At 34.7% G+C, this 72,089-nt stretch overlaps 1 protein-coding gene and 1 long non-coding RNA gene across 3 annotated transcripts in view; both read right to left on the bottom strand.

Annotated features, from left to right (window-relative positions):
- LOC115298737 overlaps positions 1-2,592 on the bottom strand; it is a 3,078-nt gene extending 486 nt beyond the window's left edge. The window contains exons 1-2 of the long non-coding RNA XR_003911848.1: positions 2,433-2,592; positions 397-569 (exon numbers count right to left, since the gene is read on the bottom strand). This is a non-coding gene — a long non-coding RNA (uncharacterized LOC115298737). The remainder of the gene's footprint in view (positions 1-396; positions 570-2,432) is intronic.
- Positions 2,593-11,993: 9,401 nt separating this feature from the next.
- On the bottom strand, positions 11,994-54,473 carry ADAM29 (ADAM metallopeptidase domain 29). Of its 2 annotated transcripts, none has more exons than XM_029947931.1 (2): positions 54,403-54,473; positions 11,994-14,837 (listed from the first exon to the last, which is right to left on the bottom strand). In XM_029947931.1, exon 2 carries the CDS (start codon positions 14,790-14,792, stop codon positions 12,024-12,026), a length of 2,769 nt encoding a protein of 922 aa, XP_029803791.1. In that variant the 5' UTR covers positions 14,793-14,837; positions 54,403-54,473; the 3' UTR covers positions 11,994-12,023. The 2 variants fall into 2 exon arrangements, with proteins under 2 accessions (XP_029803791.1, XP_029803866.1); XM_029948006.1 differs by lacking the exon at positions 54,403-54,473 and adding an exon at positions 48,335-48,408.
- Positions 54,474-72,089: the final 17,616 nt, after the last annotated feature.

Below are 72,089 nucleotides of genomic sequence, written 5' to 3' on the forward strand. Positions count from 1 at the left end.
CACTATCATTTATCTATAACATTCCTTGAAAGTGAACAAAACAGGAGTTTAGGACAACTAAGTGTTCCAGGTCCTTTGTCACATACCCACAATAGTAACAGCCATTTTGGACAAAAGGCTAGTCCTTGAAAACAGAACATTGGTCTGTACAGTTGAACACTGGGAGGTATCTGGACAGCAAACGCTTCTTGACTTTCACATGGAGAATGTGTCTCTGACCTTCAAAACACAGACTGTAAGAGTGGCCAACCTGGAGGTTTCATGAAGTTCCTGCCTGTTTCCTTTACGATCAAGGGACTTACCACTTCTGGAGACCATGGCATTGGGAGCCCCCAACAAAAGACCACCCAGAGAGGACCAAGAACATCTCCTGCCAGAACAGGAGAATAATCTCACCTGTACCAGGCTCTCACTCATAACTGTGATGGAACAATCATATGGATCCACTGATGAAAACAAGAGAGCACAGGTCACAAGTCATCACTGTTCTGTCTCTTCCCTCTGAGCTGGCACTATGCAGTGCTGACTTTTAAGGATGTATCTTTTGAGAGATCCTCAGAGAAGCAACACTATAAAAATTAAAAGAAGTGTGGAATGAGGATGGTTATGAGGATACGGGAGTGGAGAAGGAGATGAAGGATCTGGGATAAAAGTCATTAGTGTTTGGCCCAAGACATCACTCAATGTACCTTGGATATGTTCTTAATATTGGTAAAGCTTAATAATATTGGAAGAGTAGGAGAGAATTGATGATTAACAGTTGGTTGATAAGTATTAAACCTGAATAATGGACACATATGGATTACTTTACTGCTCTCTAAATTCATAAATATATGTGAACATTTCCACACCTGATATTTAAAACAAAAAGGCCTTGGGAAAAAGATGAACAGAAATCTTGGTTTTCTGGAGATATTTCAATTTATAATGTTGACTTGACATAAATATTAATAGTTTTTCCTTTGCATTTCAAGTGATAAATTATTTGGTCACACTATTTAAGAGATGTATGTACAAGAAAGTCACAAATTATATTATAATATCTTTCATGATAGTTCACATATACTACCCTGGAGCACAATTATTTATTTACTTATCTTTCCCATGCTCTTCTCTTTTAACCCTTTCCAACTGTAAGGTGTTAATTGCAAAATGTCAACTCTTAGCATCCAGTGTAATGCTTGTTTACTTCAAATAACAATAGACAGTGGTAGAATTTTAGTAGGAAATATTTTGAGGTGATAGATGTGTATTACCAAACTGTGTTTATTATTGATTTTATCTTTTAAGTTTACTTATTTTCAGAGAGGGGGAGGAGGGATGGGGGGAGAGAGAGAGAGAGAGAGAGAGAGAGAGAGAGAGAGAGAGAATCCCAAGCAGGCTCTGCACAGTCAGCAGCGAACTCACAAACCACGAGATAATGACCTGAGCTGAAATCAAGAGTCAGACTCTTACACATTATGCCATCCAGGAAACCCATATGATTGATTTTATTCTTAAGAGAAATAACATGTTTCAAATCCTATAGCCATATGTAAAACAAATTCATTTAGTCAAGAAAAGTTGGAAGGGCTCCTGGCTGGCTCAGTTGATTAAGCACCTACTTTGGCTCAGGTCATGATTTTATGGTTTGTGAGTTTGAGCCCTGAATTGGGCTCTGTGCTGACAGCTCAGAGCCTGGAGCCTGCTTCTGATTCTGTGTCTCCCTCTCTCTCTGCCCCTCCCCCACTTACACTCTGTCTGTCTTTCTCAAAAATAAACATTAAAAAAATTGTTAAAAAAAAAAAAGAAAAGTTGGAGAGTGAGGGATCATGTAGACAATACGATGTTGCTTTAAAACTGAAGAGGAAATTAATGAATCCAAAAAAGAGAAAAGAAAAGCTGGCAGAATGTGTGGTTGTGTTTGTGGGGCAAAAGCAATAAACTCTCTAGCATTTTTCAAGTTGCAAGGTAACCAGCTCCAGAGATCAACTTTCAAATGTATTCATCTCAGATTTGTGAAAATGAGAAATTTGCCACTGGCACATTAGCTGGTGTACTCTCTCGCTACATTCCTTCTTTGTTAAAGAATTAATAAAAGCCACATAATGGTGCATGCATACTGCACCCTGGGGAAAAATAAATGAATGATACAAGCCTACCATACAAATTTGGGCAGAAGAATTGGGATGTGAGTAGTCTTGAAGGGCTCGTAAAATGGCATTCAATATTTCACCTGTAAGCTGCTTGTTTTATTTTTGTAGTGAAAGGATCCAGTCTCTATCAGGTTATAAACATATGTGATTATTTAAGGTAATGACAGTAAGAATGTCTGGCCCAATTAAAAAAAGAGAAAGGGAAATATGTTGTGAGAGGTCTAAAACACCCTGATCAAATACCACTTCTCATAGAAGGTAATATAAAAAATGAAAGATGCCTGATTCATCACCTACCGTCTTTTGAATGCTTTATTCATGTCTGCTTCCGTTTTCTACCTTGATTCAGTGTGCCTCGACTTCTCTCTGGAATCATTTTCCTGTCACCTCCTTTTGTGAGAAGCAACAATGACTTCTTTATTCTTCCTGGAGAGTTCCTATTCCTACTTAATTCTACTAAAACTTGTATCTCAGCAACGTGAAGCCCTGCAGAGGGAAACATTCTCATCGTCAGAAGCCCCACACCACACAGACCAGACAGATGGTCGTAATTTTCTTTGATGACCAAAGCCCCTTCCAAACCACTAAACTTGGTAGTCATCTCATTAAATCACTACTTACCTCCCTCTCCCTTCTTCTTAAAAACTCTTACAGCTCAAAGAATTTTATGTTTTATAAACTTCTTCTCCACGATCTTATCCATATTTTATGTTTACCTAGCAAGTGGACAACCTTATAACATTTAGCTTATTTTACCTTCACAACTCACTTTTATTGTTCGCTAGCCATCAACCATGGCCATGACCTGTATTATATTATCATTCTCAACTATCCTAGGTCTTCCATCTTAAATAACTTACCACAATTTTTATTCTTAATCTAAAATTACTCATCAAATTCATAGAGAACTTAAATAACTGTTCTTTTCATTTTATTGCACTTTATTTCAGGAACATATTATTTTCCCTTCCATTTTCAGAGCCTTTTGTGGAATCCATTAATTCAATCATCATTTGCCCAACTCCTCAACCTAAAATGAACCGATTTCTTCACTCCTACAACAAACTGCCGTCACTACTGGGAAAGTGCCATACTATGTTTAGGAAGATGCTTAAAAGAAAGCAATGCTATCAGAATTAGAATGAGATACCTAGGAATCCCAGTCAAAAGGTTGAATTTATGAATATTTATTTAAAAAACTCTTATGCATGTATACTTTGTCTTTTGTTGTTCACATAAGTTTTTTAACTTCCTGAAATTCCAAATTTCCTCACTAATGCACAGAGCACTACCCTGAAACTCTATCTTTTTCCCCCACAAGTTATTAGTGTTGGCTTTTGATCATGGTTGTTTAAATGTTTAAACCAAGAATTTCTCATTACCTTTATTTTTAATACAGGATTCAATATTTATATTAAACTTTACTATCCTATTGTAGATAGGAAAAAAGGATGTGCTTCAGGTAAATATTGCATCACTAAGGTGCAAAAGTACCTCGTTGACCTAAGTACTTTCACCACACAAAATGCCAAGAACCCATAAATATAACTCAAGATCACAAAATGAAACCTCTGAGGATAAGCATCTCTAAATTGTGTGTAAAGTCCCAATTTGGTCTTTATGTTTCTATGATATACATTTGTTCCATAATTGCTATAGCAATTATGTTCAAGAAATATCCTGAATATCAACGTGATGGAAAGGAATTGCTAATGAATAAAATTGAACTGTTGAGAATAAACTTAACCTATATAAATCTTTGTCAGAATTTGTTCCTTAGACTTCAGTTTGGGATCAAGTAATAAGAAGAGACTAGATGTCAAAGAAACTTTAAGCCAGAACCTTTGTCCTCATTAATTACTGTTTTTGATGATACCAGATAGCAAACCTTCTGAAGCAGTATAAAATTTCCATCAGTAAGTGTAATAATGACACTCATAGTATAGTAACTTCAAATTATGCTGCCAGATTTTCTATGCATCTTGTTTAAATGCTTTTTCCTTCCAATGGTTTCTTCGTATTCATCATTATCTGTAATAGGAATGATACCTCCCTCTTATTCTCATTCATAGACTAAATCAGTGTTTTTTAAACTAACTTCTAAAACACATTTTTGTGCATCTCAACAAACTAGAATACAACTGAATAAGATACATTAAATGGCATGAATCCTAAACAGGATATGAACACTTGGCAAGAAAGAATCCTGCTGTATGTGTGTATGTGTGTGTTCATATATTCATTATGCACAAATATATTCATGCATGCACAAATACTGGATGCTTCTCTCTTTCACAGCTAAACTTCTTGCATGACTTACCAGAAAAAAAAATTAGTGAGGTTTTCATGATCCTTTCCAACTATAGTCCTTATACTTATAATTTGTCTCACCAATCTTGTGGACAAAGATTTTTATTGGAGACCTTACATGACAAAGGAAAATATAAATATCTTCCCCTGTGCTTCTCATTTGATTAAGATCAAGATTTAGCTGCTTAGCAACAAGACTTTCTCAGTTTCACACACCATGGCAACTGGCTAAAGTCCCTCCCAATTGTGACTTCACCACCCCATTATAGTTGTACTTCCAATTTCTTCTCAATATGAATAAATCCAACTAACTTTCTTACCCTTGTCTTATAGGCTTATTTAAGCACTTCAGTTTCAGTACTTCCACTCATACTGTGTTCCTATTCTCAGATTGTTTCCTTAACATTAAATCATATAATAAAACACTTGAAGGTCTAGAAAAAAGTTTGTCCCCACTATTGAACTTTCTCTAAAGAAAACAGACATCAATAATCTTTTCTACCTTTCTTTTTAATCTCAAACAGTATCTCAGAAACATTAAGTATCTGCACACAAATATGCTTCATCTCTAAGGGAGAACTGTTGTCAGCAAGAAAAACCAAAAATAAAATTCAGGAGAGGCAAACAAAAAAATAGTGTAGGAATAAATTGAATAGGCAAATGGACTCGCTAGCAGTTAAAAATGCTAATCTGGGAAGTCTACATTTAGCAGTTTGGTTGGGATAAATCACAGAAACAAGTTTAGCTGTTTATTATGCTTGAAGGTTTAGCTTTGAGACAGAGAAGAGGTTTTCTCTGGAATTGTCTGCCAGTATGATCTGAGAATGTCTTTCTTTACTCTTCTGTCTAAATAAGTACAGACCTATACCATTTCCGGAATTTCTCATTTTTCCATAGCTTTGGTCATAACCAGGTAGCAAAAAGACAAAATTTGACCAAGAGGGCTTTAATCTCTTCATCTTAATTTAATGCCTCATTAGGAACATTCAGTTTACCTAGATGTTAGATGGGTAGGAGGAATTTATGCATGAGAATATCTGTATGCATTGTGTGAAAATTTTGGGTTTATCCAATATCCTATACACTCTAATCTTTTTTTTGTTTATTATTTTTTAAGTAGTTTATTGTCACATTGGTTTTCATACAACACCCAGTGCTCTTCCCCACAAGTGCCCTCCTCCAACACCACCAACTCTTTCCCCCCTCCCCCTTCAGCCCTCAGTTTGTTTTCAGTATTCAATAGTCTCTCAGATTTTGCGTCCCTCCCTCTCCCTAACTCTCTTTCCCTCTTCCCCTCCCCATGGTCCTCCATTACGTTTGTCCTGTACTCCTATTAGACCTATGAGTGCAAACATATGGTATCTGTCCTTCTCTGCCTGGGTTACTTCACTCAGCATGACACCCTCAAGGTCCATCCACTTTCCTACAAAGGGCCATATATCATTCCCTCTCATTGCCATGTAGTACTCCATTGTGAATATATACCACATCTTCTTGATCCACTCACCAGGTGATGGACATTTAGGCTCTTTCCATGTTTTGGCTATTGTTGACAGTGCTGCTATGAACATTGGGGTACATGTGCTCCTATGCATCAGCACTTCTGTATCCCCTGGGTAAATCCCTAGCAGTGCCATTGCTGGGTCATAAGGGAGTTCTATGGATAACTCTAATTTTAATTAAATGGATAAAATGAAGGGTTAATTTGGCTAACTTTACTTAATTGCATGGATTTCTTTTCATAAGTATTGTTTATTTCATCTTGTTTGCAAGCTTTTAACCAGGTATAAAAGATATATGCTATTTTTTGTTTTGGTGATCAATAACTAGTTGAAAACTGTTCACATACTTAAGATTATTTTAGCCATTGATTTTACATGTGTCTGTTGAGTCTCTAAAGTTTAAGTTGTTTCATTTTAAAGGAGGACAGTCACAGAAATTGCATATCACATATTTTAACCTGGAAAATTTGGGCCAGAGTAAAACCTTGATACGTAGAGATAAAATCCTGAAAAGCAACTATATTTGACTCTTAATAAATGTGAGAAACTGAGGGGATTACATAAGTACTTAAAAAGACCACCTATTCAATACAGAACACATGTTATATGATAAACACAAGAATTCCTTTTGATTAGTTAAAGGGCATATCGGAGAAATTTTACACTGAGGAGATAAAAATGTTTGCTTATGGCTCCAGTAAGGACGGATCAGTATAGTGGTTGCTGAAGCCTGGGGTGGTGTGGCAATTTCTAAAAATAAGACAGCAGTGAAGTTTGCAGGATCAATTGACTTTTCTTTCACAATTTCTCTATAGAATGCATTGCTGCTTGAAAGCATTTCATCCGTAACAGAGCTTTCAAAATTGTATTCAATCCTCTCAAACTCTGCAATTGCTCCATCAATAGTGTTTATGTAATATTCTAAGCCCTTTGTTGTTATTTTAATAATCTTCACACTGTCTTCACCAGAAGTAGATTGCACCTTAACAAACCACTTCCTTCATTCCTCCATAAGAAGCAAATCCTTATCTGTTAATGTTTTATCATGAGATCTCAGCAAGTCAAATATTATAATGAAAAAGTTTGGAATATTGTGAGAGTTACCAAAAATGTGACACAGAAATATGAAGTGAGCATATGCTGTTGGAAAAATGGTGCCAATATTCTTGCTTGACTCAGGGTTGTCACAAACCTTCAATTTGTGAATCATAGAATATATACAAAGTGTAATAAGGCAATGTGCAATAAAACAAGGCATGCCTGCACCTGGAAGTGGGATTGCTAAATGATAGCTCTATTTCAATTTTTTGAAGAAATTTTCTACTGTTTTCCATGGTGCCTACCCTCAAGTTACATTCCTGCCAACAGTCATATCAAAGGACCGACCCTAATGAAATAATATTTGCATCTATTGAGATATAATTTTCTCAGGAACTCTGTTAATATAAGTCATACAGACTGTTTTCTGAATAAGAAATACTTTAAAAACTTGATTATGATCATACATTATTGTTTACAAAAAATGTTGAAATTTATTTGCCATAGAAACATTTAAAGAATATTAGGTCTACTCTCATAAGATAAATTGCTTTGCAAATTTTGCCCTTCTCAGGTTTGAGAATTAAAATAACCCATAACTCATAGAGTTTGAGCATTCCTTTTTTTCCCCAAAGTTCTTGCAAAATATTTTTTTTGGAAGATTTCACTGAAAAAGTTATCTGGGACTTCTGGGACTGGTTCATTCTCTGAACATTAATTCAGTCTCTTTACTATTTATTTCTAATGTTGGCCTGGTCATTTAGATTGTTTAATTAATTTTTTTAACTATCAAAATTGTCAAGTTTATTAGTAAATAAACTTCCTATTTTTTTATTATACATGACCTTTGTGATATCCCTTTTCATTCTTGCTCATGGTAACCTGTATTTTCTTTCTTTTACTTTTTCCCTCAATCAAATGAAGGTTTTATAATATTTTAATTATTTTAATCAAATTTTATCTTTGCTGATTTTCTCCATTGTGCATTTGTTTTAATTTCATTGACTCTTTCTCCTAGTTTTGTTATGACTTCTAATTGCCATAGATCTGAAGTGTGGTTATTTTCCTAGTTTTTTGACATGGAAAGTTAAATCAATGCATCTTCATTTTTTTTTAAACATAGGTATATAAGACTACATTTTCCCTAAAAGACTGCTTTAGTTGAAGACTATGTAACTTAATATATTGTAGTTATTTGTATTTTAGTTTTAAAACATTTCTAATTTTTATTTTGATTCCTCATTGACATACAAATTATTAAAAATATATGTGTGATATTATATTGTGATTTATAATAAAAAATATTTTGTTATCATCATTATTTTTGGCAGAGCTCCTAAACCCTTAAATTTCTCAAGCAAAGTGGGCAATACGGTTGTCTTTTGTAACGTTAATGAGGCTACTTTTGGAAACCACTTAAAGATGGCATCTGGCTGAAGGGGGAGGCAACAGTGGGATTAGAGAGTTAGAACTCTGTCTCACTTCTATGGAGGAAAGAGGAGCTGGAGGTTGAGTTCAGTTACCATTGGGCAATGATTCAATTAATCATGTCTAAGTAATGAAGCCTCCATAAAACTCAAAAGGACAAGGTTTAGAGAGCTTCTGGATTGGTGAATGCATGGTGAGACCTAGAGAGTGACATACCTGAGAAGGACGTTAAAGCCCCTTTCTCCTTCCTACTTACCTCGCCCTATGCATCCCTTCCTGCATTATATCCTTTTATAATAAAACCATAATCTAGTCAGTAAAATGTTTCTCTGACTTCTGTAAACAACTCTAGCAAATTAATCAAGCCCAAGGAGGAAGTCATTAGAACCTCCAAATTACAGCTGGACTGTCAGAAGTGCAGATGACAAATTAGGGGACAAGCAATCTTATAAGCCTGAACCCTTAACCTGAATGACCTGGAGCTATCTCTCAGTAGGCAGTGTTAGGATTGAGTTGAACTGTAGATTACCCAGATGGTATAAAAGAATTGTTTGGTGGTGAGGGGGTACCGCTGTTCTACATTAGAACTGGGTGCAAAATCTTAGTTGGCAATCAAATGTGAGACCAGTGTCAGAATTTTACCAGGTAATTGAACTTTATCCTGTTATCTTTAATGTGATTGACTTGTAGATTAAATTCATAAGGTTTAGGAAACTACTCTTCTTGATTAAAACCATATGGAATTTGTTGGGGCTTTCTTTCTGGCCCACCATAAGGTGGCATTCAGTAATAGTCTATGAGCAGATGAATCAGAGTTAATTTAGCCACTTTTGAGTTTAGTATTTCCTCTCTTATATATGTAATAGATCCAGTTTGTTAATTATATACCCAAAATCTTATCCTTCAGATATACTGTCTACTTTTTCTATCACTATTAAGAGATTGGGTTAAAATTCTACCACTTGGTGATCATGGATTTCTCTATCTCCCTAGTTTCCCTTATATATTTGATTTTTGTTTGTTTTTTAAAGTTTATTTTGAAGGAGAGAGAGCGAAAGAGCACTGGTGCAAGTGGGGGTGAAGGGCAGAGAGTGAAGGGGAGATAGAACCTCAAGCAGGCTCCATACCTAGCATGTAGCCTGACACAGGCAGAAGACTGGGTTCCATCTCACAACCATGAGATCATGCCATGAGACGAAACCAAGAGTCAGACACTTAATCAACTGAACCACCCAGGTGCCCTCCTTTATATATTTGAAGTTATATTAGTGGATGCTCACATATTAAGGACATCCTATCTCCTAATGATTTGCCTTTTATCGTTACAAAATATTCCTCCTTATTTTTAGTAATGCTTTGTTCCTCAAAGTCTTCATTACCAGATAATAAGGGAATTAACACTAAATTAATTTGGTTAATCTTGCATAAAAATTGTTTTTCAAGTTTTACACCCTCTATTTTTAAATTGTGTTTTTAGTAAACAGCTTACTACTAGGTTTTATAATACTAGATTTTTATACTTGGAAACATGTCAACTTTTTAACTACTTAATGCAATTCATTTTACATAGGCCTTATAGCTATCATAGGTTTTTTTGTCTATTTTCATATATCTGCATTATATTTGTTCACTTACCTGTATCTTTAGTAATTAAATACACTTTATCTTGCCTTTTTTCTTCAATTCCTTATATTTACATAATCTTATCATTTTAATGGTTACCTTTGTTTGTTTTTGAGAGAGAGAGAGAGACAGAGATAGAGACAGAGCACAAGCCAGCATTGCAAAGGGAAGGTAGGATATGTCCCAAGGAAACCCTCCTCTTCCACCAAGTCTTTGAATCCTGGGTACAAAAGATTACAGAGATTTCTTCCTTTACAGGCTTCAACCTGTCTCCTCAGCCTTTCACAAAGGACCTAAATTCGGCAAATGTGTTGCAGAGAAAACTGACTTTAAAAGTGATGCCTATTTAGTGAATCTATCAATCTGGTCTCTTTTATACACTAAGAAACTTTAGGTTCCTCATTCTCCAACAGAGCATTCTAAATGGGAATGCCAAGTGGATCATTAATTTCTACTCAGGATCATCACCTTACAGAGAACAATGACTTTGTTCCAGGGGGAAAATACTGATATTTCTAATTGTTTTCCATTCTTTGTAGTTTTTAAGTCTTTTAATCTTCATTTCCCTCATAGTTTTCTGCAACTTTAAAATATAATTAAAAGGTATGTTTGTTTTATACAATTGTTTTTATTGTTGTTTTCAGTGGAGGGAAAACGTACTTACCAAGACCTACCTAGAATTGAAAAAATTTTATCTCATTTTATAAACAAAGAAACACCAACAATTGAGAGACAATTCTTATCATCCTTTCCTTTCTTTTTTTTTTTTTTTGGTTGGAAATTGACATAAATTTAAGTAATTGATTTAAGATGATAAAGGTCAATGGTAAAGAAAATCTCAAACAAAGGAAACCTTCTGACATCTGACTTTCACTTTCCTCATTACATCAAGATTAGTAGTAGTATAACAGTCAGGATTCAGTCAGAAAAAGTAAAAACACATCAGTAATTTTAGGGGCACCTGGGTGGCTCCATCAGTTGGGTATTCAACATTGGCTCAGGTCATGATTTCATGGTTCGTGGGCTCAAGCCCCATGTCAGGTTCTGTGCTGACAGCGTGGAGCCTGCATCCTGCTTCAGATTCTGTGCGTGTCTCTCTCTCTAACCCTTCTTCACTTGCACTTTGTCTCTCACTCTCTCTCAAAAACAAATAATAAGCATTAAAAAATTTTTAGAAAAATATTAAAAAAAAGAAATAGTAAAACCACATCAGTAATTTTAGAGGGATAGAATTAAGTGCAAGTTTGGGTAAATAGATATTGAAGAAGAAGAAAAGTTAAGGGAGACATTGTACTACTGACTGGTTAGTAGGCATGAAATAATAACCATAAAAGGGTGATTTCATTCAAGGAACTAAGGAGAAAGGGGTGCACCTGAGGGTTAATGAACTCTAGAAGACTGTAAATCTGACTGCCTGAATCTGATACTCAGAACTCTGACACTAGGTAATGCTAAGCTGGTGCAGAAGATTTGGGATATTGGTAGAAAGCTCAACAATGTGAGACTCAGAATTCTGAGGATAACACAGTGATGCTGTTATCTCTCAGGCTGACAATGAAGTTGGTCTGGAGTAAATTTAAAAAATATACATAAATAAGTATACAAACAAATAAGTATTTAAAAATATTTTAGTGAAAAAATATATGAATTAAATATAACTACCAGTGTAAAATGTGTAATTGAGGTGACATTGACATACAGGAACCAAATAGATTGCCCAGATTTCCTAACTGCCATTCATTCTTCTTATTGCAGATCCCTATAGGAAAAAGGCCTTGTACAGCAGAAATGTCATCCCTGAGATGAAGTGTATGAAATGGGAAGGGGATTTGAAGCTGAGAAACAGTACCTTAAAAACTGGTACACAACCCATGTATCATGCCTGTCCCCAGAAAATATAAAGAAACGAATTTTAGGTAAAAAGGATCTTCTAATTACTTAAAATAATGAAGAAACATTCCAGGAATGACCTTTTTTTAATCCATACTTATTTGGGTACATTTTTTACTACTGATGGCCTTTGTTTCCCATCTTTATTCTGTTGAGGCGATAGGTTAGATTGACTCTGAAGTCTTTGCAGTGGTGTTGCAGGCTGGGTCTGAAGTTTCTGCTGTGATTTTGAGGGGTGGACATTTTGTTGTTTTGTAGATTGAGTTTCAACTTTACTCTCTTTTCTTGAAGGAGCCTTACTCCCTTGTTTTAAAGAAACCTTACTCTCTGCTTTTGAAAGAACCATACTCTCCTGTCTTGAAGGAACCTTACTCCCTGGTTTTGAAAGAACCATACTCTCCTGTCTTGAAGGAACCTTACTCCCTGGTTTTGAAAGAACCATACTCTCCTGTCTTGAAGGAAACTTACTCTCTGGTTTTGAAGGAACGTTTTGCACTGCTTTTGGGGAAACCATTGGTGCTGTTTTTGCAGGTTGAATCGAAACCTTTTGCTGTTTTGAAGGAACCTCTTGCATTGGTTTTGAAGGAACTGTTTGCACTTGTTTTAAAGGAACATTTTGTGCTTGTTTTGCAAGTTCAGCTTCCTTTTCCTTTGTTTTTTTCTTCATGCAAAGACAAATAAGACAACATAATAAGAGAAGCAACCAGAATAGTGAAAATATCAACAGATAACGCCTCTTTATCCTTTCTTTCTTCGGGGGAGGTCCACTATCAACACTACCTCCACTGCCCCGTTTTAGGCAGTTGGGTGGATCCCACAAACGGTTGCAATGGCAGTGATGTTTATTGTTGCAAATACCCCTCATGTTACAGAACATAGGTGAACAACTACTATCCAAGCGAGATATATGGACACACTGCCTGTCAATGCAGAGATGTTCTGGGCCACACTCTGTGCCATCTATCACTTCACCAATATCGGGTATGGGTATCCCAGGATGATAGTCAACACCCCAACAGGTGTTATTATTGAAGCGAACCTGATGCACAGTAGAATGCTCATTCAGAGTGGGAATTTCTTTCACATTCTTACACTGAACTCTGCCACACAGGCTGTCTGAGATACTACATTTTATATATGAAGCATTTTTGAGACCACAATTACCAAAACGGTCACCAACAGTGTTTATGTGTTTGTAGCAACTCTGATCGGCACTCATTGCCTCTTGGCCAAAAATCTGCTTACACTGCTCATTGCGGTCATTACATTTCTTTGCATAGCAATAGGCACTTTCATTACAGGGAATTCCATCCTCCACATAGACATCATCTGGGCACATGTGGGATATACCATCGCACCACTCTGGAAGATCACATTCATTGACCTGCTTTCTACATACTGTTCCTGATGGTAATAATTGGCAGTCCTTGCAACAAAGCCCAAAACTGCATGTAGACCCAAAACTCAAAGTGCAGTTTGATAGACAGCAGGCATCTTTTGCACAACTCTGTAAAGGTCCACAGTCACACTCCTCTTCATCTTCAACAACACCATTCCCACAACGTGCCTGTGCAAACAGGTCCTTTGTGTATATAGTGTAGAACAAACATTTTGCCTCCTGTATAGAATATTTCCAAAAATAAGAATAACTGCAATTGCTAAATTTAGTTATTGGTGGGTTTGAAGGATGCATTATACATTTAGGCAGCGCACATGTACAAAACTCAGTATCATGAGTCATACCCAAATTATGGCCAATATGATGAGCCATTCCAATTGCAACAATGCCCAAGGTTCTTTCTACATTAGTAACAATTGCACAATTAAGGTGTGATTTACACAATCCTTGGACATAGCCTAAACCACTCATTCCTCGTACTGACTGATTTATAAAAAGATGTACAGTATCATGTGGTAGGCGGAAATCAAGGTTTTCCTTTTTCCAAAGGCAAAAATATCTCAGAGATCTTCTTATATCATTTACTTCAATGTAGTTTTTATCAGTCCAGAACTCTAAACCAAACAATAACAATTTAAGACCCATGACATCATAAATGGAATCCACTATATTTACCATAGCATATAGTTCCTGAGTAAACTTTGAAATGTTCTTTTTTATATGAAGATATAGAGTATGGTCCACCACCACTGCTATTTCAATAACAAACATATGGAGCCACCAGCCCATGTAAGAACTTTGTTTCTGTGTAGAATTATTAATCTCTTGAGACTCCCATTGGGGAACGATTTTCTCTCGCATGAAGTCAGAGTTCATGGTTAGGAATTGGGTCTCCTCACTCTCCATTTTATATACCAGATGTTCAAATTTTGTAGAAAAAGTCACAGGCTTAATTTCATAAGCAATGCCATTTATCTGTAACAATCCTTGAAAGCCACCAAAACAGTAACTGAGGGCAACCAGGGACTCTGGGTCCCCCTCCACATAACCGTGATAGTAGCAGTCATTCTTAACAAAAGGTTGGTCCTCAAGAAGAGCACCCTGGTCTGTATAGGTGAACACTGGAAGGTGTCTGGACAGTAAATACTTCTTGACTTTTATGTGGACAATGTGTCTCTTGCCCCCAAAATGTAGGCTGTAAGAGAGCCAGCCTGAAGGCTTCATGCCTCTGCTAGTGCCAAGTATCCTTAAAGGAATCACCACTTCTGGAGGACTATGATATTGGGGATGCTCAGCTTGGGTATGTCCACAAAAGGACAGAAACAGCCCAAGCCAATGTAGCAGAAATATGATCCTCATGTACAGCAGACTTTTAATCACAATCATTATGAAGTCACCATTATGGAAATTTTTGTCCAGATGCTCCAGCTTCTTATCATGAGCTGGCCAGTATGCAGGGCTAATCATTGAGGATCTGTGTTCTGGCAGAGTTGAACCATTAGAGTATCAGCCCTATAAGTAAAAGAAAAAGCAACATATGAAAGGAAGGGGTTATGCCTCGTGAAGAAAAGAGAAAGGCATGCAATAAAAGTTAGTGTTTTACTCAGGAAACTTTCTAGAATTTGCTCCTAAGTATTAACAGAGCAAAGAGGGGCTCAGGGTATATAGAAGAATGAAAACTGGCCATAGATTTGTAGTTATTAAGCCTAGATGATGGGAAAGTAAGATTTTATTGTACTATTCTATAAATATGCGTATGCATGAACACTTCCAAAATAAATTGTTAAAACAAAAGGTTAGTCTTAAGGTAAGGTGACCGTATGTTGCTGAGATTGTCCCAATTTATACATGTTAAATTGGCATAAGTAATAATACCTCTTTTTTTTTCAAACTCAACTGATTACTTAAGAGACAACTTTTTTAAAAAAGCACTCATATTATTTGTTAATCTTTTTCATGGTGCTTACCACATACTTTCCTGAGGCAAAAAGGTTTATTTTCATTTCTTTTTTCTTCCTTACATTATTCTCTTACTAAGCTTGTCAGATTAGAAATACTCAAGAGTATTATTTGTGTCTTTCACAAATGTTAGTATCTCCTCTAATGCTTATCTTAACTCTTTGTATAATAAAAAAAAATGGTTGATTAGGCTTTTATTGTTCCTTAGAATGTTTACTCAATAGTATTTATACTTTATTACATTTTTAATACAGAACATTATTCAAAAAATTTGGTCAATTTTGTTTCTAGAACAAGGTCACATAAACTCAGTTTCCCTGCTGGTTCCATCTCAGTATAACTAAGTGCCCTGAAAATAATTCAATGAAAAAATAATACAAACTCTGAAAACTAAAAATCAAAAGGCAGACTGGCTCGGGGCACCTGGGTGGCTCAGTCGGTTAAGCGTCCGGCTTCTGGCTTCAACTCAGGTCATGATCTCACGGGTTCGTGGGTTCAAGCCCCACGTCGGGCTCTGTGCTGACAGCTAGCTCAGAGCCTGGAGCCTGCTTCGGATTCTGTGTCTCCCTCTGTCTCTGACCCTCCCCTGCTTGTGCTATCTCTCTCTCTCAAAAATAAATAAAAAACAAAAAAAATTTTTCAAAAGGTAGACTGGCTAGAGACCTCAAACTTGACGGATGATACCAGGTGAATTCACTGAGATTCCTTTTAATGTCTCATGTATATATTTCAAACTAGGTACTGGAGAGGTCTTTAATGCAGAACAACCAGCAGGCATAGACCAAAAAGTCAAGAATAACTTGCGCTTTCTAGACAAATGATGGAAAATGGAAAAGCACAGCAACAACAACAACCCGGTGAGGTGTCCCAGCACTTGTCCTCGGACCAAGACACATGTATGATTCAGAGTGGAAACTTCAGAGACTAATAGGCCAATACAAAACACGGTCCATAATCAGTGCACTGGTGGAATGTTTAATTCACTTACTATGACAATATAATAGCCTAACCCTGACAATATAATAGCCTAACCCTAATCAATATCCAGATATCTAGTTAATCAATTTGCTTTCAGAGGCAGCAGCAAAATCCCAACACTCTGAACACCCTGACCCACTTTCAGCTCAACAACATGGCAGAGAATAGGAACATCTGTCATAAAGTCTGAACTCTCCTACCCTTCCACCAAATGACATAAAGAGACAGAAGCTGGCTTCTGCTTTTCCTGTCTCCAAATCTGAGCATGGCCCAATTATACCAGGTAGTCCAGAAAGGGCATCAGTCTAGATCAAACAGAAGAAAAGATCAGTGGACTCCAAGAAAAGTCATGGCTAATTATTTAGTCAAAAGGGAGAAAAAAGACTGGACAAAACGAAGAAAGCAAAGGACTTATAGAACACCAACAAGACCATGATACACATGACAGAAGTTGCAGAATGAGAAAATACTAGAAAACTAATTCAAAGACATAATGGCTGAGATTTTCCCAAACCCAAAGGATGAAATCAGCATCCAGATGCACAAAACCCAAAATATCTCAAATAATAGGAGCCCAAAGAAATCTACAACAAGTCTTATTATAATCAAATTAGAAAAGGTCAAAGACAAAAAATTTGAAAGTGGCAAGAGAGCAATATGTCACACATAAAAGAATCACCTAGACTATGAGTGAAATTTTGAACAGAAATGTTTCAGATTTGGAGAGAGTGAGATGATGTAGTCAAAAAGTTTAAAGGAAAAAAAACACCTGCCAATGAAGAAGATTATACTTGGTGAAATTGTTTTTTAAAATAAAGGAGACTCGTGGTGTCTGGCTGGTTCAGTAGGTTGAATGTCTGACTTTGGCTCAGGTCATAATCTCGTGGTCCATAAGTTTGAGCCCTGTGTTGGGCTCTGTGATGGCAGCTCAGAGCCTGGAGTCTGCTTTGATTCTGTGTCTCCTTCTTTCTCTGCCCCTCCCCGGCTCACACTCTGTCCCTCTCTCTTTCTCTCTCAAACATAAATAAATATCAAAAATAATTTTAAAAATTAATAAAATATAGAAGAGAGACATAAACATATGCCCAAATAAAAACTAAAAGAGTTTATCACCATTAGAACTGCCTTCCAAGAAATGCTAAAATGAGATTTTCTAGTTGAAATAAAAGGATGCTAAATAGCAACATGATAGCAAAGAAATAGAATAGATAAATATAAATACATTTATAGTCATACATAAATATGTATTTATATATATTCACATATATACGCACACACACATATATTTGGACATGGTATACTTTGTGGTGCGTAAATCACTTTTAATTCTAGTACAAAAGTTAAGAGACAAAAGTAGTCAAAGTAACTATACCTGCAAAACTTGTCAAAACACACACAATAAGAATAGATGCAAATTGTAACAATAATATAAAATGTTATTTGAAGAGAAGATAAAGTGTAGAGTTTTAGTATGCATTTGAGCTTAAGTTGTTATCAGAATATCTTAACTATAAGATGTGCTGTATAAGCTCCAAGTAACTGCATGTGTGCACGTTTGCAAACAAACACATATGCATGTGCACACATACTCACACACACTGTAGAAGTTACACAAGAGAAAAAGAGAAAGTATTCAATAAATATCAACACACACACGAAATCAATGAAACACAAAAGGAGACAAGAAAAGAAAAAAAATAAGATTAATAGAAAAGTAACAAAATATCAATATCAAATTATTCCTTATTGACAATAACTTACAATATAAATGGACTAAACTCCATCAAAATTCATAAAGTGACTGAATGGATTTAAAAAATAAGATTCAATATATACCTTGTAGGAGAAAACTTGCTTTAGATTAAAGAAAAACACAAGCTAAAAATAAATATTGGAAAAAGATATTCCATGTAAATGGACACCAAAAGATCAGGAATGACTACACTTATATTTGACAGAACAGAGTTTAAGTCAAAACTGCCCTAAAAGATTTATACATATACACATATATATGCATCCAACACCAGAGCATCTAACTATGTAAAAGAGTAGTAGGAGACTTCAATATTCCTCTTTCAATACATGATAGAAACTCCAGAGTACATATAAACAAGGAAGTAAAGGATTAAAATGTTTTTTTTTAACATTTATTTATTGCTGAGAGACAGAGAGAGGCAGACATTGAGCAAGGGAGAGAGAGAGAGACACAGAAACTGAAGCAGGCTCCAGGTTCTGAGCTGTCAGCACAGAGCTCAACAAAAGGCTTGAACCTACGAACCTACAAACCTACAAACCTACAAACCTAGAGATCATGACCTGAGCCAAAGTTGGACACTTAACCAACTGAGCCACCCAGGCGCCCCAAGAAAATAAAGGATTTAAGTAGCACTATAGACCAAATTGATCTAAGAGTCCTATACAGAATGTTCCACCCAACAGCAGCAGCATACACATTTTTCTCAAGTAACCATGGATATTTCTGCAGAACAGATCACATATTTGGTCACAAAACAAATCTCAACAAGTGTAAGATTGAAATTCACCAAGGTATCTTTTATAACCACAATGAAATAAAACTAGACATCAAAAGCAGAAGGAAAAGTAGAAAATTCACAGATAGGTTGCAAAATTAAAACATTCTGGAACAACATGGATCAATAAAGAAATCAGAAAATAAATGAGAAAAGACCTTGATACAAATATAAATGAAAACACATATTAAACTTTATGGGATACAAGACAAGTTGTACTAAAAGTAAAGATTATTATAGTAAAAGATGCCTCAAGAAATAAGGAAAATCTCAAATAACTTAATTATACATGTCAAGGAACTAGAAAAAGAACAAACAAAACTGAAAGCTGTAGAAAGAAGAAAATAATGAAGATCAGAATAGGAATAAATGAAATAGAGACTTAAAATACAAAACAATAGATCATCATAGAAACTAAGAGCTGGTTCTTTGAAAGAAATAAAGCAAAATTGATAAACTTTTAGCTAGACTCAGCAAGTAGAAAAGAAAGAAGGCTCAAATAAGCAAAATCAGAAATAAAAGAGATATAATAAAGGACTACTAGAAACATTCATACACTATGATCAAGAGGTATTTATCCATGGGATGCAGAGTTTGTTATATATAAAAATTAGAGATAAAATCATGATCATTTAAAAAGATCCAGAATAAGTGTTTGACAAAATTCAACACACCTCCATGATAAAAACTCTCAAAAAACTAGCAATAGAAGGAATTATCTAAGCATATTAAAGGTTATACATGAAAATCCATCTAACATTATACTCAATTGTGAAAAAAGGAAAGCTTTTCCTCCAAGATAAGGAGCAAAACAAGAATGCCCATTCTCACTCTCCCTGTTCAACATGGTAGTGGAAGTCCCAGCCAGAACAATTAGGACAGAAAAAATAAATAAATAAAAGGCATCCAATCTGGAAATGAAGAAGTGAAATTGTCTTTTGTTGGCAGCCAACATGATCCTCATGGAAAGCCATTAAAATTCCTTTCAGGAAAACAACCATAAAAAATAATATAGGAATTCATTAAAGGTGCAGAACACAAAATTAACATGAAAGTTAGTTGCATTACAATGCATCAACAATAAATAATCCGGAAGGAAATTAGGGAAACAATCTCACAGTTGTGTAAAAGGAATAAAATGTTTAGAAATAAATTTCAATAGGTAAAAGATTTGTACACTAAAATCTATAAGGCATATATAAATGAAATTAAAGAGAACACAAACCAATTGAGAGACATCCTAAATCTGTGAATCAGAGGACTTACTATTGTGAAATTGTCCACATTACCCATCAGAATCTAAATATTTAATGCTATCTGTATCAAAAATCTCTATTGGAGACACCTGGGTTGGTTAAACATCTGACTCTTTTGTACAATTGTGAATGGGATCAGTTTCTTTATTTCTTTTTATACACCAATATTGGTATATAAACATGCAACTGAATTCTGTACATTGATTTTGTACCCTGCAACTTTGCTGAATTCATGGATCCAAAACCATAAAATATCTAGGAATAAATCTAACCAAAGATGTAAAAGATCTGTATGCTGAGAACTATGGAAAATTTATAAAAGAAATTGAGTAAGACACAAAGAAATGGAAAAACATTCCATGCTAATGGATTGGAAGAATAAATATTGTTAAAATGTCAATACTACCCAAAGTGATTGACCATTCAGTGAGATCTCAATAGAAATTGCACCATCATTCTTCTCAAAGCTAGAATAAACTATCTTAAAATTTGTAAGGAACCACAAAAGACCCTGGATAGCCAAAGTATTGAAGAAGAGAAGCAAAATGGGAGGCATCACAATCCAGACTTTAGCCTCTATTACAAAGCTATCATCATCAAGACAGTATGGTATTGGCACAAAAACAGACACATAGGCCAATGGAATAGAATAGAGAACCCAGAATTGGACCCACAAATGAATGGCCAATTAATTTTTGACAAAGCAGGAAAGAGTACCCAATGGAAAAAAGACAGCCTCTTTAACAGGTGGTGCTGGGAGAACTGGACAGCAACATGCCGAAGAATGAAACTAGACCATTTTCTTTCAACATACACAAAAAAAACCTCAAAATGGATGAAGGACCTGAATGTGAGACAGGAAATCACCAAAGCCCTAGGGGAAAAAACAGGAAACAACCTCCGTGACCTCAGCCACAGCAATTTCTTACTTGACACATCTCCAAAGACAAAAGCATCAAAAAGAAAAATGGACTATTGGGACCTCATCAAGATAAAAACTTCTGCACCTCAAAGGAAACAATCAACAAAACTAACAGGCAACTGATGTAATGGGAAAAGATAGTTGTAAATGGCATATCAGATAAAGGGCTAGTATCCAAAATCTAAAAGGAACTCACCAAATGCCATACCTGAAAAACAAATAATGCAGTGAAGAAATGGGCAGAAGACATGAACAGACACTTCTCCAAAGAGGATATCCAGATAGTCAACAGACACATGAAACGATGCTCAACGTCACTCATCAGGGAAATACAAATCAAAACCACACTGAGATACCACCTCACGCTGGTCAGAGTGGCTACAATGAACAAATCAGGAGACTATAGATGCTGGCGAGGATGTGGAGAAAAGGGGACCCTGTTACATCATTGGTGGGAATGTAAACTGGTATAACAGTGTGAAGCTTCCTTGAAAAATTAACAATAGAATTCCTCTATGACCCAGCAATAGCACTGCTAGGAATTCCCATGGGAGACAGGAGTGCTGATGCATAGGGGCACATGTATCCCAGTGTTCATAGTAGCACTTTCAACAATAGCCAAATCATGGAAACAGCCTAAATGTCCATTAGCTGTTGAATGGATCAAGAAGATGTAGCTTATATATACAATGGAATACTGCATGGGAATGAGAAAGAATGAAATCTGGCCATTTGTAGCAATGTGGATGGAACTCAAGGGTATTATGTTATGTGAAATAAGTCAGGCAGAGAAAGACAGAAACCATATGTTTTCACTCAGATGTGGAACAGAAGAAACTTAACAGAGGACCATAGGAGAGGGACAGGGAAAAAATAGCTAAGGAGAGGGAGGAAAGCAAATGATAAGAGATTCTTAAATACTGAGAACAAACTGAGGGTTGATGGGGCTTGAGGGAGAAGGGAAAATGGGTGATGGTCATGGAGGAGTACATTTGTTGGGAAGAGCATTGGGTGTTATATGGAAACCAACTTGACAATAAACTATAATTTAAAAAAGAGATATGCTTATAAAACAAAAACAAAAGCAAAAACATCTGACTCTTGATTTTGTCTCAGGTCATGATCTAAAGTTCATGGTATCACCATATGTTTGTACTCATAGGTCTAACAGGAGAACAGGAGAAACCTAATGGAGGACCAGGGGGAGGGGAAGAGGGAAAGAGAGTTGGGGAGAGAGAGGGATGCAAAACTTGAGAGACTATCGAATACTGAAAATGAACTGAGGATTGAAGGGGAAGGTGGGGGAAAGAGGTGGTGGTGATGGAGGAGGGCACTTGTGGTGAAAAGCACTGGGTGTTGTATGGAAACCAATTTGACAATAAACTATTTAAAAAAAATAAAGTTCATGGTATCAAACACCAAATCAGGCTCCGCACTAACAGTGTGGAGCCTACTTAGGATTATCTCTCTCCTTTTCTCTCTGTCCCTATCCCCTCTTTCTAAATAAATAAATAAATATTTAAAAATTTTTTCTTTATTGAAATTTTACAGAAATTGAAAAAATGATCTTAAAATTCATATGAAACCCCAAAGACAACAAATAGCCAAATGCATCTTAAGAAAAAATAAAGCAAAAGATATCTAATGTCCTGAATCATAAGTATATTACAAAGCTACAGTAATCAGAACAATATGGTACCATCATAAAGGCAAACAGAAGACCGATGGTACAGAACAGAGAGACTAGAAAGTAATCCACATGTATGTAATCAACCCATCATTGATTAGGTTACCAAGAATACTATCAACATATAAAGGAGAATCTCTTCAACAAATGGTGTTGGGAAAAGTGGATATCCACATGCAAAAGAATGAAATTAAACTGCTATCTTACACTATACACAAAATTAGCTCAAAATGTATTACATATAGACTTAAATCTCATAACTGAAACTGTAAAATTCTAGACGAAAACAGAGGAAAATCTTCATGACTTTGGTCTTGGCAGAGATTTCACAGATATGACACCAAAGCACAGGCAAAAAAAAAAAAAAAAAAAAAAAAAAAAAAAAAAAAAAAGCAAATATAGACAAAGGGAGTACATCAGACTAAGAAGCTTCTGCACATAAAAAAGAACAATCAACAAATAAAAGGGCAACTATAGAATAAGATAAAATATCTGCAATCCAAATTCTGACAAGGAATTAAGTTTACAAAATACGTGAGTTACTTACAGCTAAATAGCAAAAATACTAATAACCCTATTTAATCACAGCCAACACCACAGAAATACAAAAAATTATACAAGAATACTTTGAAAAATTATTTTCCCAAAAATGGGGCAATCTGGAAGAAATAGACAAATTCCCAGACATTCATGAATTACCAAAACTTAAACAGGAGAAATAGAGATTTTGATCAGTCCCATAACCAACAAAGAAATTGAACTGATTATCAAAAATCTCCCAATAAATTGGAGTCCTGGGCCAGATGGCTTCCCAGGGTAATCCTTTCAACAAAGAAGAGTTAAAACCTATTATCCTCAAACTGTTCCAAAAAGTAGAAATGAAGAGAAAGCTGCCAAACTAATTTTATAAAGCCAATGTTACCTTGATTCCAAGACCAGACAATGATCCCACTAAAAAGGAAAAAAGGCCAATATCCCTGATGAAACTGGATGCAAAAATTCTCAACAAGATACTAGCAAATTGAATTTCACAGGACATCAAAAGCATTCATCAAAAGAATGATCACCATGATCAAGTGGGATTTATTCTTGGGCTACAGGTCTTGTTCAGTATTCACAAATCAATCAATGTGATAGACCACATTAATAAAAGAAATTTATTCCTTAGATTTCATGCTGTAAAAGGATATTAAGAAAAGAACAGTCTCCAAAAGTATTTTAGTGAATTTTTGTATATTACATTATATTAAGGATCCAGAAACTACAATATCTGAAGAACTATCAAGTTGTCTTGGGTAATGTGGACTGGTGCTTCAAATACATCAAAGTATCTATCCTAAATACTATTCCCCCTCTTATTCTTTTCTGTAATCCAGTTCAGTATTTCCCAAATTGTACGTCAATGCCTATTATATATATACACACATATATATAACATATATTATATAATATATATCAATATATATGTCAAAGCTTATTTTATATACATATAAGCCTATTATATGTATGTATATATAAGCCTATTATATATATATGAGCCTATTATATATATGTATATATATATGTGTGTGTGTGTATATATATATATATATATAATGAGAGAGAGAGAGAGAGAGAGAGAGAATCCTAAGAAGGCTCCACACTCAGCATGGAGCCAGATATGTGGGGCTTGATCTCATGACTGAGCCAAAATCAAGAGTTGGAGACTTAATTGACTAAGCAACAGAAGGTCCATGAGTCAAAGCCTATTTTAAAAGGCAATGTAATCGATCCAAAATAACATCAAGAATAGACTAGAAAATATTAAAGGCCCATGTTCTCAACAGAATCTGAAAACTCAGCCACAAAATATTCTGACAACGTGTGTGTATATGTTTGCGCATGTGTATACTTAGTACTTCTTTCCTTCCTGGTCAAACTTCTTTAATGACTCATCATCACAAGAATTAGTAGTTTCCACAAACCTTAATAACTTATCATCAAAAGAATTAGTGTTTTTCACAACTGTTTCTGCCTATGACATTTGTTATATTTGGTTCATATCACCCATTTTTATGAACAAAGACATATTTGATACCTCGCATGGCAAAGGAAAATGTAAATCCTGCCCTCATATTTCTCTCATTTTAAGTTCCGGATTTAGTTGCTTAGCAATAAGAATCTCTCAGTTCTATACACATTTCTGATCTATCTTCAACATCAATAAGTCAGACAAGTTTCTTTACTCTCACCCTATATTCTTTATGAGTACACCCCCTTCAACTTCAGTACTTTTACTAATATCATTCTATAGTTTCCAGATTATTTCTTCATCAGCCATATTTTTGAATACTCAAATATCTTTAGGTCCAGAAAAAAGTCCACCTCTATTATAAAACTTTTTCTAAAAATTCAGACCATCAGTGAGTACATAACTCTAAATGCCAAAGAAAACTCAAGTTCTTTAGGATCTGCACACAAATTTTCTTCCTGTATGAGGAAAACCATTGTGAGATTGTTAGCAAATAAAGATAAAAATAACATTTAGAAAGAGATTTGGCAATGTAAAAAACATAGGCATAAATTTAATAGCTATATTGACTATCAGCCAATTATCCAAGTTATCTAAGAAGTCTGCCTTTGCAAGCTGGTTGGAGTCATCTACAGAAATATTAGTTATTTATGAGTCCTCTAATCTTGGAGGCTAGCTGTGGAGCAGAGTGTTTCTCTGGGTGTGTATGACAGTTTGGTATCTGTTGGTGTCTTTCCATTAGACTTTCCATTTTAATAGTCCAGGTCAGCAATGCCCCCTCACTGATCTTTTTCAATTTTTTTGACTTCAAATTATCCTCATAGGACAAATTTGAACATGAGCATTTCATTTTCTTTTTAACTTAAATAAATGACTATGTAGTAACATTTTATTACCAGGATATTAGAAGACCAAAGTAACAAAACACTCATAAGTATAATGAGAAAAAATTTGATCTATTAATTTTCTTTACATTGTAGGCCAGATTAGAATAATGAGTATGAGGATCAGTTTAGCTAATGTTATTAAATAAATAGCCTTGGTTTTTTCCCACAGTTGATTGATAATATCCATTTTTCTAAGCATTTACCCAGATAGAATATGTTAGTCATTGTGTTAATTTTGTTTTTATTGAGCAGCAAATAGTTAAGAAGAATCCTGTTATATAGGATTGGTTTAGCATTTGAGTTTATACTTATTTCTTGGACCTCTAAATTTTAAGTCGTTTTATTTATTTGAAGAAAAATTATGTATCACATATTTTAGTCTAGAAACTTTGAAAATACTTATACACATTAGTGGAATTTTATATATTAGACCATATATGTTAGAAGATTTAACTCTAAAAAATGTGAGCAACCGATGAGGCAATTTTAAGTACTCAGAAAGAACACTGATCCATGTACAAAACAAATCCCTAGTGAAACAAACCTTATATGATAGCCCAAATATTTGAGGCATATATGAAATTCTATCAGATAGAAGCTTTAAGTCCTCATCTTGTCTAAGTGTTTGTGAGAGTCTCCTCTTTTAGAGAATAATACACATTCATTAGACATACAATGTTATCAAAATACTAATAAGGAAATACTGAAAGAATGTAGGTGACAAGGGCATATCTTTTCAGGGATTCAACATTTCCTCAACTTAGCCTAATACGTATGTTTCTTACAATCCTTGATATGTGAGAGGCTTCCACTATCAATATGTGATGGTCCACCCAGTGACTTATGGTCTTGTCTGATTATTGCCTCTATACTTTTAGGAATTTCTTCTATAGTGCCTTTCTTTCAACTAGTCTTGCCTTATGCTCAATCAAGCAGTCTTTGGGACCATTCAGGCTATATCCATAACAATGGATGACAATGATACAACAATGAGGAAACAGGATTGTTCATCAACTTCTCTGCATCAACCTGACTTTCTTTATGGAGGTTTCCTCCTAGAGGATCTAATTTTCTTACCATCACTGTACAAGGAAGAATTATGTGTAGAACCATTAGTTATACATATATAATGTATTACTTCAAAGTTGTCAGTATGATATCAACTGTTTCAATCTGTTTCAATAAGTAAATGAATAAAAATTAATAGGGGGATTGTTAAAGAAAAATATATATTTTAAGAAATATGCATAGATTTTAAGGTTGGGATACATAATTCTACTCTTCCTTACCATATATTTTTTTAACTACAAAAAAGTTCTTGATTTTCCTCTCTTTATTATACCTTTTCCTGTCACCATACCCATGACTTGGGGCATAGAGAACTCTTTGTAGTTAACTTTAAAAAAATTTACACTTTCCTCCTTCTAAAATGTTCTATCAAACCCTATCAAACCCTGTCTGCTTAGTCATTGCAGGATCACTTCTTCTGTGAGTCCTTCTTTAATTTGCCACTTTCTGGAATTCAGTGAGCAAATAGAGTTATATGCTCAGTAAATATTCATTAAATGAATGAATATATCCTAAATAAAGATAACTTTTCATTCTATTTTGTAACATTATATGCCATCTATATGTAAACAACCATCCCAAAGAAGGGGTAAATTATTTGTTTTATAGTACTAAATTCCCAAAGTCTTGGTTGAAAGAAATGACACATATTAGATTCTTTAGCTCTGAGAGCAGCAGGTATTGACACTGCCATATTTTATGGATTTCTTAGCTAGCAAGGTGAGGGCAATACATTTAGTGCTCAAAAATACACTGAAAAATTTGTGACACTGTTTTCATGTGTAGTATTCAAAATCTAACAGATATTTAATATATTCTTTTTAAAGAGCTATTTAGTAGTAGCCAATATAATGTTTTTATGATATCCTTCATTACTTTAAAAATCCCCCAACCTTGTATATCAAATTTGGAAGATTCAAGCAAATGTTGGTGAATGTGTAGTTTGCAAAGCAAGAGCACAAAAATCTATCTGACCTATCTGAATTGTAGGCCACTTCGAAAGGACACATTAAAGCAAATGTATAGAGATAATAGCAAGATCAGTGCTTCCTAGAGGTGGCTGGGGTGGGGTGGGGTGGGGATAAATAGGTACAGCACAGCCAATCTTTAAAGCAGTGAAAATGACATTATAATGATGGATATTTGTTAGTATATGATTCTCCAAACATATAGACTATACAACACAAAGAACAAATCTTTTACAATGAATTCTCTCATAAATCAGGCCTCATTAATATCTGTTTCATAAAAACAAAGAATTTAATCATTTATTTTTTTCCATTTAATAAAAAATATTTATTGAACAGACACAATATGCCAGAAATTCAACCAGATGCTGAAGCTACAGTGGTGCTTTGATAAAGAATACAGATAAGTTGTCTCAAGTGGCAAAATTTAAGTATAAGAAAGAGCTAACTGTGCAAATATCCAAAGGAGGAACTAACTAGATCCTGAAAGCCATAAGTGCATATTTCACAGGAGTTCCCTATTTATTATGAAGTCATAGAAAGCAGAGCATATTTAGAGAAAAGCAAAAACTGAGCTCTGTAGAACTTACCATTAGAAAGCAAAGGAGAAGATGCAACAAAGGAGACAATGGATTAGTAATGAAAGAGTGTGTTTTCATGAAAACCAGAAAAAAGAGTCTTCCATGTCAGGGAGATGAGGAGTGGACCTGCCCTTTGACATGATGGATTAGAAATTATGCAGTATCTTGATAAGAAGAGTTTTACCTCTTTGATAGGCATCCTAGTGCATGAAAGAAAAAAGAGAGCACATGTGTAAAGATATCCCTTAGAGCAATCGTGCTGTCAAGATCACAAAAGACCATTGGAAGAGGAGTGTTTGTAATAAAGGGTGTGATTTTAGATGATGATGACATAGCATAGTTGTGTACAGAAAAGATTGATCTGGTCGAGAAGGGAAAAGTTACAATGTTGGGCCAGGAAGCCAGAAAAGTGAAAAAGAGGAAGAAGGGGTCAGAGCTATATACTCAAAGGAGAAAATCTTCGAAAAAAAACTGGAGAGCATATTGGAGAGAACCAAATAGAATGGTGTTTTAAAGTGAAATATGAAACCAAATGAAATAAAATGGTTTTTGCTAGGGTGAAGAAATCCTCAAACCTTTCATTTATAGATTTATCTGTGGTAGTATGAGATTTTTTTTCTTTGTTAAATCATATTTCTTAGTAAATTCTGAAGCAAGGTTGCCAACTAACAGAGAACAATGGAGTGAATGTGGGAAGTTCAAAGAAGCTAAAAAATATGATTTAGTATCACATTGGTGACTTATTTATCTCTTTTGCATAGCCTCTCTCTTATATAGTAAGGTTTACATAAATCTTATTTAGGCAAATAAGTGTAAAGTTATATAGATTTTTAACCTTATCTCTCAAACTAATTTATATTACTTGAAGTAAAAGACCATTATTTTCATTTCTCCCAATTGATGTGTCCTTTTCCCAGAACTATTACCCCACACAAAAATATCTTACAAACTGACTAGTAATATATACGAATGTACTGAGTTGAGCTGGGTCATATCTAACATTTACATGTCGTTTATTCTGCCAATTACTTCATTGGTTGTAATGAATTAACAAGCTTGAGTTACTAAGGCAGCCTAATTATACTTGAGTAACTAATAATATGCCCTGGATAAGAAATGATTGTCAAAAAGTCTGATAATTGCTCATCTTCCCAGAAAATTATAGTATAAATCCTAAAGGTTTAATTTCAAAACTAAGTGTAGAGCATGGAGAGGATGCCCTGACTCTGTGGTTCTTTAAGTCTGACCTGGATATATGTCTATGGCATATGTGATGTATACTATATATAGATGTAATAGATAAGAAAACTATTGCAATTATAATACGTTTCTTAGCATTAAAGATATGGCAATAGTTTCTATATATCAATTGGAACATCTAGAATTAGAGGAACAACAGAGAATCCTTTCTCTGGTGCTTGATGACTTTCAACTAAGGACTGAAGAGCCATCACTGTCCTAGTTATTAAAGACATAAAAGTGACAAAAATATAATTCTTTTCAGAGAAGTGTACACTATTCTATTGGGATTCAAGTATGTGTTAGTCTGCCAGGGCTGCCATATTAAACTACTACCAACTGGGGGGCTGAAACAACGGAAATTTATTTTCTCACAATTCTGGAGGCTGGAAATCTGAAATCAAGTTGTTGGTAGGACTGATTCAGCTGAGGGCCATGAGGAAGGGTCTGGATCATTTCTCTCCCAAGCTACCTTTAAGCTCTCTTCTGGATGAATCTTCACATTACCTTTGCTCTGTAAATATCTGTGTCAAATTTCCCTTTCTTATAAGGATACAAGTTATATTGGATTTAGAGCACACCTTGATGATCTCTTTCTAAGGATCTTTAAAGATCCTTAGAGGATCTTCAAATGCAGTCACATTGTGAGGTACTTGTAGTTTGAACCAACATATGACTTTTTTAGATGGTATAATTTATTCTACAATTGTGTACTATCATGTTAAGAACAAAACTGTAAATTCTGAAGCAAAAAAGAGACTAAACAGGTTGAGTTTATGTGCAAATTAACAAGTTATTTATTACCAATTTGTTATATATGTGTAAAAACATACACATGTATAAATATTTACTTGTACACATATAAATTGATTTTTATATATGTATATAGAATTTACATATATATTTATACAAAATAAATTATACATATTCATATATTTATATATTTATTTTTCTATATTGATTAAAGATATTTATATATTTATATTATACATAAATATTTGTTACTCATACACATATAATATAAATTGATTTACACCATATAAAATACTTTTTTTGTCCAGCAATATTGTCATTTTCCTTCCTGTATATAACATTTGGAGTAATTCCAATTGAAAAAATTAAAAAATAATCAAAAGAATATGGATAAGAGAAAAGTAAAAATTTAAAAAGTATGATAATTCACTGATTATGCAGTGAAAACTTAGAAAATATTAAGAAAAATGAGAAAACACAAATTTAGAATTCCTGTCATGTCTTTTGCCCAGAAAAAGCATACATACTATATGGAATAATTTATCATAATGCAACAAACTTAGTGCAATTAAGCAAAAATGAAATAAAAGCCATTTAGATTGGAAGGAAGAAGCAAAACTTCCTGTGAATGGCATAATCCTGTATGTAGAAAGTACTAAGAAACACACAAAAAACTTAAAATAAGTACAGGAAGACCATAGGATACAAGATCAATACAAAAAATACATTTCTATAAGTTATGAACAACCAAAAATTGATATTAAGAACACAATTCAAGTAACAATAGCATAAAAATATCAAAATACTTAGAAACAAATTTAACAAAGGCAGCCAAAAAAGAAAAAAAGCAAGATTTGTACACTAAAAATATTACAAGGTTTCCTGGGGGAAACAAAAGAAGATTTAAATAAATAGATGTTCTATATTCCTGTGCTGGAAGATTCACTATTTTTAAGATGGAAATAATTCTCAAATAATGTATAAAGTCACCTCAATCCCTATCAAAATTTCAGCGGAGATTGCTTTTATTAGATATTGAGTAAATAATTCTAAAATTTACATGGAAAAACAAAACAGCTGAAATAGTCAAGAGAATTTTGAGAAAAAATGAAATTGGATTATCACTTCCTGATTTAAAAATATAAAACTGCAGTTATCAAGAACATGTGGTACAGGTGTGAGGATAGATATATAGATATATAAAACAGAATAAAAAATGCAGAGATAAATCTTTACCCCATAGTCATTTTTAAGAGGTTAATTTACTTTTGAGGAAGAGAGCACAAGCAGGGGAGGGGCAGAGAAAGAGAGGAAAACAGAAGATCTGAAGTAGGCTCATCCCTGATAGTAATGAGCTCCATGTGGGGCTCGAATTCAAGAACCATGAGATCATGACCTGAGCTGAAGTGGGACACTCGGCTGACTGAGCCACTGGCCCCTATCCCTATAGTCATTTAATCTTTGGCAAGTCTAAGTTGCCAAGGCTATTTATTCAGAAAAGGATAGTCTCTGTAACAGATGATATTAGAACAATAGCACACATACAAAAAGATGAATTTAAACCCTACTGCATACCATATACAAAAGTTATCTTGAAAATGCATTTTAGAGTCTGATATTATTAAGTGGAGACATGGGTTGCTCCTGACTTCAGCTCCCTTCACAAGAAAACCAACGAGCAACTATTCAAAGACAAAACATCATTGCAAAAGTCTCAGAATCTAGGGGTATGGCTGAAGCATCCCCTTAGGACACAGAGACCAAGAGAGACCACAATAGAAAACAAAGAGTAGTGCCTACTACACTCATACTGAATTACTCCAACCCTGGGCCAGGAATCCTCACATGCCGTGGGCCAGCACATTTCCCAGAGAGGACCCACTTGGGTCTACATTTTCTCTAATAGGGGGAAAAGAGTCCAAGGAGAACATCAAGCTCCACAAGCATTGCAGGATGATTCCCCGGAAGCCCACTTTTGTCTTACCTTACAAGGATCACTGGGGAAATCTGTGGGACTTGATCACTGAGGATAAGACAGAAACAGAGAAGGGAGCAGGACTTACAGCAACCAGGATGAAGATCTTGGCAAAATACATGCCTCGATGCAGCTGCACTTGAGCAGAGATCCCAGTTAGCATCTCATCCCGTCTGCAGAGCCCAGCCAGTGGCTCTATCTAGCCAGAGAGCTCAGTGTGCAATTTTGCCTGGTTTGATTCAACAGCTGTGCCAGATATGGATCTTGTTCTGGGGTCCCACTCAACCAGTAAAATACATTTGAAGTCCCACCTACTGCTGGAGATAGCCCCCAAACTCCACCTGACCAGGACACATTATCAGAGGATCCAGGCTGCTGTCTAGTCCACTCTACAGCCACTCTTGTGGCAGCACCCAAGGAGAGAAGCCAACCAGTGGTTCTGTTCATCTGCAGAGCCATGCCAGTAGACCCATCTAAACAAGGATCTTTGGGCAGTTCTCATTCACGTTTCCAGCCAATGAGCTGCAGTGGACAGATAGCCCATTCTACAGCCTTGCACAGAGAAGCAAATTTGAAGTCTAGCCTGATTGCTGAATATAATGTCAAGTCACACCTGACCAGAAAGTATGACCAGAAAATCTGGGGTAGCCACAGAGCAAATCCTATAGCCACATTTGAACAGAGAAACAAACCAGCAGTACCCTGCCTGAATGCAAAACCCAACACCATGCCCATCCAACTATGGAGGCCAGCCAGAAGCAGCCCCTGGACTCAGAAGACCTCACCCAAATAGAAACTCCAATGCCAGCCTTGGCTGCCGGAGGACATGATCTGCTGACCCATACAGAGCCTCAAGCTAAAGTGACTGGTAAGGACTATCCCTGCCAAAGCAAATCTGTGAAATCTAGAAGAGCAGATTGCTTACTCAAATTTGAAGATATCAATGCAAGGAATTAAGGCTCATTAAGAATCAGATAAGCATGATATCAACAAAGAAAACTAGTAAATCCCCAAAAATTGGTTGTCTCCAGAAATGGAGATCCATGAACTATCTGACAAATGATAAAGGGTGTTCTTCAAGTGGAAATAAAAATATCTTAATTATCATTATAAAAATATAGGAATGTGTAAAAGTCACTGGTAGTGATATATACATAGTGCAAGTCATATACTCTAATATTGTAATGATGGTACGTAAGGAACTTACAAATCTAGACTGAAATATTTTTTGTTTTCCTGGCTTTTATTTACTTATGTAATTTGTGTTTTTTTTTTTAATTATTGTCAAGTTAGCTAACATACAGTGCATACAGTGTGCTCCTGGCTTTGGGGGCAGATGCCCATGATTCATTGCTTACATACAACACCCAGTGCTCATCCCAACAAGTGCCCTCCTCAATGACCATCACTCATTTTCTCCTCTCCCCTGCACCCCCCATCAACACTCAGTTTGTTGCCTATATTTAAGAGTCTTTTATGGTTTATCTCTCTCTCTGTTTGAAACTATTTTTCCATGGTCTTCTGTTAAGTTTCTCAAGTTCTACATATGAGTGAAAATATATGATATCTGTCTTTCTCTGACTGACTGGTTTATTTCACTTAGCATAATACCCTCCAGTTCCATCCATGTTGTTGCAAATGGCAAGATTTCATTCTTTCTCATTGCCAAGTAGTATTCCATTGTGTATATAAACCACATCTTCTTGATCCATTGAACAGTTGATGGACATTTGGGCTCTTTTTGTAAGTTGGCTTTTGTGCTGCTATAAACACTGAGGTACATGTACCCCTATGAATCAGCACTCCTGTATACTTTGGATAAATTCCCAGTAGAGCTATTGCTGGGTTGTAGGATAATTCAATTGTTAATTTTTTAAGGAACCTCCACACTGTTTTTCAGAGCAGCTGCACCATTTTGCTTTACCACCAACAGTGAAGAGAGTTCCTGTTTCTTCACTTCCTTGTCAACATCTGTTGTTTCCCGAGTTACTGATTTTAGCAACGCTGACAGGTGTGAGTTGGTTTATCAATGTGGTTTTGATGTGTTTTTCCCTGATGGTGAGCCTCTGGATGTCTTCTTTAGAAAAGTGTCTATCCATGTCTTTCTGCCCATTTTTCACTGGATTATTTGTTTTCCAGGTGTTGAGTTTGGTAAACTCTTTATAGATTTTGGATACTAACCCTTTATCCGATATGTCATTGCAAATATCTTCTCCCATTCCATAGGTTGCCTTTTAGTTTTGTTGATTGTTTCCTTTGCAGTGAAGCTTTTTATCTTGATGAGGTCTCAATAGTTCATTCTTATTTTATTTCCCTTGACTTTGGGGATGTGTGGAGTAAGAAGTTGCTGGGGCTGAGGTCAAAGTGGTTGTTACTTGTTTTCTCTGATAGGGATGGTTTCATGTCTCACATTTAGGTCTTTCATCCATTTTGAGTTTATTTTTGTGGACTGCCTAAGAAAGTGGTCCAGTTTCATTTTTCTGCATGTTGCTGTCCAGTTCTCCCAACACCATTTGCTAAGAAGACTATCTTTTCTCCATTGGATACTCTTTCCTGCTTTGTCAAAGATTAATTGGCCATACAACTGTTGGTCCAATTTTGGGTTCTCTATTCTATTACATTGGCCTATGTGTCTGTTTTTGTACCAATACCATACTGTCTTGATGATGACATCTTTGTAGTAGAAGTTAACATCCAGGATTGTGATGCCTTCTACTTTGGTTTTCTTTTCCAACATTACTTTGGCTATTCAGAGTCTTTTGTAGTTCTATACAAATTTTAGATTGCTTAGTTTTGAGAAAAATTCTTGTATAATTTTGATTAGTATTGTATTGAATGTGTAAATTGCTTTGGGTAGTATTGACATTTTAACAGTATTTGTTCTTCCAATCCATGAGGATAGAATGTTTTTCCGTTTTTTTGTGTGTGTGTCTTCTACTTCTTGTATAAGTTTTCTATAGTTTTCAGCATACAGATATTTTACATCTTTCTGTACATTGGTTTTGTATCTTGCAACTTTTCTGAATTCATATATCAGTTCTAGCAGCTTTTTGGTGGAGTCTTTCAGGTTTTCCATGTAGAGTATCATGTCTGCAAAAAGTGGAAGTTTGACCTCTTCTTTGCCAATTTGGATGTCTTTTATTTTCTTTTGTTACCTTATTGTTGAGGCTAGGACTTCCAATACTATGTTAAGAAACAGTGGTGAGAGTCAGGATCTCTCTCATCTTCCTGATCTCAGGAGGAAAGCTCTCAGTTTTTCTCCATTAGCTGTGGGCTTTTCACATATGGCTTTTATGATGTTAAGATACGTTCCTTCTATTCTGACATTCTTGAGGGTTTTTATTAAGAAAGGATGCAGTATTTTGTCAAATGCTTTTTTCTTTGCATCTATTGAAAGGATCATATGGTTCTTATCCTATCTTTTATTAATGTGATGAATCACATTGATTGATTTGTGAGTATTGAACCAGCCCTGCAGCCCGGGAATGAATCCCTGGTGGGAATGGTGGATCATGGTGGATAATTCTTTGTATACATACTGTTGAATTTGATTTGCTAGTATCTTGTTGAGAATTTTTGCATCCAACTCATGGAGCGTGCATATGTACATACCTGGGGAATGCAAAAAGGAGAAATTTACAAACAGGGAGACTCTTTTCCCCTAGGACTGACTTTGGAAGAGCATGAGAGCTATATGACTATGCAGTCGTGCCAAGACGGGGAGGACACAGGTATTATAACAACTGGCTTTTTCTTTCTCCCCTACATCACCTCAACTTTCTAAGTTTCCTCCTATTTTAGGTGGTGCTCACAGGACCAGGGCTGCAAGTACCTACAAATGTTGGTGGCAGAGATGATTCCTAAGGAAGAAACCCTAGCTGTAACTGTTTAATATTTTTAAACCTTCATGTCAGAATTCCACAGGGCCTAATGGAAAAGATATGCCTTCACTCCATCTGGAAAAATTGGAATTAACAATGAATGAGAATTTCAATTTACATGGGAAAACACAGATGAATAGGAAAAAATTTAAATGCACCTGAAAAAATGAATAGCACATGCAAGATGTGAGATAATTTTTTTTCTGAGAGAGAAAGAGAGAGAGAGAGGGAGGCAAAGGGAAAGAAAGAGAATCCTGAGCAGGATCCACACTTGGCACAGAGCCCACTGTGGGGCTGTGAAGGATTCGATTCCACCACTCTCAGATCATGACCTGAGCTGAAATCAAGAGTCAGAGGCTCAACCGATTGAACCAGCCAGGTGCCCCAGGATGTGATATATTCTATAGGACAGCTGTGTTGGTTTCTTCAATAAGTCAATGGCATTAACAGCAACACCACCAAAAAGTGAGGAGGGGAGACAGAACCAAAATACGAGAAACTTTAGAGATACAACCTAATGCAAATATAATATGTAGACCATCATGGATCCTGATACACATAAACAAATGGTATATTTTTATGACATCAGATAAATTTAATTATTGATTCAGCATTAATTCAAATCATGGGAACACCTGATAATTTTGTTTGAAATAATACTGCTTTTTCTATTGCATAAGAACATACACTTTTTTCAGAGTTCAGTTGTAAAATGGTGTGGAATTTGTTTAAATGCTTTATTTATTTTTTTTAATGTTTTTATTTATTTTTGATACAGAGAGAGACTGAGCATGAGAGGGGGAGGGGCAGAGAGAGAAGGAGACACAGAACAGGAAGCAGGCTCCAGGCTCTGAGCAGGCTGTCAGCACAGAGCCTGAGGCGGGGCTTAAACCCACGGACGTGAGATCTGACCTGAGCTGAAGTCGAAGGCTTAACCGACTGAGCCACCCAGGTGCCCCTGTTTAAATGCTTTAGAGCAAAGGAAAACATATGTAAATTACATATAACAAAATCTTGATAATTTGGGTAATAAGGGGGTACATTGACTTATATCACTGTTTCAAATATATTTTTAAAACTGTGTAATAATTTTTTTAAGTATGATGTTTTCAATGGCAGGAAAAAATAAGAAAACCTTGTTTAGAGGAAAATAATAAAAATTTAAACATGATTTGGCCTTATTTATCCTTCCTTTCAACTCCTTTTTGTACCTAAATTAACAGACCATCTGATGGAAGTGGGATGTAATATGTTATTTGTTGACTAAATATTAGTTTTGTCCCAGATAATACTTTTTCCATAAGCTATGTTTTTAAAAATTAAAGGAACTTGTTATAAACTCAATTGTGTCTTCTCAAATTTCATATGCTGAGGTTCTAGCCCTCAGTGCCTTTGAATGTGACTATACTTAAACATTTGACTTTTAAAGAATTCATTAAGAGTCTGTATTTTGGGTTGTCTCTTTTTTTCCCTTTGTTCATTTGTTTTGCTTCTTAAAGTCTGCATATGAGTGAAATCACATGGGTTTTGTCTTTCTTGGACTCCAGAGGGGAGGTGGGTGGGTGGATGGGTGAAATAGAAAGGGATTAGGGTACACTTAACTTAATGAGCACCGAGTAATATATTGAAGTGTTAAATTGCTATATTGTACACCTGACACTAATGTAACACTGTATGTTAACTACACTGTTAAATTTTAAAGAGTTAATTAAGTTAAAATTAGGCCATTAGTGTGAGTCTTAATACCATATAACTTTATATATATAAATGGGAAATCCCAATGACCTATGATAACATAAGACTGAAAAATAATTTAAAAATGAATAAAAGTACATACATATCAGCTGTTATCTCAATGACATTGATGTATAATGCAAACATAGCCTTTTAAAACCTTGGACTCTGTTGCGAGGCCTGGGTGGCTCAGCCGCTTAGGCATCCGAATTTCAGCTCAGGTCATGATCTCATGGTTCATTATCTCGAGCCCTAAGTCAGGCTCTGCTTGGAATTCTCTCTCTCCCTCTCTCTGCCCTGCCCCTGCATTCACTCTCTCTCTCTCAAAATAAATGACATTAAAAAATTTTGGACTTTGTTTAAATGCTTGTAATCTTGTAAGTTTTCCCTTTCAAATCTATTAAGTCAGGGTTATCTATTAATACAGAATATATAAACAATAGATGGATAATAGAGTGTAATAATTATTTCAAAAAATAAAAATAAACCTTAATAAATTATACTTTCATGTTTAAAACATGAAGCTGCCTTTTTTATATAGGAATAATCAATGACTAATCAAAACATTTAGTTTTTAAGATTTTATAGTAGACAAACCATTTTCTTCAAACCTATATATTTTCTAATAGATATTGCCAAATGTGAATTTGAAAATCCCTGATTAGTAAATTAGAATACATGAGTGAAAGGCATAACAGCCATTACATTTAATAAATAATACTTTTCTATAAAGGTGTTCTCTAAATGACAGCCACTATTTTCATTAGTCTATTTCATAGACTCTGAAACCAGTATCTCCAGTAATATCATCTGTTGTCATTTGGAAGCCTATATTATCAGTTGCAAAATAATAATAGTAATAATAATAATATTTTAACATGTTTCCCCTGTTTTTTTCAAAAGTCATCATTTTCCTCCTATAAAGTTATTTACTAAAGAATTATATGAATAGTATTAATATCTACACACTACTAGCTGGCTAATTAATTATCTAGTTTATTTCTACACTAAGTCCAGGTTATAGGTGTGAGAAGAGCTTGCACACCATTCCAAAACTGTTTGTATAGTTTGGTCCTATGGGAATTGTGAATGCGGAGTCCTGTCCATTTGGAGGCCCATCCATCCCTTCGAAGCCTTAGAACCTGAGACACAAATGTGTGATCCAAACCCTTCACTACAAAGGAAAAAATTAGAAGTTGGGGTTCCCTTCCAAGTGTAAGGCACTGTGCTAGGGGTCAGGCTTAGAGTGTATCTCAACCTTTCTTACCTATTTCAGTGTGGGTGTTTTCTCTGTTACCCAATATGTTAGAATAATAATAATCTAGTTTCCAGATTTCCATCAAACAGAATTGATTCATGTGTGGCTGCATATTTAGTGCATCAGTCAGTAGGAAGAGGGAAAGTCAGAAGCCTCTTATCCATCATCTTCACTCTATTTATTGACTCTGATGATAAATATATGAATCTCCACAGATGATGAATTGATAGGATTAAATTTATATGTGCACGAATGAGTACAAATAAAACTGAAGAAATCTGAATAGAATAATAGATTATACCAGCTTCAATATTCTGTTTGTGCCACTGTTCTATAGTTTTTGTAAGAAGTTACTGTTCATGGAAACTGGGTAAAGGGTAAATGTGATTTATTGTAATATTTTTAAAATTATATATTTATATATACACAATATTTAATAAAATATATAATCATATTTTAATTAAATGTTTTAATTACAAAATATATAATCACATTTTCTTTATCCATTTATCCATGGATGGGCACTTTAGGTTTTTTCCATATATTAACTGTTGTAAATAATGTTGTAATGAACATGAAAGTGAAGATTTCTTATCAAGATAGTGATTTTGTTTTCTTCAGATAAATACTCAATAGTGGAATTACTGGATCCAATTGTCATTCTATTTTTAACATTTTGAGGAAATTCCATCCTGTTTTCCATTATGGCTGCATCAGTTTATGTCCTCATCAACAATGCACAAAGGGTTCCTTTTCTCCACATCTTTGCCAATGCTTTTTATTTCTCATCTTTTGGATAAAGGTTATGAGGTAATATCTCACTGTTGTCTTTATTTGTATTTCCCATATGATACCTGATGTTGGACACCTTGTCAAGTACCTGTTAGTCATCTGTATGTTTTCTTTGGAGAGGTATGTATTCGGTTCCTCTACCCATTTTTTAATGGAACTATTTGGATTTTTAAATATTGAGTTGTATGAGTTATTCATACATTTTGCATATTAACTCCTTATCAGATTTGTAAATATTTTACATCATTCAGTAGATGGCCTTTTCACTTTGTTGGTTTCTTTTGCTGTGTGGTTTAATGTAGTCCATTTGTTTATTCTTCTTTTGTTGCCTTTGCTTTTTGTGTCAACCGCACCCCCCCAAATCACCTCCAAGACCAATGTCTAAGATCTTACCTTCTGTGATTTCTTCTAGGAGTTTTATGGTTTAAGGTCTTAGATTCAAGTATTTAATCTTTAAGACTTTAGTCTTTAAGAATTTAATCTGATTTGAGTCCGGTTTAATGTATGGTAAAAGACAGGATAGTGGTTCAGTTTCACTCTTTTGCATGTGGCTGCCCAGTTTTCCCAGAAAACTCTCTCCCCAGTGAATTCTTGGGACCCTTGTCACAAATTAACTTAGCATATGTGCTTGGGCTAATTTCTGGTCTCTCTATTCCGTTCCACTGATTGATGCGTCTGTTTTTATAACAATAGCATAAACTTTTTTGAATACTATGGCTTTGTAGTACAGTTTGAAATCATGAATGTAATACCTCCAGCTATGTTCTTTCTTAAGATTGTTTTCACTATTTGAAGTCTTTGTGTTTCCATACAAATTTTAGGATTGTTTTCCATACCTGTAAAAAAAAATTCCATTGGGATTCTGCTTGGGATTTCAGTGAGTCTATAAGTTGCTTCGGATAGTATGGACATTTTAATGATATTAATTGTTCCAATCCATGAGCATGATATCTTTTTTCATTTATTTGTGTCATCTTCAATTTCTTTCATTAATGTATTCTAGTTTTTAGACTACAGGTCTTTCACCTTCTTAATTAAATTTATTCCTGGGTATTTTATAGTTTGTGATAAATTTACAAATGGGATTGTTGATTTCTCTGATAGTTCATTGATAGCATATAGAAATGCAGCTGATTTTTGTATCTTGACTTTGAATTTTGGAGTATTACTGAATTCATTTATTCTAACAGTTTTTTGATGGAGTCTTTGGCTTTTCTATATATAAAATCAGTTTATTTATAAATAGTGACAGTTTATACTTCCTCCTTTCTCAGTTACGTTTATTTTGTGTCTTTTTTTATGCCTAATTGCTTCTAGTATTATGTTGAAGAAAAGTGACAAAAAGTGGACATACCTGTCTTGTTACTGATTTCAGAGGAAAAGCTTTCAGTTTTTCACCACTGACTATGATGTTAGCTATGGGCTTCTCACATATGGCCTTTATTATGTTGAGGTGCTTTTCCTCTGTACCCAGTTTATTAAGAGTTTTTATAATGAATGAACATTGAACTTTATCAGATGCTTTTTCTTCATCTAAGTTAATCATATAATTTTTATTCATTGTTTTTTGAATGTGGTGTTATAATATTGGTTGATTTCTGTATGTTGAACCATCCTTGCATCACAAGAATAAAGCTCAGTTGATCATAGTATATGATCCTTTCACTATATTGTTGAATTTAGTTTATTAACATTTTGTTGAAGATTTTTACAACATCTATGTTCACCAGGGATACTGGCCTGGTTTTGTTTTATTTGTTTCTTACAGTGTCCATATCTAGTTTTGGTTTTACCGTAATGCTGGACTTGTAAAATGATCTGGGATATGTTCCTTTTCTCCTATCTGTTTGGCAAGAATGTGAGACGGATTGGTATTAATTCTTTAAATGTTTGGCGGAATTCATCAGTGAAGTGATCTGTTCCTTCACTGTCGTGTGTTGGGAGGGCTTTCATTACTGATTCAAATCCTTACTAATATTGGTATATTCTGATTTTCAGTTTCTTCATGATTCAGGTGCGGTAGAGTGCATGTTTCTAAGAATTTATTATTTCTTCTAGGTTGTCCAATTTATTAATATATACTTGTTTATAGTTGCCTCTTATGATCTTTTGTACTTCTGTGGTATCAGTTGTAACATTTCCTGTTTTATTTCTGACTTTATTTACATCCTCTTTTCTCTTAGTGAACTTACTGCAGGCTTCTTGATTTTATCTTTTAATAATTCCAACTCCTATTCCTTGCTTTCTTTTTCTATCTTTGGATCTGTTAAAATTTGCTATATATATTTAGGTGGATGCATAAATATTTACAAATGTCATATCCTCCTGGGTTGAGGAAAAGTTTCTCTCTAGGCTAAGTAGTATTGTCGATTTATGACTAGAGGGAAAAGTAGGCATTAGTTTGGAGTGTTATTCTTGAGAGTTCAAATACCAGCATGTATAGATACCAGGTATGTGATTAAACAACCGCACGCTTGGTTTTTTTGTTTTGTTTTGTTTTATTTTGTCTTTGGTTTTGTAAAATAGCAGTGAAATAAAATAGTAATGTCTATGCCCTACTACAGTTTTGATGGTTAAATGGGATATCACAGCTTAAATATTTAAGGTAATGCTTCCCATACTATGCACTTAATAAATAATAGTTGTTATTATTAAAGACAACAAATCATTTCTCATATTTTCAATTTATTCTTTTTAACAACAAAATATACTTTCTTTTACAGTCAACAGAAAACAGTTTTCTAAGTTAATGGATTTGGAGGGAAGCTGCGTGTTTAGAGTGTTTGAAATAGTATTTCTTTGTGTGATCCCATATCTTTAGAAACGTGTATGGTAACTTTGCTTTCATTTATCTCTCAGCAAGCAAGAAAAACAGAAAACACACATCATGAATTCTAGGTTTCTTTCTAAGTCTTTCAAAAGCAATTTCTGGCATCAATTTTCATCTAACATTTTATCTTCTGTCTGGTTCACTTTTGTTTTTCAGGAGCACAAGCCTTTGCATAGAAAACTGGATAACCACTTCCGTTTTCCTTTGAAATGGAAACCTTTCCTGGCTCCTTAATTTTGGCATTAGTATAAGAGGTATGAAACCACTTTCTGATTTACTAATTCAGAGAACATTTGTACTGAATAGTTTAAAATGGAAAACTGCATAAAGTCACTTCGTTATAAGGTGTTTTCTTTCATTCTTTTAATGAAAAAGCCATTTCATTAACTCTATATTTATTAGCAGTGGAGGCATAAGTATATGAAAGGGGCAAGATTGCCATGGTATTTTAATCTTTTTTTAATGTCACCTTTTTTTTAAAACAGTTTTAGATTTAGAGAAAAATTGCAAATACAGTGCAGAGAGTTCCCATGTACTCCCATGCCCATTTTTTTCCCTATAACATCTTGCATTATATGGTACATCTACACGATTAATGAAACAATAATGACACATTATTAACCAAAGTCTATGCTTTCTTCAGATTTTAACATTTTTATCTAATGTCTATTTTTAGTTCCAAGATTTTTTCCAGGATACCACATTACAATAAGCCCCCATGCCTTCTTAGGCTCTTTTGTCTGTGGGATTTTTTTCTTGAGTTATTTATTTGTTTTGAGAAAGAGAGAGTGAGGGAGGGGCAGAGAGTGAGGGGGAGAGAGAGAGAATCCCTAGCAGGCTCTGCACTCACATCTCAGAGCTCAATGTGGGGCTCAAATTCACTAACTATGAGATCATGACCTGAGCTAACGACGGACACTTAACTGACTGAGTCATCCAGGGGCCCCAGTGGGGCTGTTTTTAATGAAAAAAATTCTTTCATGTATTTCTGGGCAGGTGTTTTGTAGAATATCCCTGAATTAAAGCTTATCTGATTCTTTTCATGATTAGAATGAGATTATACATTTTTGTAAGGACAGCCATGAAAATAATGTCCATTTCATCACATCATATCAAGGGTACCTACTATTAACATGACTTATTACAACTGATGTTGCTTTGATTAACTGTCTTGGTAGTATTTGTCCAGTTTCTTCACTGTAAAGTTACCCCTTCCTCCTTTGTTATACTGTACTCTTTGGCAGTATGTCACTTTGCACAGCCCACATCTAACAAATGAGGAACAATGCACTTCCCAAAAATTCCTAACACCCAGTTGTCTTCTTATTGTCTTTTTTCTGCATTCTCCAGAATCTCATTTAAATGAAATCACATACTATGTGAACTTTTCAGATTGACTTCTTTCACGTAGCAGTTTGTACTTAAGGTTCATCTGTGTCTTTTCATTGCTTAATAGTTTTGACTTGTTTGTTTTAATTACTGAATGATATCCCTTATGTTGATATAAGACAGTTTGTTTATTCATTGACATATTGAAGGTCATTTCCACTTTTTGGTGATTAAGAATAAATCTGCTATACACATTCATGTGATGGTATTTATACTGCAAATTTTCACATTGTTTGCATAAAGAGGAGTATGATTGCTGGATTTTAAGGCAAAATTGTCTCTATCTTTGTAAGAAACTTATAAAATGCCTTTCAAAGTGTTTGTACCATTGTACTTTTCCAGTAATTGATAAGAGTTCCTCTTGCTCTGCATTCTTACCAGCAACTGGTAATGTCAGTTTTTGGATTTTACCACTTAAAAAATTTTTTTTTTAGTTTATTTGCTTTTTGGGAGACAGAGAGAGAGTTAGAGAATATGGAAGGGGCAGAGAGAGAGGGAGAGAGGGAATCGCAAACAGGCTCTGTGCTGTCAGTGCAGAGCCTGATACAGGGCTTGAATTCACAAACAAGAGATCATGACCTGAGCTGAAATCAAGAGTCCATTGCTTAACAGACTGAGCCACCCAGATGCCTCTGGATTTTACTCATTCTTAGAGGTATGTAACAGTATTATCTTTGTTTTAATCTGCAACTTCCTAATGACAAATGATGTTGAGAATCTTTTCCTTTGTTTGCTATTTGTATTTGCTTTGATGGGACAGTCTGTTCAAATATTTTTTCCCATTGAGGTGCTGAGACAGTGCAGGTCTTGCTTGAGATTCTCCGTCTTCATCTGCCACTCTCCTGCTGGAACTTTCTGTCTTTCTCAAAATAAGGCCCAAGAATTCATTAAAATTACTCTTAAAATGTTCCTACCAGTTTATGGCTTAAGTAACTTCTGTGCCAAGTAAGCAGATCCTAGGTGTGACCCCCTGTATTTGTCTGTCTCTAGATTTCAGATGACAATTTGTTTTGTGACTCCAACTCTCTTATGGGTCTCAAAAAAGTCAATGATTTCAATTTATCTTTTTTCTTGTTGAAAAATTGTGTATGACAACTTTTAGGCTCTTAACATGTTAGAGACAAAACCACAAGTCTGCCATGATATTTTTAGGACTGAAGCTGCTTATCATTCGATCTGTAGGGACATTTCAACCAATTAGCTACTGCTGTCAACAGACTTAAAAGGAAACTTTTTAAATTTACATTATGTTTATTAATATTCCCTGTTGACAGTTATATTTCAGTTCTTTATTTGAAGCTTATATATGATTTGAATTTGTCTTCACATTTTGAAATATTTAAGGAATTTTGATACTTATATTCACTCCTATGAAATCAACATCCTAATGGTTATAAAGAATAATCATGGGTTAATATATTAGTTGTACAATTAATGGAATGATTTCATTTGGGTTTCATATTCAAATTAATTATTACCATAACTGCTTGAGTGTGGCTATCTAGTGGATTTATTTCTATTTTTATTGTATATTAGAACTCCATGTGAAAATTAAAATCCTTTTATTGAAGCCTTCCCTTGACTTTTATAGTTTATTTAGAAGCTCTTTTAAAATTTGACCACAGGTGAGCATCCACACAAACACACACATGGGGTTATTTCCATATATATCCACTATAACTGTTAATAACATGCCTTCCACACATTGAATATTTAGGAAAGGTTTGTTAAATGTTCAGCACATGTAAAATATCTCACAAAAATATATTAGTATCACATAATTTATAATATGTAATATGGAATACTATTTCTTGCCAAATAACAGAGTCATGTTATGTGCATATCTAAATTAAATGTAAATCTAATTTAAAAACTGTATTATATCTGTGGTGCCTGAGTAGCTCAGTTGGTTAGGCATCTGACTTCAGTTCAGGTCATGAACTCGCTCTCGTGGGTCCGGGCCCCGCATCTGGCTCTGGGCTGATGCCAGAGTCTAGCTCCGGCTGGTCCAGAGTCCCCTGAAGGAGGTGGCAGTGTCGGCAAAAATGGAGGCAAGAGAGCCCGGAGTTTCTTTCTTTCCTGGTTGGTCACCAGTCTGGCATCTCTCTCTTGCCAGGTTTTGTGCCTTTATTTATAGATTTAAGTGTTAACATGACATCAAAAAGTGAAATTTTTACAAATAATTCTCAGTGATAAAGATGCTTTGAAAAGGGTGCAGAAACAGGTTTTACAGAGGCATTTTTGCAGAACTATTCTAATTACAACAAGGTAACTTACACATCACAGGATAACAAGATATTCTCAGTGAAAAGCAGATAACATACACTTGAACCAGTAGTAAAACTTACAACTAAGAAGATAGCAGGATGTTTTCAGTAAGAAGCAGATAGCAAACACATTTTATAACAATAACGCTAAGATTCAGGCATAAATAGGGCTAGGAGGCATTCTATTTGGCTCACAAGAGGAAGAATATAGTTGTGATGGTTAGTAAATAAGCCTTTTGTCAACCTGTCCTTTGATGTTGAAGGTGTAAGTGCCATAGGCGCCCTTTGCATATGAGTTCAAGTTGTAACTACTCTTACCCATCCTCACAATGGGCACCAATTAGCATAGGTATGTGCAGTAACTTATGTCTGGCTCTTGTTTGTTCCTAAGTTAGGCTCTTTTTCTCCAGGCCAGAGTAAATATTATTCTTGTGTTCTTTAACACCATAGGAGAGCCTTTTGACCACATCTGCAGTGCATTGTTTAAGTTCCTCTTTATAGAGGTGGGAATATGCTTCTTCCCATGAGGTATCTGTGTGGGGAATAGCGCTATGACTTGGAACATTGTGAGGCCTAGTCAATAGCAACAGGCTTAATTTCACATGAGCAGTAGTAGCAGAAGGAGATGCCAGTTTCTGCCTCTCATGGCAGGAGCCGTGCAACCTCTGCCATTTCCTTACTGTGACCGGGTCATCCAGCAAGGCCGGTGCGGCTCCCAGCAGGCTGACAGCTCAGAACCTGGAACCTGCTTTGGATTCTGTGTCTCCCTTTCTCTTTGCCTCTCCCCTGTTTGCGCTATGTCTCTATCTCTCTCAAAAATAAAGATTTAAAAAAAATTTTTAATTAAAAAACTGTTTTATACTTAAGTATTTGCTTAGTTTATTTCAAAATTATAACTAAGGCTATTTTAGGTATCACAATATATATGTGATATATGGCTCTGATGATTATCCTCATAAAACGAAGTACCAAATATTATGCAAATGTTATTCATACATGTACATTCAAAATCTCATTTTATCTTTGCTATTTATAAAATTGTCTACAATTTTACATGCACTCTCTACAGAATTTACATTTTTCTATTTAGGAATTAAATATAATTAGGAAAAATTGATAAATATCTCTTATGTAATCTCTGGTTAAAATATATAAGTTTTACATATCTTTTAAGGAAAAAGGTTACCATCCTGGGGCAAGCATTTTAGAGAGAAATATAAACAATCAACTAATTTTAAAACATATAATTTTATTGTTACAAAAGAAATTTTTTTCACATTTGATGTTTAATTTTAGCATTTATCAATTCATTTTAGATCATGAATTCTACTTAAATATTATAACAGTGTAATATATTTCTTCAATTATTTTTTCAAAAACATATCCATTTATTTATTTGAAAATCATTATAGACTACAGTATTCTAAAATACTCAGAACATCAGCAGGAAAATATAATATTGAAATTCTCACACTGTTTTCTATATAGTTTGACCAGAAGTAGCTCTATCAGAAATGAATCACATTATATATTTTTAGTTTGTAGAAAAGACTGATGTACTTTACCATTTTATTTCTTTAAATACAGAATACTTGAATGCTCTACTATGTTACTAACAAAGCCAAAAGGACAATTTCAAAGATCTTAGAGTATTATTTTCAAAATATGCCAAAAAGATATTGATTTACCATATTGGATTAACGATTTTTTAATAATCTTCCTTTTAATCTGAAGCATATAAATGATTTCATGCTCTAAAACTTACATAGAGAAAATATATTACTGGTAAAAAAAGATCTTCCATCAAAGAAAGTTTTTTAAAATACAGAAAGAAAAAATCTATTGTTTGCACCAAGACTATGTTAGATTCTACCAAAATTGCAGCAGGTTGGAAAATGAAATTGTCTGGATTTCAAATACAAACAATGAATGTAAAAGAGAGTACTTTCTAAGTAACTTTTGTGATTTAAATTGATAATTCATTGGAGGACTGGAGGAAAAAAGTGGGGAAGAAAACTTGGCAAGTATTTAATAAAATGTTACCTCATGATTCTTTTGATAACTTCTTTTCTTGAAAGTTTCTCAAGACAGGATCAAAGTGATGTCTTAGGGACAAGGGGGGAGGAGAGATGAGGAGAGTTGCACCACTTTATGAGGAGTAGATAAAAACATTTGGTATGAAATGAAATATGTATATATGTTAACAATCAACATGTTTTAGGGTAAGCATTATGTGATTTTCCCTCTAATCCCAGCATATTTGGCAAAAGGGAATAGGAACATATGTTGTGCATAAAGAAAATATATACCTCACTGGGCTGACAGAGAGACAGGAGAAGGCCTTGTGAGAGCTATACTACAAAGTAATTGATTTCTATACAGATAGGTTTTTAAAAAAGAGCACTTAAGAGTGAAACTAATGCCATTATTTCTGTGTTTTTGTTCAGATCATTAGCTCCATATTCACATATCACAGTGACATAAGACAAATCTTCTTTTGTTTACTGTGCCTCAAGATCCTATGATTTATATTTCAGAAGGTCAGATACAGATGATCTGCTTTCAAAGACTATTTTCTCTTATTTCTCTATAGAAACTATCTTTTATCTTTTACCTCATCTTTTATCTTACTTCCTCAATTGGTACCTTTTACCTACTATTTTCAGTCTCTTCTTTTGTTTGTTTTTTGCTTATCTAGTTTATTCATTTTTCACTACTTAAAACAAAACAAATAAATTTCCTTCAACTTCCATCCATCTTGGATAATGTCTAATCTTTATGTGTTTTTCATACCAAACTTTAAAGTTGTCTCCTTGCTTGCTTTGTAGGAGTGTTATATTTTTCTATTTTTAAATATGGTACTTTTGCATATGTAACAAAGACTTTTAACTGTCTATAATTTTTTACAAACTTTTTTTAAAGCAAATTATGGAAAACATGACATTCCATTCCATATACTTTTGTAAACATCTCTGAAGTATTTTACTACATAATCAAAATAACATTAGATCTAACAAAACCAATAATTATTTTTTAAACCCTCTAATATCCAGTGCATATTCAAATTTTCATTTGTGCTCAAAATATATTTTAGGACGAGCTTGGCCAAACAGAATCTGACAAAAGTAATCTTTGTGGAATGATTTTAGAATCATATAAAAGTCTGTTATCACAAATCACTCTATTAATAGTTTTTGGACTTACTGATAATCTTTTCTGAACCAATAATTTTATTACATCTGGCAAAATGGTAATTCTATTTTTACTTTACCTTTGTGTTCTTTCACATTTAATACAACATGGGCATGTCCTACATCATTGAATATTCTTGGAAAACAATAATGCTGTACTTTTAACTTTATAATCAACTCCATTGTGAAAAAGATAGGTTTCCTTCCAGAGCAATTCTCACGTACAAATCATATTTTCATAGGAAATAATTTCTGGATTTTATTCATTTATACTATTAAAAGTTATCCAAATATTACAGACTGATTTAATTGGTTTTCAGACAAAAGTTTCATAATATAATTATTTTGTATACTTGTTGAAGATTAAGAAAAAAATCATTTTTATTTAGTATGTATGGGTGTGTGTGTGTGATTGAGAGAGAGAGAGAGAGCAAGAGATGGAAAGACAAAGAGACACAGAGACTGCTTTAATTTTATGGTATTTAACACAGATATCTTGAAAGAGCATGAGCAGGGGAGAGAGGCAGAAGGAGAGAGAGAAGAGAGTCTCAAATAGGCTCCACACTGGCCATGGAGCCCCATGTGGGACTTGATCACATGACCCTGGTATCATGAGCTGAGATGAAATCAAGAGTTGGCCGCTCAACTTACTGAGCCACCCAGGCTCCCCTAACACAGATACTTTTTAAATTGACTAAATATTGTCTTGGAACATTACCAAGTATCTATGTAAAAACATTCAGATATCTAAATCATAATTATATTTTAATTGTCCTTAAAAAGAAAGTACCTCAAGGATACATGTTCATTTTTAAACAATTCAGATTTCTATAGAATAAAAAATAAAAACTCTTTTCTTTTCCTTAATTTCAAGCTTCTTCCCAGTAGTAACAATTACTAACAGGTTGATGTGGATCTATTCAGTTATTTGTCCCATAGATTATAATTGTATAGTATTTGTTTTGTGTGTTTTCATACCTGTCAAAGTTTAAATACTGATGCTAAGTTAACATAGGGTATGCCATTAGACTATGAAACACTCAATCATAAAATTTGTATTTCACCAAGCACATGGGCAGGGATATATATCTTTATTTTATTCTTAACTTCTGTATCAATCAGTTTAATGTGAGAATGAATGTTCTCCTATTACATACCTATGATGTAAACATAATGTTTAAATGTCCATGTTTGTTTATGATTGAAGGGAATGCTACATATGAATGTCTATTGATATTTTTGTTTATATCTTTTCTAAGAGCAATCTATAGATATGCACTGTATATATACATAATTATTATGCAACCCTTGTTCCACAGCCTGTCATTTCAATGGCCCATTGAAATATCTTTACTTAATTAGATAACACTTTTAGATATTTTATTATTTGCAAAAGACCATGTCAAGTATATATACTGTATGCCCTGAAAGTTATCTTCTTGAAAACTAGCAAAATAGTTTATATTTTTTAGAACATTTCCTTGACGTTTTTGAGCTCACTTTTAGGTTTTAAGGATATAGACATTGATTACTTAGTTATTTGTAATTGCTCATGCTTGATTTATCCAAGTTGACAAAGTTAATCTATTTTCATTCCCACATTTAGCTTAGTACATGAAAAACAATGTACTGCTGTTGATCATGTTGGAGTATAAAAGGACAATGATGATTGCCTTCTGTGGAAAAAAAGTTGTCATCTTTTGTAGACCAGTGATACTCAAGCTTAAGTATGCCCACCAGACCCTTGTTAAACTTGTTAAACACACAAAATCATGGGGGATACCGCCAGAAATGCTAGATTTTTAAAAAATTTTTTTATTGTTTTTTAATTTATTTTTGAGAGACAGAGACAGTGCAAGGAGAGTGAGAGAGAGAGAGACACACAGAATCCAAAGCAGGCTCCAGGCTCTGAGTTAGCTGTCAGCCCAAAGCCTGAGGTGGGGCTCGAACCCACAAACTGTGAGATCATGACCTGAGCTGAAGCCGGACACTTAAGGACTGAGCCAACCAGGCGCCCCCAGAAAGGCTAGATTTTTCAACAGTGGTTCTTTCAACGCTGTTCTGTACGATTATGCTTAAGTTGAGTAGTTACAACAGCATTTTGACAAATATACTCTTGGAGGAGGATCTAAGCAGTCACTGAATTTCTTATGAACAGATAAAAAATTGTGTCATCATCAGTATACAACTACTCACCTCATTCTTTTCTAATCCAAAGAGTTGGCAGAACCAATACGGGGTTTTAGCTAAAGTACTCCATAATTCCTTGTTCCCCAGAACTTTCTTAGTTATATTAAAAATGCCAGAGAAACTTCTAGGGATGCAAGCACTAGTCTTCTCCTACATATATTCACTCTCAAAAGTCAGTATTATATCTAAAGTGGCTCTATTCTGAACTACTGCTTCCTGTTCAATTAAGTGACAATTTTGGCCAAGAGTTGGTGGCATTGTCTAGTTCTCCCTGACTAGTCTCTGAACCATAACATGTAGAATCCACTCTATTTCAAATTAAGGTCTAGTTTATCTCATTAAAATTTTTTTAATGTTTACTTTTGAGAGAGAGAGACAGAGTGCTAGCAGAAGAGGGGCAGAGAGAGAGAAGAAGACAAAGAATCTGAATCCAGGCTCTGAGCTATTAGCACAAGAGCTCCACACATATAGCTCGAACTCACTCTGAGATCATGATCTGAACCAAAGTGAGACACTAAACTGAATGAGACACTCAGGGGCACCTAGTTTATCTCATTCTTGAATTCACTCAACTCTTCTTCTGAGAGTTGAAAGTGATGGCACAAAATGGATCATAGGTGATGTCCTCAGCTACTAACCTGAAGGTAGATAATCCATCGAACAAGGTAACACATACCTATCTAGATTTCCAATAACAGCCAGTAAGCTTTTGTACTGCCAACTGAATATCATTACTGGGGACCACCCAACAATTGGTTTTTGGTCAAAATTTCCTTATAGGTTTGTCAATAGTATCATAAATTTTTGGCACTACTCATCCACAACAGGCAATGAAGTTAGTTTCTTCACAATGTTGATGGAGCACAGTGAGCAATTTGTCCTAAATGTGTGGGTAATGACATGTAGAATTTTTTCAAGACTTCATTTGAGGTCACAAGCAGCCATTAATAAATGTATTTTTCTAACTCTGGAACAAAAGGATGGCATTGTATATTTCTTAATATTCTCTTTGAATTTCTACATAGGTGTGTGTATGTGTGTGTGTGAGAGAGAAAGAGAGAAATGAGATTTTGGTTAGGACAACTTGTTTGGCATACTGATCAACCAGGGCATTTTCTTTTGCTTTGATATCTTTTTGAAGGGACTTGTATCTTAAAATAGCCAACTTATTAAAAACCATTAAAGCTATTAAATGCCATTAATTTGCTGACCATTCTAAATTAGAGTCTCTTCTTAGGTTAAGTACTTTTATTTTCTCTAAAGCTTTCTGAAATGATAGACCATCCCAAAAACATCTCTACTATTAGTGTACATATAAACCCTCTTCTTTTTTACCTATCCAGGAAGCTACTGGGTCCACAACAAATTCTGTCATCTGGACACACTTTTGCCTCTGGGAAGGAGTCATATTCTAGTAGTGAGTTGAGATCTGTTGCAATGTATCCTGCCTGATAATTTCTGGTTTTAATCTTAAGATAAAAGTAAGAAACATGATTAAATCTAGATTTCTAAGGCATATTATAATAAACTTTTTAACAGGTATTTTAATAAATCAATTATTGGATAATTAAGAAACAGTGTTTAAGGAGTCATAAGCTTCCCTCTTTTAGAGAAGTAGGATCTAAAGCTGCCAGTGGATAGCAGCAGTTTTGAAAATCAGAGGACCTCAATGCTATAACCACAAGGAACTAAATTCTACCAATAACCTAATGAGTTTGGAGGGGGACCTCAAGCTCCAGAAGAGAACTGTAATGTGGCTAATGTCTTGATTTCAGTTGCAAGGTCCTGAGCAAAGGGCCCATCTAAGCCTTGTCTGGACGCCTGACCCACAGGCATTGTGACATAATATGTGTATGTTGATTTAAGCACATATGTTTGTGCTAATTTGTTGTGCAGCAATAGGAAATGAATACCCTGGTAACCCATTGCCTTCCAGTGAGACTTAGGAATCACCGGTGTGATCTTTTAGTTGCTAACCTAGGAAATTTCTGAAGTGTTACAATTTATCAGGAGTAAGAAATATTCCTCTTTGGGATAAATTATGTCCCAAGGAATAAACTTAAACAAAATATTTACTTCTCTTCAGAAAGTGTTTAGCTTATTAGAGATAAAACAATAAGTAAATAGAATCGGTTCCAGAGTTCAGCTGAATTTTAGAGTACAACAAAAGACAATATATGAGATAAAAAATAAAATATTGGAAAGACTCTTGAAATCCTCATGAGGACTTTCATTTTACTAGGAGGAAGGAAAGAAATGACTCTCTTAATAAAAGAGATGCTACAAGAACAGAAAACAAATTTATTGCTAGGAAATATGCAGCTTTCTGGTACATTAAAATACAAGAATATTTGGATTTGGTACTACAGGTAAGTAGTAAATGATTATTACATTTATACTGCTGGGATTCTGAATAAATATATATCTCTGCCCTTTGGATTTTATTTTTAACCCAGACCATAGAAGCATTATAAGGAAAAGTACAAGGTATCAAATGACTAATCTCTCTTAGATTTTCATCGTATTGATTTTGGTGCCCTTCTGTTTCTGGTTTTTGAGGGTAAGGTGCAAGTCTTGGTAGATGACTGGAGGGTTTAGTTGGAAACTGACAGATTCAGTCCAAACAATATTGAAAAATCACCATAATTTATGCCCAGAAATATGATTATTTCTTAGACCTTCAACTTTCATTAAGAATACAAGTAAATCAATGTTTAAATTATCTATGACCTGATTATGAGAGTCCTCAGGAATATTCAGGAATAGGCCATCAGGAGAGTATCTGTTTTACAGTAGATCCCCCACACCATCCCATTGAGTTAGTGGATGTGATGTCACAAAGGAGGAAAGAATGTTTCTCAGTTAAAGGTCTGATGATAACTGTTGGGTTGGGACTTACAAAGGGTTTGATGGTTGTTGCAGGTCCTCAGTGCATGATAGTTGCCGGCTTCCAGGGACAGGTGGAATAAGAGTGTCAGGATACATGACAGATGTGATAGGGCATATCCATCAAAAACTTGCAAGATTTCCTTAACTATTTAAAGAAATTGGACCTTATAAGATAAAAGAAAACTGGTCACTTGATTCCGCCTTGGAGAAACTTCATTAATTCTCCCCTTTTATTTTTGTCCCTGTTATTTCTGAGCTAACAGAGTGCAATTATGTATCTAATACCCTTTCCATACAAAGTACATAAAATTGAGGAATTAAAGGAGTCTATAAGAAAGATTTTTAAGGAGTCTTCTGCCTTTGCTAAGTAGGATTTAATAGTTCCACTGTCAATTCCAGCTTTACTCTTTTCCTATGTGAAAGTTCACATTTATTCTCCACTCTCTGCTGCTCAGCAGAGCAGATCTCTCACATCATTCCTAAATATATTCCACTTTTATTTTTACTGAAATCTTGTCCGTGTGGTGGTCAGGAGCCGGGGGTGGGGGGGGGGCGCGTTCTCTGAAGTTCTGGTTAAGCTGTACTTCTAGTTAGGTACTATAAACACAAGCCCCAGGGGGGAGGCCCGCACAAAGGTCCCTGCCCCTCCTCCAGAGGTAAAGTTGGGCTGAGTATGCATTTTGCCCTTGGACAGGGGGCAGGGGATTTTTTTTTCCTTGTTCTCTCACAACTACAGTGGGTTTCCACCTGTACCCTAAGGCAATAGGTTTTGCATATTAAGGGTTTGTTTCCATAAGGAAATGGAGAAGATGAAATTGGTGAATATTAGCCAGTGTGTGCTTTTTCACTCCCCATACAACATCATCAGGGAAACTTTCTTAAGAAGAAAGGAAAAAAAAGATATATATATATATATATATATATATATATATATATATATATATAATCATCTTCAATCTTCTCTGTATACATCCAATGGGGTGTGTGGAGGAAAAGCATATGAAGGGGTGCAAACATATTTGCTCCATGTGGCTTCCGGCTTTCATGCTCACCCACAATCAGACACTAGCAATCACTTAAAATCTTCTAGTTGATCCTTCTTAACCAGCTTACGCACCATTCAATATTTTATGTCTCAAGTAAGCAAATTCCTGGGTCTTGTTTCTCCCTGAGAGTGCTTTCAACATTCCTGATTTTATTTTAATTTTTTCCCTTTGCAGCTTTCATTATCGAGTGGGAACAAAGTGAACTTTCAGTTTCTCAAGGTGTTTTTCTTATTGTAAAGTAAGAGAGGACACTATCCAATTCTCCACATATCTGATATGACACCAGAAACCAGTAGCTGTTTTTTAATGCAGTTTTCCTACCATTTTGGTTGAGGTAAATCTAAAGCGTTTTTCAATAGTGTGTCATTTTTTTTTTAAGTTTACTTGTCTATTTAGAGAGAGAGGGAAGGAGAGGGAGCATTAGCAATGGCAGGAGGCAGAGAGAGAATCCCAAGCAGGCTCTGTGAGCCGGAGGCAAGGCTCTATCACAGGAACCATAAGATAATGACCTGAGCAGAAAACAAGAGTCAGAGGCTTAATGAACTGAGCCACCCAGGCAGACACTCCCCCAATACTGTGTCTTAAACAAAGCTGTTTTCTTTGGAAAGTCTGTGGACCACTAGCTGTGTATTACAGTTGGACAATATAATAAATCATAGAGTTAATTAGAAAATAATGCTAAATGCTAAGCTCCTATTTTCATTTTTGCATAATTATTGTAATCAGTTTTTATGAACAGAATGCTTAGAAGTCAAAACAATAACCCATGTGTTTTTTATTATATGACTCACAACACTAATTTCAAAAGCAATTACTTTGTTAAGATGGAACTAGCAATAATAATTTTATGCTTTAATTTGGTTGTGGATAATTTGTCAACCATAGTCCTATTTATGATAATATAAGGCCACATAATAAATCAACTTTTAAAATTAATAGCACTATAAAACTAAGAGTTTGACTAAAATCCCAACCTCAATAATATATGTTCATATCAGAAAGGAAAATGCCATTCCAGGTTAAAATCATAGGCAAGACACTGAAAGCTATTCCCACTGATCCCACCAATGAATTTAGAAACACCTGAATGCATATATAAATATCTACATACCTGTAAGCAAATCTCTGGTTTATTTGGGGGAGGGAGAGGTTGTTCTCCGGTTAAACACATAGTAATCCAAATAGGTTTATGTTTCCTTTTTCTTAAATAATTCGAAGTCTAAGAAGCAGTTCTCAAAGGAACTAAATTCTGCCATTTTACTTCTCAAACTTGACCAGCTTACAAAGCTTATTTAAAAAGTCAAAGGGAAACAGAAATGGTGTGTGTGTGTGTGTGTGTGTGTGTGTGTGAGAGAGAGAGAGAGAGAGAGAGAGAGAGAGAGAGAGAGAGAGATCATCTATCTTAAATTATTAAATCATGTTCAATGATGGTTTGGGAAGCTAGGGAATATTTAAGAAGTCAAATATCATTTTAGCTAATACTGTTATGATATTAAATGATACAGTTTATACAAATTCCTTCTTTGTTATAATACATGGCCCAGAGAAACACTGAGTATAGTGAGAAGTATAGTTTATTTAAATGTGTATGTTGTGTTGTCAACTTAGTTAAAACAAATCCTCATTTAAATTCTAGATGAAATGTGTTTGTGTTAAATTATTTTTGTGTTAAAATTCACAAATGTCTATCCTGCAAGAAGATAAAACTTCAGAGAAATAAATTTTTTAATCACAATTTAATTAATGCATCAGTGCTCAGTTATTGTTATCTTAACAAATACAAAAAAACCCCACAAAGGCCTATTCTCTTCCTGTTACTTAAAGTCATGCTAAGTATTGAAAATATAAGAGCATCTAAAATGAAAGCATAAATGTCCAGAATGATCACAAGCATAATGATGAGGTCTACAATGAGTGGTGCATCTCTTATTTGATAGCAATTTCAACAATTCATTTCCATGACCCAATTTTACATTTTATCTATTTCCTTCTCTTCCTCCCAACTGATTTGCACCTGCTAATTCTTAAGTTTATTATTTAGCAGGATCATTTCTTACAGATCAACTCAGATTTCACTTTATGGAAAAATAAGACTGTACAGCAACAATTAATGTTCAGGGTTTTTTTTACTTTCAAATTACCTTTGAGCATTAGAAAGAATGTTTAGAGCAGCTCTTTCAACAATAGCCAAATTAGGGAAAGAGCCTAAATGTCCATCAACTGATGAATGAATCAAGAAGACGTGGTTTATATATACAGTGGAATACTACATGGCAATGAGAAAGAATGAAATCTGGCCATTTGCAGCAACGTGGATGGAAAGGGAAGGTATTATGCTAAGTGAAATAAGTCAGTTAGAGAAAGACAGATATCATATGTTTTCACTCATATGTGGATCTTGAGAAACTTAACAGAAGACCATGGGGGAGGGGAAGGGGAAAAAAGTTAGAGAGGGAAGGAGGCAAACTATAAGGGACTCTTAAATACTGAGAACAAACTGAGGGTTCCTGGGAGGTGGGGGAGAGGGGAAAGTGGGTGATGGGCATGGAGGAGGGCACTTGTTGGGATGAGCACTGGGTATTGTATGGAAACCACTCTGGCAATAAATTATATTTTAAAAAAAGAGAGAGAGAGCCTCTCAACTAGGAAAAGAAAGAGATGGGATTAAAACTCAGAGGAGGTGTTGGCACATAGCAATAATGAAAACATCTGGCCTGGCCTAAATCTCCCTGGGAGGAGAGAAGTTGATTACTATCAGGGAACTGCCAAGTCCTGAGTATATTTATTGTTGAGGATCAATCAAAATATGGTGGCCAAGACGCTGTTCTTATAAACTCTAACTTACCAAAGAGCATTCTATTTTGTTTGGGAAGGGCAGCCATATATGAATTATTCCTCCTTTTTATCTTAAAGTGTAGGTATTCTAAGAACAACATTTTTGTGTATTGGCCATGGATCATTTAAAGTAATAACTCTCACTTCCTTCCTATGTTGACAGCTCCCCATAGATAGCTGAAATAATAAAACTCACAGCTCCTAGGTAACAGAGAACAGGGCCTTTGCCCTGTACATAAGTGGGAGTATGAAAAAGCAAAAGAAAAGCTCCAACATGACTTGACAGCATTAACCTGATGTATCACTTTTGATTAAAGCAATATCTTGGAATTATTATATACACATATATACATGTATATATGAAAAGCATATTCACAATATTTATTGAGTAACTAAAAGAGCCCACAATGGTATGTGAGGCAAGACAATGAATGAGAAAAATAAATTACTTACAGAAAGAACAAACTTGTAGAAATAAAAACAAGATTTAAATGGAAATAAGTGCTATAAAAATATCATTAATTTAATATTTGTATATATGTATATATGTGATTGTGCATTTTAAATAGCAAAAATATTTTGGTCCCTAAAATAGAAGGTCTCAATAAATATTTTACGAGCGTAGGTAATTAATCAAAATTTTGCTACCATGAAAACCGTAGTAGTCATCATCAGAAAAAAATATCTTTCATCCTCAGTGATGAGAAAAATTTGTAAAAGTTAAAGATTTTTATAATGATGTTGAATAATTATAAATTTATAATATGAAAGAGTAACGTTTGTTGAAACTTTATAATCTATTTTTTTTATTTTCTTACCTTTAATTTACTTTTTGTAGCTCTTCAATAGTTGGCGAAGTATTGTAAAGTAGTAACTCACATCATCTAGAATTATTCTAATGGGTGAACAAAGATCAAGAATTTTTTGAGTTATAAAGTGAGCTTACAAAATGTGGAGAGAAATGTAAAACATTTAAGATTTATTATTTTATTTCTGTCATCATTAATTTTATCTACAAAGTCTAATTCAAAAGAGTTCTATGTCACAGGTATGTTTCTACTCTATAGGTCTTTTCAATGAAGAATCATTTCTTTTTCTTTAATTTTTAAAATTTTTTCATGTTTATTTTTGAGAGAGAGAAAAAGCATGAGTGTGGGAGGAGCAGAGAAAGAAGGAGACGCAAGTCCCAGCCTCTGAGCTGTCAGCACAGAGTGCGACACAGGGCTCAGACTCACAAACCGTGAGATCGTGACCTGACCCGAAGACGGTAGTTTAACCAACTGAGCCACCCAGGCGCCCCAAGAATCATTTCTTAAATACACTTAGAACAAACTGAATTTTATCATATGTCAAAAAAATACAGCCTTATTATTAACTTAAAGTATTTATTTTAAATTAAGCTTTTGAAAGTTTTTTAATAATTCTTCTAAACTAGCAGCCTATTATTTTAATTACTTATTGAAATAATACTTGTTATTTCAATATTTGCTTATTAATATTGTGAAAACATATCATCATACAAATAAACATTACTCTCTTAAAAATGCCTCTCAAATAACCAGAAATAGCTGTTAGTTCAGGAATGGTAGGATTTCCTAAATAACATTATTTATTTTTTTGAAAAGTATATTCATAATATTTATTAACTAACTAAATGAGCCCAAAATGATTGTAGGTATGTGGGGCAGGACAGTGAATGAGAAAAACAAATTACCCACAGAGAGAAGAAACTTGTAGAAAATAAATGAGTAAAAAGATAATTTAAGTGGAAATACGTGCTATAAAAATAATACCCTTAATTTAAATATTTGATGTAAAATGTCCCAGAATTGAGTAGTTGGACTAGTTACAATTGAGTGCCCAGTAAAACTCACTATTACTTTTGAGCCAATACCTGACTGCAATACTGGAATACTGGAATGCAAAGATTTTCGTGAAGAACTTTTTGGACAAGAAGAAAAACAAGTAATATGGCACTATTTTGGAAATAACATATTCTGGAAAAAAAAAAAAAGGTCATTTGACTAGTGTATAGTGAACAGGAGGACAGATACAAAGTAAACCTCAGAAGCAGAGGCCAGATTTGGTAGGAACTGGTAGGTCATGGTAAAAGGAATTACTTTGATTGTAAGTAACATTGGAGGTTTTATCTTGTTTCTTAAGGAAGGAGTGTGAAATTACTTCATTTATATTTTTAGAAGTTCTAGCCTTCTTATGATAGATTTTCTCCTTATTCTGTCATTATTCATTATTCTGTAAAGACTAGATAACACCGTTGTTACATGAGAGTAGACAGACCAGTTAAAAGGCTGTAATGATGTTCTAGGTGATAAATAATGTTAGACTTCATGGTATTTGTAAAGATCGTGAGAAGTGATGGAATTTGGAGTATACTGAAAGAAAAATTAACTGAATTTGCTGTTGGGTCTTATGTTGGGGTTGAGAGAAAGAGGACCAGAAATGTCTTTTAAGTTTTGGGGTATTAGATTGTGCCCATGTCTGAAAGGTGATCAAGCGGAGAGACAATTGGGACGGATGGGGAAGGCAATTAAGAGTTGTGTTTCTGGCCTTGTTAGTTTTTGGTTTTTTTAATACCCAAAATATATCTAGGAGGATATGTCAAGGAGCCCACCAGAATATAACTCCAGATCTCAGTTGAGAGATCAGGCCCAAAAACATAAATTTGAAAATCGCACAAAGATTATGTGGTTAATGGAGAAGAGTGTCTCATTAGGAATCTTGGAGAATTCCAACACAAAGTAGAAGAGGGAAATCTGGCAAGAGAGGGAGCAGGAGGACAGTGGAAAGAAGGGAAATCAACTAAGTCTTGTGTCACTAGAATTAAAGATGTTCCAACCATGGGAATCTACCCCAAAAACCAAGAACACACTTTACACACTGTATGTATGACAATCAATTATATTTTAAAAAAAGATATTTCAAGAGGCAATCTGAGGACTGTATCAAATTCTTCTTCTGAGAAGCTGAATACTACTAAAACAAGGTGGCATCCACTGTATTAGAATGACAGGAATTTAAACCAATAACAAAGGGCTTTAAGAGACTAGAAGTGAAAGAGAGATAGAAAAGAAAAGCATTTTGCTCTCTGTCTTTAATGATTTTCTCAGTTTTCATTATACCCATTTTCAGATTTATTTTTACTAAACCAGAAATAAACACAGATATTCTTATATTAATATACGTCACAGCTCCTTTTCTCTATCCTTTTAATTTTTTTCAGTATCACTATATGTACTTCTGATTTGCAATCACAGTTTCACATGCAATTCCACATTGGGGCTTGGTGTTTTGTACCACATGTGATTAAAATCTCTTGATGCAGAAGCAAATGTCATGTCATTTTTGGTTGAATAACTCATTCTGGCCAGAATCTCTTGGACACAATCTACACTCACATTAACGTCTTCTGTTGGGTCATGTTGTATTGCTCAGACCCCCTTGATCAATATGGAGTTATGTTAAATATTATTTTTATCGAAATGAAGTTTTTTGAAGGTACTGAAACTCATCTGCCACTTTGTTGCCCACTCACTCTCTTTCTGTGATCTTTCCCATTGAATTGACATTTTGCTGCAGAAGCAGCCTGAACTCTGGCGAAAACTTTTAGAGAGCACTGTGTACTACCAATAAACACATTGTAGACACTGGAGTCTGTTCTGTCGCAAAGAAGTAGTTGTCCTTGTAACTAACCAGAAAAGTTCTGTGAAATACTAAATCCCTTGACAAAGTTAAAGATACAGGAGAAAGAGTTATGGAAATACATTGAACATTAAAACTGTGTGATTTGTTCCAGTTTACATGGTGGGGAAAAAAAAGTGAACTTATGGTTTGCAATATCAATGTGTTTTTTCACATTTATTTTATAAATCCCAGAAAACTATTTTTAACAATTGTTTTATCTCTAAGTGTTCTTTCATTGCTGCCTGTTGGCTTCTTTTGGTCTCATTACCGAAGGGTCCTCCTTTTGCTTTAATTTTTTCCTTTTAGAAAGAGAGAGTGTGCAAGGAGCAGGGGACGGGGCATAGGGAGAGACAGAATCTTAAGCTCTTAGGCAAACTCCATGCTCAGTGCGAGCCCAACATGGGGCTCGATCCCATGATCCTGATCCTTGATTTTGAGCCAAAATCAAGAGTCAGATGCTCAACCGACTAAACCACCCAGGCACCCCCTCATTTCTTTTTCACCTCTTGGTTACTTAGAGCCAAGGCCTAGCATGATACTCTTAACATGGCTGTGTGACATTTTTATCTACCTCTTAATTTTCCTAAAAAAGGCCCAAGCATTTTATGACTGAAACAAATTACAAAATTAGATTAATAAATAAAAAGCCATTTGTTTCTGTTATGCCGAGAGACACAGAGACGAACTGAGAACACTGAAGCCATACTAAGGGAGTCTATATTACAGACCAAGACCACACAGAGTTAACATAGAACTCTAAGTGTGCAGCCTTGAGCCCAAGGACTTAAAGCTTTTTATAATGAGCGCAGGCAAGCGGGAAGGACAGAAGCAGATTTGTGCAAAAAGCCTACGAAGCAATAAACAAAACAGCCCTGATCCTGGTATGTAGGAGAGCACTTGATATTTTGAAGGCACAGTTTAGGGTTGTAGGGGAGTTTCAAGGGAAGAGTCATTATCTCAAAGACAAAATATGCAAACTGTGTCATAAACAGCCATTAGCATGGGACGTTAATTCTTATGCTCTTATTTGTTTTTTTCCTTGTGCCTGAGGATAGTCATGTAGCCCTCCGCGTGCAGACCGGAAAGGAAACTCTGGGTCAAGATAGAAGGACTAAAGCTAAATTTATGTGTAACAGTTTCCCCAAAAGATAGTTACTCATCCACTGAATGGAAGCTAAGCCATGTCTGGTACACAGTGAATTCATTCAATAAGTGTTTATTGAGCACTTACTATGTATCAAGAATGCTGTCAAGTGGTGGAGAGACAATGGTAAGGAGAAGCTTGTACTGAGCTAACATTTTGGTAAGGGAGTCAGACTTTAATTAAAAAGTCACAATATGTTTAAGTTGGTTAATGCCAGTTTTGTGTGTTACAAAATGCTATGTTAATTCCAGCTGATTCTCTGCAGCTCTGATATAAGCTTGCCACTTTGCAAGAGTTTTATGAATTAGCATCTTTACTAAGAGCAGTTAGATGGGCCTTAAGGTTGTCCATAATTTCAGCACACTATTAAGGAAAGTGTTTTTTTTTTTTTTGTTTTGTTTTTTTTTAGATATCTCAACACATTAGAAAACAAATAAATATCTACTTCTGGAATAAAGTAATGTCTAAAGAAAGTCAGCTATTTAGCTTAATGTCTATTCTCAGAACAATATCCTAGCTGACTATGAAACAAAATAAAAAGCCCTCAGTAGTTATAATATAGTTAATATATAAAGGAAGTTGCTTACTCTGAATTCTGTTTGAAAATGATTTATTAAAGACAGCAAACTCTTCTCAAAAGCTAAAACATATTAGCTATACCAAACTGTCTCATGATAATGTTTGATGCCACCCCAAAACTTTCCATAATATTTACAGAATATTGCAGAGAATAACCAAAATTATAACATTAGTTGGTTCAAAACATGACAAATATGTTGTGATGAAATTTTACCAAAATAGTGTGGGGCACCTGGGTGGCTCAATAGGTTGAGGGTCTATTGATTTTAGCTCTCTAAAATAATTTTTTTAAAAAAACATGGTTACCTAATCCAGTTTTATCTCTAATTTTTAGAACCCAGATTAAACCCAGTAAGATAAGGACCTAAGATAAAAGTTCATAAGTGAAATTTTCAACAATAATTATGGTTTATGGTATGTCTACTTAAAAATAATTTCCAGGGGTGTCTGAGTGGCTCAGTCGGTCTGTGGTAGGGTACTTTCCCTAAGGAAAGAAATAAAAAGAACTTCTCAAGGCAATCTTGCTATTCACATATGTGACAACATCCTGAAAGACCAGACTAACGCTATGACAGGCTTCAGATTTCCCTCCCGAACTAGTAGGCCTGAGTTTCAGTTTCCTCAGAGTGATCAAAACGGTTAAAGAAAAGAACACACAGTGACTAAAAGGAAACTGTCTTTACAACGCCTTATCAGGGAAGGCCAGAAGACCTATTTAAAATTCCTAAGGGTGGAGGCTTGGGAGCTGGGGATCATAGACAGCTGTTTAATGTTAGTTAGCCAATCCCTTGCCACTTGCCCAAGCCCCATGTGGGGGTCCTTAGCCCACCCCGTAATTGGTTATTTTCAAAGAAACACGAATGTCGTGATTGGGTCCCGCCAAATGTAACAGACGCCCTGGAGACTCTGAGTGGTTAAGATTGTTACTCGGGGCTGTTGTATGATTATGATTGGATTACGGTGCCTATGTCATAATTTCCTGTAACCCCCCCCCTTTCCAAACCCCATAAAAACCCTGCTCAGCTATTGTTCGGGGCTCTCAGCACGGATCCACTGTATTGGTGAGGTCTGAGAGACCGAGCTTAAGCCTGAATAAACGCCCTTTGCTTTTGCATATGTGACTTGGACTCCTTGATGGTCTTGGCTGCTGGGGATTTTGTGATCTGGGCATAACAATCCCTTACAACCTTGTAACATGAGATCACTTAATCAGACTGTATGTTTGTGTGTTACCATATATGGGAGAAAAAGAAGTAAAAAATATATAAAAAACCATACCATATAGTGTTCAGGGCTCAGTTCTTTGGATACGAACTTAACTGACCGGTGCCTGCAGGAATAAAATTGCTTCCTGGAAAGAAAAGCCTCGGTGTCACGACTCTCTGTGTGAGAATCCTGCTACAGGTAAAGCTTCTGACTTCACCTCAGGTGATGATCTCTTGGTTAGTGATTTCGAGCCTGGAGTTGGGCTCTGTGCTGACAGCTCAGAGCCTGAAGCCTGCTGTCAGGTTCTAAGTCTCCCTTTCTGTCTGCCCCTCCCCTGCTCACACAATGTCTGTCTCCATCTCTTTCAAAAATAAATAAACATAAAAAAAATAATTTCTAAAATCTTTTTGGAAATCTGAAAACTTAAAGTTATAATAAATTAGGTTAAATGATGAATATTCATTAAATATCTAGGTCATTTTTAAATAAAAAATATTGAAACAATTTTTGAATTCAGGTTTATCTAGTTTTGACCTCTTATTACAAAGAAAATATATTTAGTCTATCAGTAAACATGTCTTGTACCACATGGATAAATTTACTGTGAGGAAAAATATACTTCTAGAAATTATGAAAAACATTCATAAACCTGCAAATCCACAGAATTCTAGTGTAACAGGCAGTCCAAAATTGCTTATTTCTTATATTTCAGTAGAAATTAAAGTTTCTAAGGGTTAAGAATTCTAATAAATATAGGTAATTTCATAAGACTAAAAGACAACTGTGTATGAAAGTAAGTAAGGAAATTAAATTGTGTTTTTTGGGTAAAGGCAGACAATATGAAGGACATTTTTGTTAAGGGAAAAAGACTAATTTTGTCCTAAGGTAGGATGTCTATTTTACTTTTTGTTTTTTGTAGAACGAGAAAGAGAAAAAATATAGGAAAAACTTGAATGATTATTTTAAAAAGGTGTTGGTTTGTGGGAAAGGAATCTTAGAAAAGAAATTTCATGTATGATCAAACTGAGTAGGATTGAAATGGATTTATTTAAGTTTTTAAATAATGAGTCAATATTGAAAGTACACTTGTGTAAAATTGGAATTTGTTTTCTCCTTGTTAAAAGGACAATATTTTCTCAAACTGTTTTGATGTGTTTTTGATAAGAGATCTAAAAAGTTTTTTCTTTACCTTTTGCATAATCTGCCTGGAAAGCAAGGATTTTAAATTTTATCAAAATAATTTCATATGCCTCAAATTGTCTTTATCAGTTCTTTGATTACTTGGGAAAACTGAATTTTCTCAATATTAAAAGAGCTGTATTGTTCACAGTCATATAACCTTCCATTTGCCTTTAAAATCTTCAATTGTCACTTTGGTTAAATAGATAATTAAATATTATTCATTCAATTTAGTCAACTGTTCAAACCTCTTGATGTTTTTGACAACTACCCAAAGTCAATTTAAAAAATTTTTTTATATTTATTTATTTTTGAGAGACAGTGACAGACAGAGCCAAGTGTAGAAGGGGGAGAAAGAGAGGGAGACACAGAATCTGAAGCAGGCTCTGTCAGCACAGAGCCGCACATGGGGCTCAAACCCATAAACCACGAGATCATGACCTGAGCCGAAGTCATATGCTTAAAAGACTGAGCCACCTAAGCGCGCCATCCAAAATGAATTTCTAAATGGGGTCTCTTTGACCTCAAACTAACTTTGAGATTTCCCAGATGATCACTAGAAAATCACAAGGAATTTGTCTTTCCACCTTGTAAAAGAGAAGTGTTAAAATTAATTAGGTTTATTTAATATATCTAATTAAATGAGAAACATTGTCAATAAGAAGTAGTGTTAAACCTTAAGTTATATGTATATTCATATATAATGTAGGTATTGCAGAAATTGTTTGAAATTCATAGAGATTTATCAATACTTGTGTGGTCCAATTGCTATAAATATGCTACAGAAATAATGACATTTTCTTATCAAATAAACTATCATTAGATCTTTAATCATGACCATTTGCTTTTTTCCAGTGTTCTTGTCATTTGCAGATAGTTATGGTTTTTATTGTTTTTGCAAAAGTGCTTCATCTTCAGGGAGATTTATGGGAAGGATTCTGACAAGTACTTTAGAATATAGATTTCTGATAACTATAAGATCATGCCACTGAAATGGGTGAGAATCCCAAGAACAAGAGGAAAACCAGAATTCAGTTGGAATAAGAACTAATAACATGGGACTTAATAAACTGGTAAGCATAATTGTAGATTTTCTTGACACCTTTTTCCTTGAAACATTGCGCTAGTTCCTTAATGTATTGTTTTTCCAGATTTAAGGAAACCTTTTTCTCTTTTTTCTTAAGCCAACTATGACTTGCAGCAATTTGATAAGTATGCCTTTGGTAAGTATGTGTTTTGTTTTGATTTTTTATGTTTATTTTTTATTTTGAGGGAGAGAGCACCAGCAGGAGTAGGATAGAAAGAGGAGAGAGAGAATCCCAAACAGTCTCCATGTTGACCAAGGTCCCAACACAGGGCTCAATCTCAATGACTGTGAGATCATAACCAAAATCAAGAGTCATATGTTTAACCAACTGAGCCACCTAGGCACCCCAGTAAGTATACCTTTGGAAATAGTATTGGAACATTTACTTTTTCTCTCTGTCTGATCCTTCCAGATCTGGAAACTTACTAAGCTGCCTTATTTTCATGACCATATTATTATTTGCATAAGTTCAGTAAGAATTCATTCTACTTATAACAGGACAAAATTGGAAACCAAGGCTTTAACTGGAATGTCATGTTTAGAAATGTGCATAAAATCATACAGTTTTAGAAAGATAAGGATGACTTTATGGAGCTAATAAAACCTCTTGTAAAAAACAGCCTGGTATTCTGTTTACAGGGTTCCTGGCAGGCTCATCAGGTGAGCAAGGAATGTTACTTCTTGGGAGGCCCAGGAACCTCAGGGTATCTTGAGGACCTTAAGATAAAAGGAATTAATCTCAAATTGTAGACATTACAGATGAAGTCTGACGGCAGCCTTTGACTTGGATTCTTAGTCTTGGAGAAGCTTTAAAAGTCCAATCTAAGACTCCTTATGAAAAGCTCCAGCAAACAGATTTAAAAAGAGCCCATATGGTCAGTAAGTATTCTTTCTGCACTTATATAAATTATCAGAGCATGTTTAATGGGATTAGACTTTTTTTGTAAACAAATTTGCTTTTTATTTTTTGTAATTATATTTGCTAGAAATGAGGTCTGAATGCTGTATTCTTCGAGTTTCCTCAAATATCTGGCTATGACTCTCTAAACTGTACTTCTAATTTTCTCCCACCTTTCTGATTTGGAATCTTTAAGTACAAAGGCTATCTTTGAAACTTCTTAGAAGGGGCCATCCCAGGTCCTTCACACTACCCAGATAGCAGCCAAATTACAGGAACTTGAACTTTGGATCCATATCTCCCAATTAAAAAGGGTTCCTCCAGACTCTTGGAATTGCGCACCGCCTAGACATCAAAAATTAAAATTGACCCTAGGTTTTTTTCCAGAAGCAGATGGCATCTTGAGGTGAATGGCTCTCCGAAGATCATGGATCAAGATCATCTGAAATTTTAAATCCTCCTTTTGTCTTTTTACGACATGTTTTTTCTCTCTGTTAATGCGTGGGAAGACAGCACTTCTTAATTCTGGTAACTGTTGTTGAATCTACCTTGAAGGCTATACCTGCACAACAAACTTCTCTCGCTTTTCTTGCAAAGGCAGTTTTAGGTAATAGAATTGCCTGAGATTACTCACTGGCTGAAGCAGGAGTCGGTGCTATAACAAACACCTCCTGTGGTGCCTGGGTCAGCACCTCGAGGATTCTAACAAATAAATTAACCGAGAAGTCACTCGGTTAAAACAGGTTGGTACTCCTCTGGGTACCTTCTTTGATTTATTTGATATCAGCTGGTTTGGTTCATGGGGCTCTGACTAAGAAGTACTCTGAGGTCTCTTAGTATTATCCTCCTAACCGTCATTACGATCGTCGTTCTGGTGTGCTGCGTTCTCTTAAGGCTCAAAGTCTTACGTGCGTGCTTACAGCCATCAACAGTACCTCAGACGCTCTCGCTGTGCTTGGGAGAAGCAGAAACAAGATGAACAAGATGGACCACAAGACCATTTTTTCCCATTTTTTCCCATGAGTAAACAAGAATAACTTAAACTGGATGGTGACCTAGAGTAGCACTAAGACCACTATTAATTGAATAATTAATGGAACAGCGAGGCCATTAGACTGAGGTTTCTCAACTACTGTGGTGGTCAGTATAGACAAAATCTAGGCCTGTAAATAACTCAAGGTTAAAAAATCAAAACCTAAGGACAACCCATCACAAACAACTAACTGGTCTTTAGGCTACAGCTGATTGGTTGATTCTTTGCTTTTGCCCGTTCTCCCCATTATAGGTCGCTCCCCTTGTTCTTCTTGGTGGAGCTCTCCTAACTACTCCTGGTTTCATGCTGAATACATTCAAAGTAGAATTTATTTTTACTCAAATAAACTCTTCCAAAAAATTTTTAAAAACCTCTTCTTTTCATTATGCTCCAGTTTATCTTTTAATGCAGCTTTATATATAACAGCCATAAACCGGAATCAACCCAGATTCCTTCTACAGCAGAATGGTTAAAAAAAAAAAGCTTTGGTCCATACATTTCAGAGAAGTCCATTCAGCAATAAAAAGGGTAAATACAACAACTTGAGTGACTCTTCAGGAAATTACACTGACTGAAAAAAAAAAGCCAATCTACAAAATCTACATACTGCATGACACCATTTACATAACATTTTTGAAAGGTTCAGTTGCAGAATAGTGGGAGAGGGCGGAAGAGAAGTGGGGATGCTTATAAAAGGGCCACATGAAAGAGTTTGTGAGGCTGGAGCTGTTAAGTGTCTTGACGGGTTAATGGATACATGAGCCTACACATGTGATAAAATTGTAAATAAATGTCCCCCCACCCCAACACACATGCACCCTCACACAAATGGGTACAAGAAAAACTGGAGAAAATTGAATAAAATGGGTGGTCGTATCAATGTTAATATCCTGGTTGTAATGTAATACTGTAGTTCAGCAAACTGTTACCATGGGAGGGGGACAGTGAGAAGAATTAAATAAATAATAGAGAAACATTTGTTATTTAAAGTTTACAAAAGGGGGGCCTGGGTGGTTCCGTCGGTTAAGTGATGAACTGACTATTTCGGCTCAGGTCATGATGTCATGATTTATGATTTTGAACTCTGCATTGACCCTGCCTGGGATTCTATCTCTTCCCATCTCTCTATGCCTTTCCCCACACCTCTCAAAATAAATAAATATTTTAAAAATAACATTTACAAAACTAATTATTTGTTAGTAAAATATAAATAATCTCCATAATTTTTTGTAAATTATAACATTCACCTTAAAAAATTTGTAATGTTTTTTATATTTTTAGAGAGACAGAGCATGAGCAGGGAAGGGCAGAGAGAGAGGAAGACACACAGAATCCAAAGCAGCTGTCAGCACAGAGACCAATGCCTGGTCCGAACCCACCAACTGTGAGATTGTGACCTGAGCTGAAGTTAGATATTTAACCGATTATTGACTTAGCCACTGTGGCACCCTAGCATTCGCATTTCTGAAGCTTATTCAGAATTTAAATGAATATTTATTAATGCATAAAGTTACCCTAAGGCTTTTAGTAAACATTGTTTCACTCTCAGTAAATTTTCTGGAAATGGACTTCAGTATGAATTTATATAGGAAATCACTCAAGTATCAGAGGGCAAAATAACTATTAATAAAAACATTTAATACCCTTCACCTGTACATTTATATTATCTATTTTTATTCACACATATGTATGAGAAATGTACTTATGCAATGATAAGTTATTTTTAGTTACAAGATAACCAATAATGTTAACATAATTCAATGTCTCACTGAACTACTATCTGTTATATTTGTGGGTGTTTTAGCCTAACATCTCATACCACAAAATATTTTATTCATAAGCCTTGTGATCACTGTTTCACCGAGATTATTTAAAATAGCCAGATTTAGAAAGATTTCTTTATTTCTAAACAAAAACTTTTGAAAGATAATAATTCCAATCAAATGATTTGACATTAGCAAATTTCCTCACTTTGAAGAAATGTCCAAGTTAACATACTTCCAACTACAATATTTAATATTGAACAGTGCTTGGTGTTCAATGACATTAATTCTGTGATGACTTTTTGTTTATTTCTCAATTTGTTTTTTTATAGACTTTCACAGGAACAAGGGAAGTGGTTGAATGTGGTGGTTCCAACTCTTCAATGAGATTTTGTCTCAATAAATGCATTGATATCAAAGTCATGCAACTGAAGGAAAGCACTGAAAGATTACCAAGCAAAATATTTGATAATCTAACCAAAATAAAAACCAATTTTGGATAGAAAGATGTTTCAATTATGATATTCAATATTGCTTTGCAGAGTTATATTATGTAATAATAGCAACTGCAGTGTTTTTTCCCAAATTAATAGGAATGTGTTTGAATTAAAATTATAGAACATAAACAATATATCAGATAAAAAATGGAAAATTGCATTTTATAAAAAGAACACTAATCAACTAGATAAATCTAAAACTATTTAAAATATTTTGCTTTTTGGAAAAGACAGTTTCAGAATAAAATCCACAAAATTCATACACAAAAATAACAAATCAACAAATAAATAAATGAGCTATAATTTTAAAAATTAATTTCTCTTGAGTTCTTAAATTCTAAACAATAGATGAAACTGTTAAGAAACAAAAATTAAAAACATATCAGATTTCTTTAGCCTTTCATCACTATGTGCTGGCTTGAAGTGAGATGTATATTATGTTCTAATAGGAAAAAAAGCCATCAGAAATCCACAGAATAAAACACACTATATTTAGCATGTCTCCAAATACACAGTGAGTGTTCATTAAATGCTGCATAATAATTACCACAACAATGAT

The sequence above is a fragment of the Suricata suricatta genome, chromosome 1 (assembly GCF_006229205.1).
Source record: "Suricata suricatta isolate VVHF042 chromosome 1, meerkat_22Aug2017_6uvM2_HiC, whole genome shotgun sequence".
Taxonomy (NCBI): Eukaryota; Metazoa; Chordata; class Mammalia; order Carnivora; family Herpestidae; genus Suricata; species Suricata suricatta.

What these genes read in the sequence shown, in the direction of transcription:
- ADAM29 (XM_029947931.1), bottom strand. Translation starts at nt 14,792, where the DNA reads ATGATTAGCCCTGCATACTGGCCAGCTCATGATAAGAAGCTGGAGCAT.